This window comes from Muntiacus reevesi, chromosome 7 (assembly GCF_963930625.1).
Source record: "Muntiacus reevesi chromosome 7, mMunRee1.1, whole genome shotgun sequence".
Taxonomy (NCBI): domain Eukaryota; kingdom Metazoa; phylum Chordata; class Mammalia; order Artiodactyla; family Cervidae; genus Muntiacus; species Muntiacus reevesi.
This window is the reverse complement of record NC_089255.1, coordinates 60,199,648-60,271,736: the sequence shown is the minus strand read 5'-3', so window position 1 is coordinate 60,271,736 and position 72,089 is coordinate 60,199,648.

Genomic DNA, 72,089 nt, shown 5'->3' with positions numbered 1-72,089 from the left:
CTTATTTTTAACTCTCGAACTGCCTACTAATGAGACTTATGAGGCATAGAAAAGAAGTGATTTTCCTTTTCCAGATTACAATAGCACACTCAGAATTTGGGGGGTGGGGAAGGCTGTTTTTGGCTTATGTCTGGTGAAGTAAGTCAATAGATGGACTAGTATAACATGGACCTTGTGTGTGAAAGATGATTACAACATTAGACTTGAGATCAGAATTTGTTTTCAATGGGTGTTACTCCTAAAGTGGTCAATTTTCCCCTTAGGGTGGGTTATTTGCATCAGTAACATATTTGAGTCAGCACAAGTATTTAAAGTACTGGGTGGTAATTTTAGCTTTATACCAGTATCTGCTGTCTTAATTCTTTCAAGGATTGTTAATCTCATTAAATGAACTCTTTTTGTAAATGAGTTCTATATTTGACTCTTACCTAATTTCACTTGGGCTCAACTTAGAGTATAACTAGGCACTAAGGCTGCCCAGGTGGCTCAGTGGTAAAGAATCCCTCTGCCAAAGCAAGAGATGTGGGTTCGATCCTCAAGTCAGGAAGACCCTTTGGAGAAGTAAATTGCAACCCACTCCAGTATTCTTGCTTGGGAAATCCCATGGACAGAAGAGCCTGGCAGGCTACAGTCCATGGGGTCACAAAAGAATCGGACATGATTTAGCAGCTAAAAACAAACACGAAAAGACACTATTGTATTATTAATCATATTTACCTTTTAAATGCAAAAGGAGATGCTATCTGGTCCTCAGAACACAGTTTTTCTTTATAATAATAATCTTTTAAAAGGATTTATACATGTGAACTCTGATATCTGAACTAATCTCATCTGATCCAGTTTCATCTGAACTAACACATGAACTAATTTAGGATACAGAATCCAAAATTACCCTTGCAGATACTGTTTGATTCTGAAACAAATTGTACAAATTGTTCATTACTGGTTACTGAAACAGTAGAATGCATGTATGTGTTGGAGGGAAGTTGTATAATCGGTGCCTTTATTTTTGACTAGTAGAAAAGGGACTTTCAATTAAGGAGAAATAGCTGTATTTGAGTTTGGTAAGTATGCATACATATTCAGAGGGTTCTATGTGCCACTGGGGAAGACCCATTATTAAAATTGCAAAATACTTCCTCCTTACCAGTTGGAACCCCCCCACCCCCCGCCCGCCCCCACCACTCCCTGCCCCAGCCCTAAAGTGGCTATCCCAAGGATGCTAAAATCTCCCCCAGGATCCAGCAATCGAAGTAATTTAATCAGCAGAGCAAGGGGCCTCTAGGACCCAGTGCAGCATTAGTCACCTTAATCACTGGTCTAGACGTGAGCAAGGCCACCTGACCATGAGGTGAACCTCTGATTAAGCGGGATGTTCAATACCGAATGATGAAAACTAACTTGATCACATCTTCTCTCTTGGGAATTATGATTACTGATTTACACTGAGGGGATTCCTTCTTTGAGTTTGAGTGATATTCCAAACAGTGGGGAGCTAACATTTTTATTCTCCATGAGGACAAATGATAATACCACCAGGATTGCCATTGCCATTATTAATGTTATTCTGGGTTTATATCCTCCATGCGGCCCATAAGACCATACATGATACAACTAGATGAATGAAAGTTCTGACCAGTGAATCACATATCTTTGCAAAATTCTCATTTTTAGAATCTTTCAAAAGAATATCAGTTCTTAGAATGGTGGTTCTCGCCCTTAAGAGTAACATGTACTGCTCTCCTAGAATCTTCCAGATGACTGTAGACCAGCATAGTGTGGCATTTTTGGTCTGGGTGAAGTCTACAGTCAGTTCACATTTTTAAAAGAAGAATAAAGAATAAATTTTTAAAATGTAATCCCAAAAGATGGAAAAAAAAAAAAAGAAAAGGAAGAGATACCTTGTGTTTTTAGAGCAAATTTTTACCAGTAAAGCAGGAGTGTGAAGGATGGATTCAAAATGATGGTGCTTACTATTATTACTTGTTTAAATGGAAAGTACACCATGAGGTCGTTTGAGATTAATACAAGGAATGCTGATTGATTAGGTGTAAGGAGAATGAGAAAGAATGGGTAAAAGTATATCTGATCAGCTGGCCTAAGACCATCCTATTTCCTTCCCATCCTGCACTGCCCCTCCCCCACACCCCATTTTCCCTCTCAATGAACCCCTTGCAGGCACAAAAATGAGGTCTCGGGGCACAACCTCAATAACCACAATTGGAATGGATCAGAGCGGACTACCTTTGGGACTGAAGACAATTGAAGAAATCGCCTGCCCTGTGACTGCCTCCGTGCATTTCTTCTATTGTAACAAGCAGGTTCACAAAAGAACATGGAAACTTTGTCTTAAAGAAGTCCACGTAGTCCAAAAACTGCAGAAGGACCATTCCAGGAAAAGCCAGTGCATTTTGTGGATCTGCACCATCATGGAGAGCTGGATAGGGAAAAACTCCACAAGGGTAAAAAAGAGGACAGGCGAGTGTCATTCAGATGTTTCACCTGCACTGCGCTCCTTCTCCAGTCATATTCCTCATATGCAGTAAGATTATATCTGAAAGATGGAAAACAGCGTTCTCCATGCACTTAGAATATTAACAGCATCTTTGCACCTCTTTCTGCACAAGCACTTTTTGCTAAATCACCAGGGAGTATGGGATGCTGTCATCTATCTTGTTTACGGTTTTAAGATTTCTTAACCTACATCCCTAAGAAGAGAAAATGAGTTTACTTTTGGTGTGAACAAGAATTATATTTACTAAATAATCTAAAAGTACAAGTTCAAATGGGAGAAAAATGCAGGTGCACTGGAGGAATTCTGATCAAAAGAATCTTGCTGTAACACACAGCTTCCCTCATTTATCAGAGCTGAGCAAGAAAGCCGTTCTCTTATTTTCCTAAGTCCCCAAATATGTCAAGGGCAGGGAGTCCACCTTACCTCTGATTTGTGCAGAAAATGCTGACAGGAATGGAGCAGTATGCGAGGGGAAGGAAACACAGTTAGCAAATTTTCTCCAATCTGATATGCAGCCCAGAACACCCTGAACAGACTTGACTCTTGGCCACCAAGCTCAGAGCTCTGTAAAGCTGCAGAACTGAGGGATCCTTACCCCTGAATTTCTGGTCCACTGTGGAGTCTTTGCTTCATCCAGGGGGAACAAGGCAAAGCTGTCGAGGACATAAAGATTACCCCCAATTGCTGACAGCAGATGGTGGCTAATGGCAAGTGTTTTTAATGGAGCTTTATTGTTCCAGGTTGAGACATTAACATGTCTCTGTGGGGTTTTTCCTAGCTTTATTTATTTATTTGCTATTTTAAAAAGTCACTTTGTAAAATGACAGTGTGACACGCATTATAATTTTTGCAAACGCTGGGCTCCCATGTCGTATTTGTCTTTCCATTTTCCTATGTGTGGATGGCATTTGGGACCCCACCATAAGCAAGTCTGTATTTTGAGCCTGGACAATTAATAAGGAAAGCATCAATTCTTCCAAATCAGAGCAAGGAACTGTTCCCTTCTTTTCTGAGCAATTGCAAGAGTTTTAAAATCAAAGCAAATACAGCCTGTTTCCATATGCAAGGTGGATTTCATATCACTCAGTGCAAACAGCCCCAAACCTGTTTGTGCCAGCTGCAACTGTTCAGCAGCCTTAGACGAAAAAGCTTCTCACCACTTTAATTTCTCTAACAAAGCAACTTTAGTCACTGCAGATTTAAATCTGATTTCTAGGTGATTATCTTTTTGTTTGATTTCTAAATCCCAATTATTTCACTGGACTCCAACAAGTTGTGACTAGAGCATTAGGCAGTTGATTAATGCAGACACAAAGGAAAGCTAGAAATGGAGGAAGGGTCCAAGATCCCTTCTACACCTTCCTCCCCATCAGACTCCATCTCAATTATCAACAGAGGAAAATCATAGAAGGAGAGGAACCAGCCTCCCTCCCACCACCTTGCTCTAGTCCAGGGACCAAGCGAGTCAGTCTCAGCAGCCCAGCTGCAAGTGTGAACACCAGTGGAAAGGAAGGGAGCACTATTCTTTCTGAATCTCCATAAATAATTCCTGGGCATAATCTGAACCATATTGCTAGGTTCTAGGCTCTCCCCTCATGCAAAAATTAAGACATATCTTCACACCTCTATAAAACTAGATACAGTGGGGTGGTGATCACAGTGTATTCTGGGATTCAACTTGCCATCAGCCTTCTGTGGCTGTCATTAGACTGGTTGGATAGAGTGGGGAGCAGGAAGGAAGGATGGCTATGTGTTGCTCTGGGTATTTTCCTATTTCAGCAGGACCTTGCAGAGCAAGACCCTCCTAGAAAGGAAATTCTGGAGCAAGTCCTTCTGTCTGTCTGGTGCAGACATCTTGCCTGCTGCTGGAATCCAGACCAGCCCCAAGACCTGCCTGGAGGGTGTCCAATATAGCCTCAAAGTTGGAAGCCTGGAATGCCTTCCTTGACCACCAGTTATTTCCAATGTTAAGAGAGAACAATGAACAAGCAAACAAAAGAAAACAAAAGATCAGATTCTTTATTTGGCAGTTATCTGCTGCTTAGAATGGTTGTATTCTCTCAGGAGAAGCTGTAGAAAGTCTCCTGCCCTTTTTTAATTGCAAAACAAGCAGCTCAACCTCTGAGACGCCAATATTGCCACAGGGTGAAGGTGCCAAATAAACAGATTTTCCTCATCTCCCCTTCTTCCCTGCAGTGTCAAGCATCTTGGACAGTATTTGAACCTCAGGAGAAAAGAGAGACACAGTGAATTTTGTACTTTTGATGCCGGCAAGAGTGCCATTACTAATTAAACCACAGCAGCCTGAACTTCGAAGCATCAGCCAGTAGGTACCTCCAGCAGTGTTGGAAGTTTCTGTTGAAATGTGTTATTGGGATTTTGTGCCTCAGATAGAAACAGCTTTGATGTCATACCCCACGACCTCCTCATTTCACATCTATCTTCCCTCCCCACACTAGGCTGTCTGGGAAAGCTGGATCCTAGCAAATTCTTTTTGCTCATGGCTTCCAAATCTTACAAGGGCCAGTTAAGTGATGTTTAAGCCTAGAGACTTAAAGATTGCTATTGTGTCAAGTAGGATGACTTGGGCCGTAAATAATAAACCTTACCTGTCATAAACAAGTAAGGGCAATTGTGACTTATGTAACAATAATTCCTAGCATATGTTGGCTCTAGGTTGGCGCCATAACACAGCTCAAGGACATCAAGATATTGGTTTAATCTTCATTCTACTATGCCAACCTCAGAAAACTGGCCTTGTTCTTTTCAAGCTCCTGTCAAACTCATGAGATGATTTCGAAAACTACAAACATCATCTGCATGTGGATATGCGGTCAGATGAGAGAAAAATTGTGTATTGTCATTTGTCCATTTTAAAGAAGAATTTCTTTGCTAGAAAATACCCATCAGATCTCCTCAATTCTCATTGGCTCTCATGCCCACTTGCCTACCCAGTTACAGGCTAGGAAACTGGAGCTGCAGTGGTTGACTAAGATGAATCAGGATTTTCAAGAGTAAAGTGGGAATAAAGGCAGAAACCTCAGTGGAATCAGGAATCTGAGAGCAGAGAAGAGAAGATGGTTGTTGGGTATGAAACCAACATACCTGGACCAGTTTCAAAAGCCAAATAAAGCTCCTGAATGCCATGAATCCAGTATGCCATGAAATTTTTTAGGAGTAAAGTCTCCTTTACCAACAGTAGGGGTAAAAATAAGAAATGCTTACTTATTCACATTTCCTAGTGCTTGTGCTCAAAAGTTCAAGATATAAGCATATGTAGGATCACTAAGACTAGAACAAAAATATATGCATAGTATTTATTTCTCTGGTTAATATTTTTATGCTGAAATAGGCTTCTCTGCTGGTGTAGTGGTAAAGAATCTGCTTGCCAATGCAGGAGACACACGATATGAAGGTTTGATTACTGGGTTGGGAAGACCCCTGGAGAAGGGAATGGCAACCCACTCCAGTATTCTTGCCTGGAGAATTCCATGGACAGAGGCTACAGTCCATGGGGTTGCAAAAAATCAGACATGGCTGAGTAACTAACACTTCCACTTTCATTTGGGGTTTTTTCAGAGACAGTATTTTAGTGAGATTATCTTATTTTAATGATGGAATTCCAGTTGAGCTATTTCAAATCCTAAAAGATGATGCTGTTAAAGTGCTGCACTCAGTATACCAGCAAATCTGGAAAACTCAGCAGTCGCCACAGGAAAAGGTCAGTTTTCATTCCATTCCCAAAGAAAGGCAATGCCAAAGAATGTTCAAATTACTGCACAGTTGCACTCATCTCACACGCTAGCAAAGTAATGCTCAAAATTCTCCAAGCCAGGCTTCAACAGTATGTGAACCATGAACATCCAGATGTTGAATCTGGATTTAGAAAAGGCAGAAGAACCAGAGATCAAATGGCCAACAGCCATTGGAGCATCAAAAAAGCAAGAGAGTTTCAGAGAAACAACTGCTACTGCTTTATTGACTATGTCAAAGCCTTTGTGCAGATCACAACAAACTGTGGAAAACTCTTAAAGAGATGAGAATACCAGACCACCTGACCTGCCTCCTGAGAAATCTGTATGCAGGTCAAGAAGCAACAGTTAGAACTGAACATGGAACAACAGACTGGTACCAAATAGGGAATGGAGTACACCAAGGCTGTATATTGTCACCCTGCTTATTTAAACTTATATGCAGAGTACATCATGCAAAATGCTGGGCTGGATGTAGCACAAGCTGGAACAAGATTGCCGGGAGACATATCAATAACCTCAGATATGCAGATGACACCACCCTTATGGCAGAAAGTGAAGAAGAACTAAAGAGCCTCTGATGAAAGTGAAAGAAGAGAGTGAAAAAGTTGGCTTAAATCTCAATATTCGGAAAACTAAGATCATGGCATCCAGTCCCATCAATTCATGGCAAATAGATGGGGAAACAATGGAAACAGTGAGAGACTTTATTTTGGGGGGTTCAAAATCACTCAAGATGATGACTGCAGCCATGAAATTAAAAGATGCTTGCTGCTTGGAAGAAAAGCTATGACCCACCTAGACAACATATTAAAAAGCAGAGACATTATTTTGCAACAAACGTCTGTCTAGCCAAAGCTATGATTTTTCCAACAGTCATGTATGGTTGTGAGAGTTGGACTATTAAGAAAGCTGAGCACCAAAGAATTGATGCTTTTGAACTGTGGTGTTGGAGAAAACTCTTGAGAGTCCTTTGGACTGCAAGGAGATCCAACCAGTCCATTCTAAAGGATGGGCTGAATATTGAGTCCTGAATATTCATTAGAAGGACTGATGCTGAAGCTGAAACTTCAATACTTTGGCTACCTGATTTGAAGAACTGACTCATTGGAAAAAACCCTGCTGCTGGGGAAGACTGAAGGTGAAGCAGAAGGGGATGACAGAGGATGGGATGGTTGGATGGCATCACTGATTCAATGGGCATGAGTTTGAATAAGCTCTGGAAGTTTGTGATGGACAGGGAGGCCTGGTGTGCTGGGGTCACAAAGAGTTGGACAGGACTGAGTGACTGAACTGAAAAACTGAATCTTATTTTAAAGATTTTGTATCTAGAATTTCTAGATTTTGTTCCTAGATTTTATTTCTAGAAAAGCAATGTACTTTTTTCACTGAATAACTCTGGTTACTGTGTGGATGGGAGCCTCCAACTTACTTTCACCTAGGATGTGTGAATCCTACCCAGTAGAGCAATTTTTCTACCCCCTTAAAGTTCAGAGACTTCACATACACTTCCTCTTCTAGGTGGTCTCCTCTTCCTTAACTCACAGTTCAGGATTGGCATCTGTGCTATGCTTATTCACTCGGTCATGTCCCCTTTGTGACCCCATGGACTGCCTCCCACCAGGCTCCTCTGTCCTTGGGGATTCTCCAGACAAGAATACTGGAGGGGGTTGCCACGCCCTCCTCCAAGGGATCTTCCCAACTCAGGGATTGAACCCAGGTCACCCACATTTCAGGAGGATTCCTTACCGACTGAGCCACCAGGGATGTCATAGCCACAGCCAATTCTCACAGAGATAAAAGGTAAAATAGACCTGGGGCCAGAGAGCTGATTATTAGTGTTATTAATAGAGCTCATCTCTTTCTTGCTCATTCTTTTCATTATTTTTAATTTTTTTAAAAATTGAAGTATAGTTGGTTTACAACATTGTAAATATCAGTGAGAGATTTTTGTTTGTTTGTTTAAAATATTTATTTATCTGGCTGCATCAGGTCTTAGTTGTGGCATGTAGGATCTTTCTTTGTGGCTCAGGGGTTCTCTAGTTGTGGTTCACAGGTTCCAGAGCATGAGAGCCCAGTAGTTGCCCTGCATGGGCTTAGTTGCCCTGAGGCACATGGGATCTTAGTTCCCTGACCAGGTATTGAGCCTGGGTCCCCTGCATTAGAAGGTGGATTCTTAACAACTGGACCACCAGGGAAGTCCCATTATCAGTGTTTTTAAAAAAAACAAATACCATAGATTATCTAACTCATACAACTGTCAGGATTTTTTTTTTTTACACTATAGATACCATAAAAAAGAATTTCTTAAAAAAGAATTTCTTGTGTCTGTTTCACTAAACGATAATTATATTTTACACTGCACAGCATAGTTTTAGAAATCATTTATAGAAATGGTGAGTTCCATTGTGATGGTTGATTTTATCTGTCAACTTGACTGGGCCAAGGGATGCCCAGGTAACTGTGAAGTGAAAGTCACTCAGTCGTGTCTGACTGTTTGCGACCCTGTGGACTGTAGTCTGCCAGGCTCCTCTGTCCATGGAAATCCCGCCATTCCCTTCTCCAGGGGATCTTCCCAACCCATGGATCAAACCCAGATCTCCCATATGAGCCACCAGGGAACTGGTAAAACATTAGTTCTGAATATGTCTGTGAGGGTGTTTTCAGTAGAGATTAGAGTCTGAATTGCTAAACTTGAGTTTAAAAGATTACCCACAAATGTGGGTAGTCAGCATCCAATCTCTTGAGGGCTTAAATAGAAAAAAAAAAAAGGCTGAGGGAGAGTAAATTTGCTCTCTTTGCTTGAACTGGTCTTCAGTCTTCTGTTCAGATAGGCTCTTGGGTCTTCGGACTCTGATCAGCACTGACACCATTGGTCGCTGATACTCAGGCCTTCCGACTTGGACTGAATTACCCCACTGGCCTTCCTGGATCTCCAGCTCACAGACATCAGATCATGGGACTTCTTGGCCTCCATAACTGTATGAGTCAATTCCTATAATAAATCTCTTCTTGTATATACCTCTATACATCCTGTTTGTTCTGTTTTTCTGGTGAACCCTAACTAATATACAAAAATTCTCTAGTGTCTGTTGTTTGGCAAACTCATGCCTATCAACTTTGAATCATTTAGAAGTTGCTGTATTTTATGAATTTTATAGGCTATGTTGCTGCAAGGCCAGATAGGCTGGTAAAAACTTGTTTGGGGAGGAGTGCTGGTCTTGGCAAGATGGCAGATGAGATAAAATGACAATCCTCCAGCTTTATAAAGACAGAAAATACTGCAAAAATAAAAAGTTTAAATGCACCAGGAACTCCCAAATAAGAAGAGGAACACCCAAGTTGTCTGAAACAAGGGTGGAATTAAAGTGAGTTGAAAGCACATGAGCTAATGGATCAAGAGTGTCAGAGTGGGGTTAGCATAGGGGCATTCTAATACTCTGCGGGGACATGAGACAGGGCCTTTGAACCAAGTGAGGGGGATGTGGGAACCAAGATTCTAGAATAAACCCAGGTGCTCCCAAGTGTGGCAGCCTCATTGGAAGGTCAACTTGAAAATATTATCCTGGTTGGGGGCATGATATAGAAGCTTATCCATCTCTGCTTGAGATTTGGGTGGGAAAATAATTCTTCCCTAAAGGGAAAAAGAAATTGAAACCAGGCCTGTACTTAGGGTGATCAGTGGTCACAGTCTGCCCACAGTCTATCCTAGTTTTAAATCTGAGAGTCCAATACCACTACTGGGCATACACACTGAGGAAACCAGATCTGAAAGAGACACGTGCACCCCAATGTTCATCACAGCACTGTTTATAATAGCCAGGACATGGAAGCAGCCTAGATGCCCATCAGCAGATGAATGGATAAGGAAGCTGTGGTACATATACACCATGGAATATTACTCAGCTGTTAAAAAGAATTCATTTGAATCAGTTCTAATGAGATGGACGAAACTGGAGCCCATTATACAGAGTGAAGTAAGCCAGAAAGATAAAGAACATTACAGCATACTAACACATATATATGGAATTTAGAAAGATGGTAACGATAACCCTATATGCAAAACAGAAAAAGAGACACAGAAGTACAGAACAGACTTTTGAACTCTGTGGGAGAAGGTGAGGGTGGGATGTTTTGAAAGAACAGCATGTATATTATCTATGGTGAAACAGATCACCAGCCCCGGTGGGATGCATGAGACAAGTGCTCGGGCCTGGTGCACTGGGAGGACCCAGAGGAGTCGGGTGGAGAGGGAGGTGGGAGGGGGGATCGGGATGGGGAATACGTGTAACTCTATGGCTGATTCATATCAATGTATGACAAAACCCACTGAAATGTTGTGAAGTAATTAGCCTCCAACTAATAAAAAAAAAAATTAAAAATAAATAAATAAATAAATAAATCTGAGAGTCTTGGATCCCGGGAACCCTGTGTGTGTATATGTGTGTGTGCGCTCAGTCACTTCAGTCGTGTCCAGCTCTTTGCGACCCCATGGACTGTAGCCCTCTAGGCTCTTCTGTCCATGACCAGGCAGGAATACTGGACTGGGTTGCCATTTGCTTCTCTAGGGGATCTTCCCAATCCAGGAATTAAACCCAAGTCTCCTGTGTCTCCTGCACTGGCAGCGGGATTCTTTACTGCTGTGCCACCTGGGAAGCCCAGGATCACCCACAGGCTTAGACCAACGAAGACAACTGGTCACCCTACTTGCACCTTGTGTAGTAGAGGCATCGTAATTCCCTCTAACCTGTTTTCAGGAGCTCCCTCCAAAGAGTTAACCTAATATGGTCTCAAAGTTGGTGATCCCACTGAGGTACTTGGCAGAAGCAAATGCCAACTCTCTCGGGTCTCACAGCCCTGGGATGAGTTAAGGGCTGGGGAGAAGTCTCTGTTAACAATGGTCCTACAATGAAACTCATCAGAAATACATGAGGTGTCAATCCACCAGGTGCAAAAGTCAGCAGATGAAGCAGGATTAAAGCTCCAGAACCTGGAATAAGGAAACTGGAACAGGGAAGTAATGACACAGTGAGGACATAAAAAAACACTAAAGATATAAAATGGACGTGGAAGTGCAAACCCTAAGGAAACCACTAAGTAAAGGCACTAAGTAAAAACACTGAAAGATTTAAAAAGGAAAAAATATAACTGTCTATTTGTCATTTTCTAGTCGTAATTCTGTCAATTTTCTTTTGTATATTTTATGCCTTGTTGGTATTTCAAGTTATTATACATAACACATACATTACTCTTGATAAATGTGGTCCTGGTAAATATTTCCTTTTGGCATTAAATTATGATTTTCTTTAGTCTTAGTAAGGCTTTGTGCCTTCCAGTCTTTTGCTAATATTAATATAGATAACAAATCTGTTTTGGTTTTTTTTTCGCTCGATTTTTTAAAATGTTTGTTTTGTGGAGAGGGAGTGGTGTACAAGTCTGGTCCATCCATTGCCTCCAAGATGGCATTAAAAATGCAAGAAATTTATTTTTGTCAGAGAAAATATTGCAGGAACTGAGAGAGGCTGAGAGAACCATTAGACTACAATGCATGACTGACCCCCGAGTGAAGGAGAGTGGAAGGAAGGAAGGAAGGTTGGGTGGAAGCATCTTAGATTGCTAGCATGCATGCCAAGTTGCTTCCGTCATGTCAGACTCTGCGACCCTATGAACCGTAGCTCATCAGACTCCTCTGTCCTTAGGATTCTCCAGGCAAGAATACTGGAGTGGGTTGCATGCCTCCCTCCAGAGGATCTTCCTGATCTAGGGATGGAACCCGCATCTCCTGTGGCTCCTGCTTGCAGGCAGATTCTTTACCGCCAAGCCACCAAGGAAGCCCATCTTAGATATAGTCCAGTCTAAAAGAAGTTCACTTAGGTTGTTAGAGAGTCCTCAAGATAGTCACCTGTCAGAGGAGTTCCACGTCTCCCAGGAACCTGCATACCTGCCACATGAAGCCATTGATTGGGAATAGCCCCCGGGAAGCTTGGCTCCAGAGCACATCAGCTGGTTTTCTTGGTCATCTATGCTCCTCCTTACATCAGAGATCTGAGAGGTGTGTTCTCATGACTGCCAAAGTTAGTATTGGGCTTGTATTTTTCATATGACCCCTTTACATTTAATGTTTCATATTATTTGGTACATATCGACTGTAAGCAGTTTGTAGCTGGACTTTCAAATATCCAGGTTGAGGATTTTTTGTACCATTTTGTAACCAGTGAGTTTAGCTCATTAACAATAATTATCATTACTGATTGACTTTATTCCTCTTATAACATTTGTTCTTCTAATTTACCATACTTTTCTTTGCCTCTTTTTTTTTTTTTTTGGTTTTTCATTAACTATATTCTAATGATGATTTGTAGGGTCTGTAAAATAGTAAACACAATAATATGTAAAAAGACACTATATGATTGTAAAGATGTCAATTTACCAGACTGCTCTTTATTTCCTTTTTTCTTTGTATTAGAGTAGAAGTTACATGTCCCATTTCTATTTCTTAATGGTTATTCTTTGAATTTTAGATTGTATCCTTATCGCAACAAAGTCTAAAATTAATCAAGTTTCTCCAAATAAATTTAAATTCAACACAGTTACAAGAAAAATATCAGTAACTTTCTTTTTGGAACTTAGCAAGTATGCATTAATAATTGTGATATGATTCTAAAATATATATGGAACAGCAAAAGACCATGAATAGCCTAGATAATCTTGAAGATGAAGAAGAAAGAGGAAGAGAGAGAGGAAGGACTCACCTTCTCAGATAACAAGAGTTTCTCTAAAACTAAAGTAAGTTTAGGGGAATTAACACAGTGATACACAAACAGCAGACTAGACAGCTGACACAAACACAGCAGAATAGAGAGCCCAGGAATAACCTCTCCCTTATCTGCTTTCTTTCTTTCTCTCTCCCTCCTTCTCCCTACCTCTGCTTGCTCACTCTTTCATGTTCTCTCTCTCTCTGACACACACACACAATATAGATGCATAACAAAAGTGGCATTTCAAGCCAATGAAGAAAGGATAGTTAAATAAAAGATGCTAAAACATTAGATATCTGAAGGAGACTATTAGAGAATTTTATAGAGAGGAGAGAATTTAGGTTTTCAACTTATCCCATGAAAACACACACACACACACAATTCCAAATGAATTAGACTTAAATATGAAAAAAGCAAAACCTAGCATTTCAGAAAAAAAAATACAGAAAACTAACATAAGATTATGATGGGAGAATTTTAAAAGTAAAAAACAAAATCTATACGCTATAAAGGAAACACGGATAAATTTAATATTAAAAACTAAAACCAATGTATGATAAAAAGCATTTAAAAAATAGACCTTGAGGTCATTATCACAGATGAAATAGTTAGCCAAATGCTGTATTCTATCACTTGTATGTAAGACCTAAAAAGCTTAACTTATAGAAACAGAGAGATGAATGGTGGTTGCCAGAGGTTAGGGGTCAGGGAAATGGAGGCTTTGGTCAAAGGATATGCAGATGACACCACCCTTATGGCAGAAAGTGAAGAACTAAAGAGACTCTTGAAGAAAGTGAACGAGGAGAGTGAAAAAGCTGGCTTAAAACTCAACATTCAGAAAACTAAGATCATGGCATCTGGTCCCATCACTTCATGGCAAATAGATGGGGAAACAATGACAGACTATTTTTTGGACTCGAAAATCACTGCAGATGGTGACTGCAGCCATGAAATTAAAAGACTCTTGTTCCTTGGAAGGAAAGTTATGACCCACCTAGACAGCATATTAAAAAGCAGAGACTTTACTTTGCCAACAAAAGTCCATCTAGTCAAGGCTATGGTTTTTCCAGTAGTCATGTATGGATGTGAGAGTTGGACTATAAAGAAAGCTGAGTGCCAAAGAATTGATGCTTTTGAACTGTGGTGTTGGAGAAGACTCTTGAGAGTCCCTTGGACTGCGAGGAGATCCAACCAGTCCATCCTAAAGGACGTCAGCCCTGAATATTCATTGGAAGAACTGATGCTGAAGCTGAAACTCCAATACTTTGGCCACCTGATGCGAAGAACTGACTCATTTGAAAAGACCCTGCTGCTAGGAAAGATTGAAGGCAGGAGGAGAAGGCGATGACAGAGGATGAGATGGTTGGATGGCGTCACTGACTCAATGGACATGAGTTTGGGTAAACTCTGGGAGTTGGTGATAGACAGGGAGGCCCGGCGTGCTGCAGTCCATGGGGTCACAAAGAGTTGGACATGACTGAGTGACTGAACTGACTGACAAACTTCTAGGTATAAGTTCTTGGGATCTATCCTACTACATGGTGATGAGAGTCAAATTGTATCAATACTTAAAAGTTGTCAAAAGAACAGATCTTAAATGTTCTCACCACAAAAAGGAAAAAGAAAATTATGTGAGGTGATGGATGTATTAACTAACTCCGTTGTGGTAATTATTTTGCAATGTTCAGTTCAGTACAGTCGCTCAGTGGTGTCCGACTCTTTGAGACCCCATGGATTGCAGCTTAAATCATCCATTGTGTGCCTTAAAACTTACACAATGTTATATGTCAATTATATCTCAATAAAGCTGGAAAATTTTTTAATTTTTTTTTAATTTGGGAAAAACACTTGAGACCAGAAGATGATCTTTGCATCTTTGTGATATGTTTTTAACAGACATAAAATGAATATTTCAAACATGTCTCACAAATTAATTAGAGAAAAACTATATAACCCACTAGAAAACAGACAAAAATTAAGAAGGAAATTCACTGCAGGGGAAATGAAAATGATCAATAAAGACAAGAATTTGCTCTGCTTCACTATTAAACAGAAAAATGAATACAGAAGTGAACTAATGAAGCAGAGCCATCACACTGACAAAAAAAAGCTGTCAGATAACATTGAGTTTTGGGAAAATATAGAGAAATGACAATGTTTATATCTTGCTGCTAAATGTGAGCATGTCTGTCTACACTGTTGGTGTGAAGTTTGGCAAAAACTAGAAAGTTCCAGATTTGCTGAACTTCCACGTGTGAAGGTCATCCTTTGGAAAGTCCCTGTTTATACACACGGAGGTACATACAAGGCCATCACTGCAGCACTATAAGCAGAAGACAAAAAGAACAAACCACCAACTTGTCCATTCACAGGAGGGAAAAATAAAATGAGGCTTATTAATACAATGCAGTACCACACAGTAGTTATGATGAATTAGATCTACGTGGACCAAAAACCAATGCTGTGTCCTGGCACTCTACTCAAGACAAATGAAAACATCTGTCCACACAACAACAGGTACATGATTGCTTATCACAACAGCCAAGTGGTGCAAACAACTCATATGTCCATCGACTGATGAAGAGATAAACAAATTGTGGTATATCCATACAATGGAATATTACAACATGCACAAACCTCGAAAACATTATATTAAGTGAAAAACTTTGCAAAAAAATTATATGCTTCCATTTATATAAAATGTCTAGAATAGGCAAGTCTAGAGACTAAAATTTGTTTAATGGCTGCTTACAACTGGGGTTAGGGGGAGGATCGATGAAAGAATGGGGGATGATAAGTGAATATACAGGATTTCTTTTTGAGGTGATGGAGATGTTATAAAATTGACTGTAGTGATAGTTGCAAATATCTTTGAAGAAACTAAAATCCATTCAACTGTACAATTTATTTACTTATTCTCTGGCTGCACCAGGTCTTAGTTGTGGCAGGCAGGATCTTTAGTCACAGCATGTGGTATCTAGTTCCCTGACCAGGGATCAAACCCGGGTCCCCTGCATTAGGAGCACAGAATCTTAACCACTGGACCACCAGTGTGTGCATGCTAAGTTGCTTCAGTCATGTCAGACTCTTTGTGACCCTATGGACTATAGTCCATCAGGCTCCTCTGTCCATGGGATTCTCCAGGCAAGAATATGAGAGTGGGTTACCATGCCCTTCTTCAGGGGATCTTCCTGAGTCAGGATTGAACCTACATCTCTTTTGTCTCCTGCATTGGCAGGTGGGTTCTTTACCACTAGGGCCACCTGGGGAGCCCTGAACAACCAGGGAAGTCCTGAAATTGTACACTGTAAATGGATGAATTGTGTCATATTATATTGTATCCTATTATTAATTATATTATAATTTATTATATTACATTAATTATATTAATGCTATTAATTATATCTCAATAAATTTGTTTGAAAAAAAGATGTAGACTTGACTAGCATAACACTTATGTCAATGAGAAAGCAAAACTAGGAAAAATAGACGTTGTTTGGGGACATATATACATACATGGTAAGCATCAAAATAGGCATTGCACTGATGCACATCAAATTCAGATAAAGGTTACCACTGTAGTGGAGGACAAATGGGAGGACATTTGAGTGTACCTATAAGAGTATTTCTTTTAAAAAGGCATGCCAGAAAAATTATAGAAAATCCACATAAGTTTATACTTCATAATTTACACATAGATACTGTTGAATTATTTTCTGGGTTTGAAATCTTTTAAAACTATTTTTTCACCTTAAAAAATTCTTACAGTCTGTTAAATTCATTGAAATGAAAATTTAACCTTCAAGGGAGGAAGTAAATTTTTTCCCTTGCTCTGATCTTGTAGACAATAAATCTGTCCTCTTTTTCTCCCTTTGACTATGTTTTACAATTGTAGAGGATGGTCTCAAGTGATAGGTGTTTGAGTCCATAAAGTGTGTTTTGCATGAATCACACACCTTTCAAATGAATGTGGTATAATTCCAGCAACAGAGAACTACAAAGTAGTGCTTTTTGTCAGTGTAGGACAGGATTTATAAAACAATTTTTTCCAAGAGCAAAGATATTCACTAATTTATTTTCAGTATAATTACCAAAATCAGGAGATATAACAGTAACACAGTTCACCATTCTAGGCACAGCATTTTCAGCTCCTCTGGTCCAAAATTCAAATTAGAACAGATTTTTATTATCCCTTCAGGAATGTTATGAATTAATTCTTCTGCCATGATAATGTTAGCACATTTTAGCCTCAGTTTCTGTATGTAGCACATTGGTTTGTTTTTCCAGAATGAAGATTATTAGATGGTAATGGTGGTGGTAAGAGAAAATTCACTGCGGATAGTGATTGCAGCCATGAAATTAAAAGATGCTTGCTCCTTGGAAGGAAAGTCATGACCAACCTAGATAGCATATTAAAAAGCAGAGACATTACTTTGCCAAAAAAGGTCCATCTAGTCAAGGCTATGGTTTTTCCAGTAGTCATGTATGGATGTGAGAGTTGGACTATAAAGAAAGCTGAGCACAGAAGAATTGATGCTTTTGAACTGTGGTGTTGGAGAAGACTCTTGAGAGTCCCTTGGATTGCAAGGAAATCCAGCCAGTCCATCCTAAAGGAGATTAGTCCTGGTGTTCATTGGAAGGACTGATGCTGAAGCTGAAACTCCAATACTTTGGCCACCTGATGCGGAGAGCTGACTCATTTGAAAAGACTCTGATGCCGGGAAAGATTGAGGGCAGGAGGAGAAGGGGATGACAGAGGATGAGATGGTTGGATGGCATCACCAACACAATGGACATGGGTTTGGGTGGACTCCGGGAGTTGGTGATGGACAGGGAGGCCTGGTGTGCTGTGGTTCATGGAGTCACAAAGAGTTGGACATGAATGAGTGACTGAACTGAACTGAAGAGAAAATTCAGGAATTTGGACATTTTTGAAAACGAAAAAAGAGTTGTGGTTCTCTACAACCAGACTGTCAAAACGAGAACTTGTAGGTTGTTATGTAAATATTTTGTAGTCCAACTAAATCCAAGTTTGAAATGTGAAAGGCACATAAAAACCAGTGCTGTGTTCTCATCTCAGAAATGATCTCTTTTATTGCAAACTGTAAAATATATTCAGCTTCTCTAGTCCTTCTACAGTGATGTGTTAAATGGATACCTACAGTAGCCTAAGGATAACATGACTGCCTGCGTGCATGTGTAGTCACTCAGTCATGTTTGAGTCTTTGAGATTCTATGGACTGTAGCCTACTAAGCTCCTATTTCCATGGGATTTTCCAGGCAAGAATATTGGAGTGGGTTGCCATACCCTCCACCAGGGGATCTACAATGTTCTAAGAATATCATGAGTACAACAAAGTAAATTATATAAATCTGTGCCATACAATAAAAGAAAACTAATTGCAAAGTATATGCCATTGGGGTTATTTTTGTTGTCAGAAATAGTAGGAGTCATTGCATAGATCTTGTTTGCGGAGGTATTTATGACCAATCCCCGCTGTGTCTGAAATCACAGATATAAGATGCTGGCAAAATCCACTATGCTTACTGACTTAGCTGACCATCACGCCCAAGAGGAAAGGTTTTTATGGAGAAAAGTCTTTTAAATATGTGGCTGTCTGCTAATAGATGGAACCAATTACCCAAGAAATTAAAATGAATAGATGGTTAGTCATCACTGCTTGGATTACTGTAATAGCCTGTTTGTGACTAAGACTTCTTTCTGCATAGACAATGATATCCCCTCAAAGGACAAATACCCAAGTTCTAAAAATCACTGATAACTTACAATTTCTTTCAGTGGAAAATTACCCTTGGTGGACACTTCAACACCTCTGTAATCCACCAAAATAATGGTTTATAATGAACTTTAGCATATTCTGTATATGTACCCTGAATTAAACAGTATGAAGTCTATTCTTTTTTCCTGGACCATTTTCAAAAGAAGTTTTTGAGCAATCAGTTTGGTCATAAAATCAATCTGATGTGTTCTTAAAACATTGGATATATTTGAAGGTAATGTTAAATCACACAGACATTCCCTTGCTCAACAAATTAATAGAGCAGTCTCCAAGGCCTGAGTAATTCATTTCAGATGCAGTATATAAAGGTATTAGACTCGTTCATGATTTTATGATCAACATCAAATTCATATTATGTCAATGAAAAAGCTGAGATAAATGGAATTTTTAGGAAGTTTCTGACAATGCTGTCCAGATTGGCAACTTGATAAGTAGAATCTAACATCCTTTCAAAAGGATTTCAAAATAACTATTAAAATTAAAATTTAGATACTATTTGGACCACCATTTCTTCAAATGTATTCAATCTCATACAAGTCCCAGGAAATGTTACTAAAATGGAGGTAGGGTTGAAGAAGAAGGGCTCTCTAATCAAAGTTTTTTGGGGTTTTTTTTGCAAACTGTATATTCTAACCTCTTTTTGAAGAGTCCCAGTGTATATTAGCATTTTAAGGACACTGAGAAGTCCTACAACAAAGAAGACTAGCCCTAATGCAGCATTTGATCAACGAATCTTATTTTATTTTATTTTATTTATGGCCGTGCTGAGTCTTCATCGCTGTTCACCGGCTTTCTCTAGTTGCCCCAAGTGCTGGGCTACCCACTAGTTGCAGTCCTTGAGCTTCTTATTGTGGAGGCTTCTCTTGTGGAGTATGCTCTCTAGGCACAGGTATGCCTCTAGGCAGCCCTCGGGCTCTATAGCATGGACTCAGTAGTTGTGGTGTGAAAGCTTAGTTGCTCCACAGCATGTGGAATCTTCCCGGCCAGGGATCAAACCTTTGTCTCCTGCATTGGCAGATGAATGAATCCTATTTCTGCCTAATATTTATTCCACACTATGCACACTGGAAAACATCAATAGAGACTAACATCTCTTAAGAATAATGACAAAGTTTAAGCTACTCACCCAAGATCACACGAGCACTTAGTTGAAAAATCAGGAATCGTGGCTCCCTATCAGGGCTCCTTCAAGGAGAGGATCCAGTTAAGGGTAAGGTTGTCTACATGATACTCTCAAATTATACGAATTTTTTAAAATAATAAAAAGTAAAGTAATTTAGGAATTATCAAGAAACCTAAGAATAGTTAGGCACTGTTTTTCTCTCTGGTTTCGAATTAGATGGATAATGGGTAGGACAGAGATCTTCCACTCCATGGCAGGTAATGTCATCTCACTCCGAGGTGACACTTTCCTTCCTTTCTCACCATCTACATTAATACTGCAGTTCTACGCCCAGATCCCCACTGGAAAATATTTTTTTCTAAATAAAACAGGGGGCTCAGATCACAGAAATAGTGGTGGGACTGAGACCTTGATAAGCCAGAGAAGAAGAATGTCTGGAGGTCTCTTCCTTACATCATGCTTCCAATTATACATCAGTACTAGTGGGAGACCCTCAGGAAAATCCCCATCTGTGTCTGAGACCCTCTGACTTCACCATGTAACTATCTTTCCTTCCCGTCAGAAGCAGATGGAATTAATAGACTATGACAATTGCCTATTGTTCTAAGCAAGTTGTGCCATGATCTCTATGCCTCTTTCCCAGAAGATGGACGGCAGAGCACAATGAGGAATGAGAATGTGTAATGTCTGCGACTTTCTGGTGAAAAGTCCCTCTTTGTTTGGAAGTCATGCACTAGCTTGACTTTCTGTGTTCTACTGGTTAATGTAAGAATCTTGGTCCTCAGTGTCCCTGATGAAATTAGATTCAAGATCGGGTGTCACTAGAGTCTCTCAGTTTTCTGCCTTAAACATAAAGCAAGAGTCAGAACGTCTCCTCCTTTGGAAAGGAAAATTCTTCAGGCCTGCAGACCACCCTCACTCCTGCACCAGAGAGCCAGGCACTCATCTGTCATCTGTCCACCCAACACAGAGAAAGCCAAGTCATCCAGGGCTCAGACATTCTACTGATTGAAGGACCCACCTTCAGGCGGAGGCTAGAAACCTCTGGGTGGGGATAACTTGCTATCCTTTTTTATTTTTAATATTTGGTTGCACTGGGTCTAATGGCAGCACCAGTTCAGTTCAGTTCAGTCGCTCATTCGTGTCCGACTCTTTGCGACCCCATGAATCGCAGCACGCCAGGACTCCCTGTCCATCACAAACTCCTGGAGTTTACTCATGCCCATCGAGTCGGTGATGCCATTCAGCCATCTCATCCTCTGTCGTCCCCTTCTCCTACTGCCCCCCATTCCTCCCAGCATCAGGGTCTTTTCCAACGAGTCAACTCTTCACATGAGGTGACCAAAGTATTGGAGTTTCAGCTTCAGCATCAGTCCTTCCAATGAACACCCAGGACTAATCTCCTTCAGGATGGACTGGTTGGATCTCCTTGCAGTCCAAGGGACTCTCAAGAGTCTTCTCCAACTCCACAGTTCAAAAGCATCAGTTTTTTGGCACTCAGCTTTCTTCACAGTCCAACTCTCATATCCAATCATGACCACTGGAAAAACCATAGCCTTGACCAGACGGACCTTTGTTGGCAAAGTAATGTCTCTGCTTTGTAATATGCTGTCTAGGTTGGTCATAACTTTACTTCCAAGAAGTAAGTGTCTTTTAATTTCATGGCTGCAGTCACCATCTGCAGTGATTTTGGAGCCCAAAAAATAAAGTCTGACACTGTTTCCACTGTCTCCCCATCTATTTCCCATGAGGTGATGGGATCAGATGCCATAATCTTAGTTTTCTGAATGTTAAGCTTTAATTGCAGAATACAAACTTTCAATTGTGGCAGGTGGAATCTAGTTTCCTGACCAGGGTTTAAACCCAAGCTCCCTGCATTGGGAGCTTACAGTCTTAGCCAGTGAACCACCAGGAAAGTCCCTGGCTAGTCTTACCTTAGTCTTTGATAGTGGTCTTTGATGGGGAATAAGGGTGAGGCCCTTGCCTTTGGGTTTCTCTGAAATCTTAATCTTACTTTAGGTGACCTGTACTCAAAAGAATGTCACCCTGCAATTCATATGTTGATAGTTTCTAAGTCAGTATGATTACATTTTTTCACAGCAATTAATTGTATACAGTTCACTTCTATTTCAATGTTTGTCACTGTTGTTCAGTCACTCAGTTATGTCTGATTCTGCAACCCCATGGACTGCATGCAGCACACCAGGCTTCCCTGTCCTTCACTATCTCCCGGAGTTTGCTCAAACTCGTGTCCATTGAATTGGTGATGCCATCCAACTATCTCATCCTCCATTTCAATATACAGTGCATTTTTAAATAAGGAAATGTCTCATTTGTAGTTGTCTGTTGATACCAATTATTAATGCTTGTTTAACCCTTGGATTTACAAAAGTTGCCTGCCTAGAGCTCCATATGGAACCTAGGAAGATGGAATAAACTAAACTAATTTTTTGCATCTACTGTGTGTCAGGTACTGTGCTAGGGCTTCCATATATTACTATTAAACTTAATTTTCAGCCCGACCTTGGAAAAATAACCTTCATTGTCATCTCTACTATACACTATAAAACTAAGAATCATAAAGGATCATTCAGTCTATTCAGTCAGCATTAACTACCTATTAATTTTAAGGAGGAGGGGAAATAAAGAAGCAGGGAGGCTAAGCTAATCTAAGCCCTTGCTTCTCACATCAGCATCACCTAGATGCTTGTTAGAAATGCAGATTCCTGGGCAGCTCCTGATCTACTGTCAGACTGTGTGATCCACATGTAGTTTAAAGTCTGAGAGGCAGTATCTACCCAGTTAAAACCCAACCCAGTAGGAAGGAAAGAGAAAGGACAAGAAAGTCTCTGTGGGAAAGACAGAAAGACAAAGCTGTGAGACATGTGAAAACAAAAATCTTTAGACATTGGGCTGTGTCTGGCAGATGGAGAGGCCGGTTGGGGAAGTAGCAGTTTAGTATTGTTTGTTTGCTTATATTTCCCTGTGGTTTTTAAATTTTTCCCCCTTTTAATATTTTTTAGGTGAATACAGTACAACTTTGAATTTCATTTTCAATTATTCTTCATTTCAGGTCTGATCCTGACCTTTCTCTGCACCATGAAGATTTCAGGCTTACACGTAAGTTGCTACTTAATCAAGCCTGTTGAGCTTCACTGAATTGAAAGACCCGATGGGATTCCTGATTCTGCATGAAGAGAACCAGGCTTGCGGCGCTAGTGTCTTCAACCTCTCCCATCAGGTTATTAGGTGTGGGATACCTGGCCCTAAAGGGGCTTCCCTGGTGGCTCAGATGGCAAAGGATCTGCCTGCAATGCAGGAGACCCAGGTTTGATCCCCGAGAAGATCCCTTGGGGAAGGGAATGGCAGCCCACTTCAGTATCCTTGCCTGGAGAATTCCACGGACAGAGGAGCCTGGAGGGCTACAGTTCATGGGGTCACAAAAAGTTGGACATGACTGAGCAACTTTCATTTCATTCGGTCCTGACAAGCTTGCTTTCATCTAGAAAAGCATACGGCAGTCAAATTTGGGGCAGCAAACTGGGGTCCATGAGATGCTCAGAGTCTAGGGGGCCACTATGCATGTCCTGCAGCCACCCTGGGGGCCCGTAGAGCCTTGCTACTCAATGTGCGAGTCAACAGGCAGGCAGCGCCGGCAGCACGGAGGAACCTGTTAGAAGGCGGCCTGGAAGCGTCTTTCTCAGACCTACCGAATCAGAATCAGACATGAGTGACTCAGGTTACTATAACAAAATACCATTGACTGGGTGACTCATTAAAAAGAAAAGAGAGACATTTATTTCTCACAATTCTGGGGCCTGGAAATATGAGTCAGGAGCTGAAGGGTTGGCTGAGGACCCTGCTCTAAGTCACAGACCTCCTTGTATACCCATGTAGTGAAGGAAGGGCCAGCCAGCTTTCCAGAGCATCTTCTGTAGGAACACCAGTTCAATTCATGAGGGCTCCCTCTTCATGACCTAATCACCTCTCCAAGGCCTACCTACTAATACCGCCCCCTTGTGGTACATTTCAACACATGAATGAGGGCGGTGAGAAATACACCAAGATCACAGCACCTTTCAAATCTTTGCTTAGCATGTACAGAGAGACACGTTTAAAATTCGCCGTATTTTTCTACATATATCTCCCAGGCCAGACCTCCCAATCTGCCTCAGGAGACAGTGTGATGCTGAAGAGATGCCAAATGCAATTTTTGGCAGAGGCGGAGCAAAAATCCTGGATTATCTACTCTATGCTAGAAGCCGGAGGGATGTTAACCTTTTCTGGGTCTTGTTTACTTAATTATAGAGCCATTTACGACATAGCTGCTAAGGCACTTCAGTCGTGTCGACTCTGTCGACCCCATAGATGGCAACCTACCAGGCTCCTCCGTCGCTGGGATTCTCCAGGCAAGAACACTGGAGTGGGTTGCCATTTCCTTCTCCAATGCTTGAAGGTGAAAAGTGAAAGTGAAGTGCTCAGTCATATCCGACTCTTCGGGACCCCATGGCCTGCAGCCTACCAGGCTCCTCTGTCCATGGGATTTTCCAGGCAAGAGTACTGGAGTGGGTTGCCATTGCCTTCTCCGTTATGCCATAGGTGTTTCAGCAAATCTGACTCCCAGGTTTGAACCCAAATATATAAGATTTCGCTACTACATAATTTGGAGCCTTAGGGATTTTCATATTCAATAACTAGTTTGGTTTAGTGATGCTGAGAGCAGGGTCTTCTTTTTGTAGATATGTAGAAAAATGCCTGGCTTTATCACATAACCTGCAATTCCACTCCTAAGTATACATTCAAGAAAAATGAAAACATAGAGTCATACAAAACCTTGTGCTCGAATGTCTGTAGTGGCATTATTCACAATAACCCCCAAATGAACACAACCCAAGTGTCCATCAGCTGACGAGTGGATAAATAAATGAGGTATGTCCATACAATAGAATGTTATTTAGCCATAAAAAGAAATGAGGTCCTGATGCATGCTATGAAATGGGTGACCCTTAAAAATATTATGCTAAGTTAAATAAGCCAGACACGAAAGGACAAATATTGTAGGATTCTATTTACATGAAATATCTATTATAGGCAAGTCCATAGAAACAGAAAGTAGATCAGTGGTTGCCAGGGGCTGAATGAGGCATGCGGGAGGACTGCAAAATGACTGCTAATGGGTATGGATTTTTTTTTCAGGGTGTTGAAAAAGTGACAATGGTGATGACTGCACAACCCTGTGAAATACTAAAAAACAAAAAAGGCTGAATTGTAGACATTAAATTGTACAGTATATGAATTATATCATAATAAAGTTTTTTAGGAAATGACTGACTCTGAGACAAGAGAAGCTCTCTGTCTGAGATGAAAGTCAGCTGAAGGAGGGTGTGCAGCCCTGCCCAGGACAGCAGACACGCAGAGATGCAGATCCATGGTAATCAACCTGTGTCTTATGGGCTCCAGCTGAGCACGAGAGAAGCTTCTTCACACCCGAGATCCCAGAAATGAAGGTGATTTCAGCATAACTCCCTGACTGGGGCAGGTTATTTCTGACACTAATCACTTCTTCCCCACCCCCCCACTCCCCCCACAAAATGAGCCTCGCTTAGTTTTATACTAAGTTACTTGGCCAGGATATATCTCTACTGTGGTAATAGTAAAGGAAATAATATCTATTAGAAATATGCTGTTAATTCTCCTTGGTTCTAAGTTGAGCTTAAGCTCCTTGTGGGAGTTACTAGACCCTGAGATGTTGCTCAAGTGAATCAACTCTACCTCGTCAGGAAGTCCCACTACAGAGTAAGACAAGGGTTGTCATTTGTAGTGCAGATGTCTAGTGCATAGTGAAAACTGCACGGACACTGGTTCATAAGAGTTTCAAAACAGTGACTGCAGAGCCAGCACAGGGATCTTCCAAGTGTGACACTCTGTGCAGGGTAACCCTGGGTGGATAAACAGACGAGAGAGAGAGATGGAGAAGATCCCATTCTTACATACTTGAAAATAATTCCATGTCCCTTATTGGACATGCTATTTCTTGCTAATAAAAGCTACTTCAAGATGGTATATTTCTAAGGAGTGCATATAAAGAATAGTATAAAGTATAATTTGATTTTTTAGGAACTTTAACATAGTCTATTTCAAGGGCTTTACTTTGCAAATTATTTTACCTCCCAACATTACTGTCATGTTGAAAGACAAAATTTTAGCATCCATTTTGCTTACAGAAAAATTGTCAAGTAAAGCCTTTTAGAGAGAATATCCCAAGGCAGGGAAGCACAGTGGGAGAGATAGCATTTTACACTTCTGTTTCTTTTTAGAGAAAGCTATTCTTGCCTGGAGAATCCCAGCGACAGAGGAGCCTGGTGGGCTGCCAACTATGGGCTCGCACAGAGTTGGACATGACTGAAGCGACTCAGCAGCATGGTAAATATGATAGTAGTATGGAAAAATTGCACATCAGTTCATAATATTGACGTATGCAATAACAATAATAATAATAATTACCAAATGACATGTTATCAAATGTTTACAATGCACCAGGTACTGGGATAATCCCTTTACATATTTTATGTTTGATTTTTACTCCAAAACTCTTGCCTGAATTGATTGCTTGTTCACTCAGAGCTAAGTACTTGTCTGTGTCAGATTGTGTGCTTGTGTGTTAGCACAGTGCAAGTCTAAATTAGCTTCATAAGCAGTAACTCTGTTTTAACAGAAATATTTTATGTTAGCAGTTGTACAATTATCCCAAAGTTGACCACTGATCATATTGTGAACCTAAACTGGCCTCCTGCTTCAGACAGGCAGCGTGGTATGACGGTGAAGAATTCAGGTGCAGGGGTCAGGATGTCTGGGATTCAATCTCGGTCATAACTGCTCACCAGCTGTGCAGCCTTGAGCCAGTCAATTATCCTTTCTGTGACATGACTTCCTTTTTTATAAAATGGAGATGACAGTAGTACTCACCATGGAGTTATTGTGAGGACCAAATGAGTATATATCTGAAGCAAAGTTCCCCAACCCCTGGGCCACAAACCAGTACTGGTCCTTGGCCTCTTAGGAAATGGGCTGGACAGCAGGGGGTGAGTGGCAGGCTGGGTGAGTCGTCGAAGCTTCTGTTCCCATCACTCCCCATCCTCGAGTTACCACCTGAGTCACCCCGCTGCCCCATCAAAAAAACTTTGTCATCCATGAAACTGGTTCCTGGTTCCCAAAGGGTTGGGGACTACAAATCTAACATATTGTATTATAGTGGCATTAACTGTTGCTGTTGTTACTGTTATTACATAAAACATCTGACCTTAGCATCACAGGTTATAGAGATTGTCCACCAGTGTTGTTTCTATGTATGCAGCACATCTTTGTAACATATTAAGTTGTATTTAAGTACAATGCATGATGTTTCTCTAAGAAGCAGTGATAACAAGCCAGGGCAGAATGAATGGTGGGAAATGATGGGGCTACAGAGGCTGACTCCTGGACCAGAAAAAATAGGTAAGCACAGTGCTAAGTTCTTTTAAACAGTGCTTAAATCAACATCAATCTTAGTCATGATTCTAGCCATAGTTGGCTTCCAACTGTAGGGTACTAGGGAACGAGATAATCATCATGAAAACCTCTTTCTGGGGAGTAAAATGCCAACAACTGGGTTGGGGTCAGGGGTAAAACTTCCCATTCCACATAGGAGGAAAAAGTCATCAATAATAAGGCAGGACTGGGGTTTCTGGTGGTCCAGTGACTAAGACTCCATGCTCCAACGCAGGGGGCCAAGGTTTGATCCCTGGTCAGGGAACTGATCCCACATGCCACAGCTGAGAGATCACATGAGTCCCTGAGGATCAAGGATCCTGCATGCTGCAACTGAGACCCAGTGTAGCCAAATAAATACAAATATTAAAAAAAAAAAAAAAAAATACTGAGGCAGAGCCGTAAAGCCCCAGCTCCGAGGGCCTGGAAACAGCAGGACTTCAGGCCTAGAAGGGCCAGGAGCTGGGCAGACAGTGGGCTGTCCTTTGGGAGAATCTGGTTCCAGGTGTCCCTCCAAGGGCACCAATTAGCCTGCATCTCATTTGTGGGTGAAGGGCAGTGTTAGCAGTCCTGCCAGTGTGACTGGGTCAGGTCTGTAATGGTAGCATAAATTGGAGTGTGCAGCTCCTGGTAGAGAAAGAGGGTATGGCTGAGGACACACAGTCAGCCTCCATCAGGACTGGCAAAGAACGGAATCAAGACGGAGTCTACAGGGATAAAACCAGTGGTCCAGCTGTGAGGAAACAGGGACCCAAAGGCTGAGGAACAAGATGGCGGCAGCCTCACCAGCCCAGCCTCCCTTCCTATCTGTGCCCACCTGACCCCTAGTCACCACTCAGACCCTGGTAACCCTGTGAACCCCGTGTGTTGTGACCCCTCTGGTCAAGAATGACCTCTCTGTTTCTCTCCACTCAGGTGAACTGCACTTGCTTTCAAGGCCGACCTCAGATTCCACACGCATTATATGCTGACCTTCCTTGCTCTGCCCCTTCTTTGGGGGAGTTTGCTGAGTATCTGGCAGAGACAGAGAGGGTGCAGAGGAGGGAAGAGGCAAAAGCTCCATGCGTGTGCGTGCTCAGTTGCTCAGGCATGTTTGACTCTTTGTGACCCCGTGGACTGGAGCCCACCAGGCTCCTCTGTCCATGGAATTTTCCAGGCAAGAATACTGGTTGCCACTTCCTACTCCAGGGGAATCTTCCCAGCCAGGGATCAAACCTGTGTCTCTTACGTCTCCTGAATCATCAGGCGGTTCTTTACCACCGTGCCACCTTGAAGGCTCCACAGCTGATGCCAAACACTGGAGTTTTATTGGCCCTCTTAGAACCTCCTTTCCTTTGTTGCCTGAAAAACCTAAAGGAACATGGGTTTTCTTGTTGTTTACTTTTTTATCTGTTTACTTTTTTAAACTTTTTTTGGCTGTGTTGGGTTTTCGTTGCTGCACACGTTGCTTTCTCTAGTTGTGGCGAGCTAGGGCTACTCTTCTTTACAGGGTACAGGCTTCTCGTTGCAGAGCACGGGCTCTAGAGCTCAGGCTTCCGTAATTGTAGCACATGGGCCTCGTTGCCTTGGGGCATGTGAAATTCTCCCGGATCAGAGATCAAACCCATGTCCCCTGCTTTGGCAGGCAGATTGCCTGCACTGGACCACCAGGGAAGTCCAAGCAACATGTTTTAAGTAATGTGAGTCTGTCCTCCCCATCTTCACACTTGCTTTGAGTCTGTAGGTTGTCTTTATGCTACTCTTTTTACATTTCAAGATTGAAGTTAATTTTACCCAAATATTGTTTAAATTAAAATATTGAAAGAAACCACAATATAATTTGCCTTGGACCTGAATCTCTGAAATGGCCTTAGTTAGATATTTGCATATCAGTCACATAGTAGGAACTCCAAAATGCTTGTTAATGTGTAGACAGATAAAATAATTTTTATTAATATTCAGAGCTTGTATGGGCTATTGTCTAAAGGTTCTGTTGAATGAGAAGAATCAGTATATTAGAATAATATATTTACATAATGAGGTTTCTAAAAATGTTTAGTGTGTTTTAGAGCAGAAACCATCACCTTTATCTTGGATTCTGTGTCATCGTGCCCAGGTGTAAACCTGAGTCTAAAGGAAGAGGCAGAGGGGAGAAGATTCAAGGCCCTGATCTAGGATGGAATCAGGAGAACAGAACGGGAGCCCCTGGGGATGGTCCAGCTGTGGTACATAAACGTATAGTTTTAGTTCCCCCTATTGCTCAAACAGTTTGCCCACATGTATCATGCTAGCTTTTGTAAAGTTCACAGCCCACACCACAAAGGGCAGATGATGCTGAGCACATTCACTAATTTCACAGGGACAAAAATGAGAAGTGACAGCAGCTTCCTGAGAGCTTTGTGAGCTGACACATTAAAACCTGCCTATTGGCAACAGCTGAAGCAGAGGGTGGCGGTAAGCACTCTGGGTGTGATGTTTTGCGAGCAACAGTTTTAGCAGCCTGCTTCTCAGAAGCGGAATGTGCTAAAAATGCCCAGGCCTGAGGTTTACCTCAAAGAACCAGACCTGAGGTCATGAAGAATAACTTTCAGGAAAGTTAGGTAACTTTTGCAATATCAGCAATTTAACCTTTTAGTCTCAAATCTAGCAATGAACATGTGGGGTTCAATAAAGTGATGACATAAAGAAAAACACACATATTGTTTTTAATGAACTATGGTCAGCCTGGGGTGGCTATCTGTCAGTCACTAGGTCAGAAATGATATTCGCTCTGGCTCTCCAAAGGAAAGATTTGAGAATTTTACGAGATGTGGAGGAGACTCTATTTGATGTATAATGTATTCAGATGTAAATTAAATGGGATATGAGCTGAAATCTGTTATTAAAGTCCAGCTGGATCTCTCTTTTGCTGATGCCCATAATGATGGTCCTAATGGTTCCTGTTTTTCTTTTCACCTCCTAAAATACACTTTTATTGACGTGTTCCATTACTGTCAGAGGTGAGGGCTTTGAATTGACAATATCATCACCCTCCATGCATGCTGCTACAATTTTAGGAATTACACAGAAATGAACTATTTGTGGTTTCCCTTAAGTCTTTTTATATATGTGCTCTAATTTAGTGCGATTTTCCAGGGATAATTGTTTAGAATCATTTCTGTGTTCCAGAAGGTAATGATGTACCCTAAAGAATGACTCCAATGTCTCCCATGAAACTACTAAATCATTTACAATAGAGACATTTGTGCCTAAGAATATAGAATGTGTTAATTAATCTAGTCAATAAATATCTAGTCATTAAGAGAGGCATAATGAAATCCCCATATTTTAAATCCCTGAACACATTTGTGCAAAACCAGAATATATAAACATCATCTTAAATGCTCATCAGTAAACACCAAACACTCACATATGTGAAGGCAAGGTGAATAGAGTTATATCGGTAAACAAAAATGTCAAAAACAAAAAGTCTCTAAAAACAGTAGAAGTTGAGTAGATATGCCAAAGAATAGCCTAATTTCCCCAATCCATGTTCTAGGTGGATTCATCTTGCCTTTTGCTGGGAAAATCCCAGCTAACCCCAGCAGTCTCCTTTTCATTATGTTTTGTTTTATTTATTTATTTTTTTTTGGCTGCAGCATTGGTCATGCTTGTTGGTTAATGACATCAGGCTTGGCCAGATCTCCTGGCATAGAAATCTCTCTTTTATACAATACACAGCAAGCACTCATAAGCCTTGTAACATGATTTGAAGAAGACCACAGGACTACCATTCTCTTGTTACCCTTCAGCCTTAACAATCTTGATTCTCTCTCCAAACCGTTTGAAATGAATCAGGATGTTCCCATATGCAAGTGTACACTAAGGCTTTTGTACATGGGATTGTGTGCTCAGTTGTGTCTCCAACTTTTTGTGACCCCATGGACTGTAGCCTTCGAGGCTCCGCTGTCCATGGGATTTTTCAGGCAAGAATGTGAATTATCATTTCTTCCTCCAGGAGTCGTCCCAATCCAGGGATTGAACCCATATCTCCTACATTGGCAGGCAGTTCCTTACCACTGAGCCACCTAGGAGGCTTAGAGCTTCACAGTCCCCTGGTAGCTTTATATTATAATAAAATAATAAATAAATAATAAAAAAAAAAAACAGACCCAAGTGAATTTCTAGGCTAACAGTACTTTGACCCTTGTCTTCTGGAGGCATTCCACATCTGGATCACTTGTAGATAAACCTGGGAGGCCATCCGTGAATGGAAGAGGCTTAGAAATTCACTCTAGATCTACTTTCTTGTGGGAGTATATTCATGTCATCTAATATCTTAGCCAGGAATCCTTGCATTGCCCCAAACAGAACTCCACTCAAAATAGGCTAAGCCAACCAGGCAATTTCATTGACAGCAACTGCTCCTAGGGATGAAAAGGTAAAGATCAAGAACTGAGGCTGCTTGTCTGACCCTAAGTGAACCCCTACCCTTCTCTCTGTAGACTGAGACATTTCTCTGCTTCCCCAAGCTTTCAGCTTGCATGAGATTTTGCTTGGCTCCAAATCTACATGACTTCAGTCCTTATTTCCTCTATTACATAACTCCAGGCTTCTTGAATTGTGTCCACAGACCAGTCTTGCTTCCTCCATCTTCCACCCACAAATGGTGACCCTGAATAAATATCTGGTAACTCAAACTCTACATCAGTGCCTGCTTCCAGCAACTCAAATTCTCACAGTGTCAATAGATTAAAATGTATGTCAGACTAAGACATACAGGGGACATATTAAGTTCAAAGCAACGGAACTAACCCACATGTAAACCGGGACTGCTCAGAAAAGATTCTCTAGGAAGGAATGGCATTGAAATTGAATCTGGAGAATGAATAGAAAATTGAGGCAGCAAGCAGCATAACATAATCAGATGCAGAAATGAACTGTGCAAAAACAAGGAAGCAGGTTCTGGGTATAGTGAGCTTTTGTCATTTGGGTCTCATTTCAAACATCACCTCCTCCAGAAGACTTCTCAGACCTTCTAATTTAGAGTAGCCACTGCTATCCCTGCTCAAGACACTCTCACATCCCATGGAAATGTTTAGAAGTGCAACTGGAAAGTCTATGGGGAATAGACCAGAAAGGGCTGAGTTTCAAAGCTTAATTCTGAGAGTCACAGGAAGGCTTTGGAGATTGGAAGTGCACTTCCCGTAGCATCCGAGTTGTGCCTTAGAAGTGTACTTGGCCGCTGCATGAAGACATCAATGAAGTGGGGTAAGAGTGGTGACAGGAGGATCAGTTCAGAGGCTTTGTCCTGATACGGATTGAAAAGATAACAACCAAAGGAAGGTGTGAAAGGATGTGTTAGGCAATGGTTCTCAAATGTTAAAGTGGATCTGAATCACCTGGGCATCTTGCTAAAATGTACATTTTGGAGCAGGAGGTCTGAGATGGGGCTCACAACTGTATTTCCAACAAGCCTCTTGATGATGAGAGCACTGCTAGTCTCTGGGGACATCAAGAATCTCTTTGGCAAGCTATTGACCAGCAGGTGATGTGTGCCGCCCTAATACAAGAGGGCTACAGATGTTCATAATTCTGTAAGGCACAACCATGCTCTGATAGCCAATAGCCAGGATAGATATGCATAGGTCTTTGATGCATAGACAGTTGGAGACATGCCAGTCACAGAGATGGCTATCTCATCTCAAATGACCATAAACCTCTCCAAGAATGATATTCAGGTATGTAGTTAGTGTAACGATTGCTTCATGTCACCTGCTATTGACCAGGAATTAGATAATTTAACTACAAATGGATTGAGTCAGCTTTTGGCTTCTACTGGAGCTCTGGAGTCATCACAGTTTCAGCAACAGCAGTTAGTTCATCCAAAACGTGGTTTCCACAGGAAAAAATCTACAGCTAGCCAAATTCTTCTCTAGGTTATAATTAGGAACCTTATTAGTAAAACCAATGATCAAATATGCCTTCAAATGGCAAATTTGGATGAGCACATCTGAACACTTAATTACTCCATTGAAGTCAGCTATAAAAGACACCTCTATTAGGGTCACACATGAGAACATGCACACCAGCCTTAAGCAACTCTGCCCATTTTCAGCCTAGACAGTTGATGTCTTCTTCTCTCCCCCTCCTCTCTTCCCCCTCACCTCCCTCTGCCCCCACATCCATTAGACATTTGTCACAGCAGAATATGGAATCCCTAGTACCTGACATTGAACCTCCATTATTTTGAGATTTAGGTTTCTTTCTTCTGTCTTTAAATGTCATTAGAGAAAACTTGGAAAAGCTACAGATTGTTAGCTTTTAGATTTTAATCTGGTATTTAGTCTTCGTTGATGCCAAATAAAATGGACATTACCTTGTGTATTGATCTTCTATAAATTTGCGTGGTGCCTTAAAACTTCTTCATTCTACACACACACATGTGTTTCTACATGTATTGTTATAGTAGAACTTGGATTCACACACATCAACATATTTTAACTTTAAAAATAAGATTTTTTAAACTAGGTACTTTGGGGGAAGAATACATATATTTACATCTAATTATGCAGCAGTCATCTGGATTTTAGTTTTTAATTGTCTCTTCAGGAAAAATGAAAAGTGTGGTTTTGCTATTTTCAGTTCACATTTGGTAACATGCACTCTGTAAAGAATAAATACTTGCAAATACTGTGAAATATCTCTGGGACTGACAATCTCATGCAGGGAGGAAGGAGAGGAAATATTAATTATAAGGTTGTGATTCGATTTGGAAGACTCTAAGAGTAGCATCTAAATTTAGAGTGAATGTGCCATAGGGTGTTAGTAATCTGCCCCTCACTGCTACTCATTTCCGCTTGAATCCTGAACTTGGTTTAATTAAGATTGAACCTTGTGAATTGAACAACACATAACATTGTTAAAAGAACAAAATGAAAGGATTGCAGAGTTTTAGAGTGAAATTAGAAATTCTATATAAGGCTGATAGCCATTTCTGAGGCAAAAATAATACTACAAGTGGGTTAAAGTACATGAAACTGTATTGGAAATATAGAGCATTATAAATGTAGGGGATTATTACTATTATTATTTAAAAGAATGCTGCGAGAGGGAAAGAGGCCTCTTGGTGGGAGAATCATAAATCTTCAGGCTGGGAAAATAAAATAAGTGCATACCTCTGGCAGAGGAAATAATACAAGTGTGGAAAGCAAACAGCAGCCAAGTAACACCAGTTCAAATATCCGTCACTGAAGTGTTTTCACGTGCACCAATTGGATGTTACAGGCCACTGGAGCTCAGCCATGCTGTGGTTATCACCGGGGGATTTTTTTCATTCCCACAAAATATTTCCAGAAGACCCAGAACAAGGGCTCAGAGTGCTATCATAACATTGTTATTGCACAGGCATCTGGGATTTGCATACTGTAATTAGTGGTAGATTTAGTACAGGGTTAGTAGAGCTGAAGATTCAAGGCCCCAGGAATGCAGGGAGCTGCAGGGTATTCCAGGTGGCGAGTAGAAAGCAGGTGGCAAGAGGAACCATTTATGTTAAAGTGTTTCTGGCAAATTGCCTGAAGAGATCACAGAAGAATGGGTCCTGAACTGCCAGGGCTCCAGGCATTTGTTGTGATTTCTCTTCTCACTCGAAATAAATAGGTACATCCATACCTGTTTCCATGTTTAAAACAAGGATAAGGCATCTGACTTCTTTCTTTTTGATTCATCTATTTCCATATAACATGAAGTTTACTAAAAGCTGATCTGTCTCAGCTATTCAGTAGAAATTCTAAAATGCCCACAAGTTGAGTTTACCATTCAGTCTTCAAGTCCTATTAGAGAAAATACAGTAAGTCCCCTACATACGAATCTTCAACTTGTGAACTTTCAAAGATGCGGATGTGCCTGCAAGCCCCTGTATACCAGCTGTTGTACTGTACTAAAGAATCCACCTCAAGGCAGGAGGCCTGGGGTCGATCCCTGGGTCAGGGAGATCCCCAGGAGAAGGGAACAGCCACCTACTCGAGTATTCTTGTCTGGAGAATCCCATGGACGGGGAGACTGGTGGGCTACAGTTGATCGAGTCACAAAGAGCTGGACACAACTGAGTGACTAAGCAAACACACAGAGCACCCACTGTACTTTTCAAGGTACTGTACTATAAGATTTAAAATGTTTTTATTTTTGTGTTTTCTTTTATGTATTATGTGTATAAAAGGTATTATAAACCTATTATAGTACAGTTCTATATAGCCAATTGTGTTACTTTGTTGGGCTTCCCTTATAGCTCAGTTGGGAACGAATCTGCCTGCAATGCAGGAGACCTGGGTTCAATTCCTGGGTTGGGAAGATCCCCTGGAGAAGGAAATGGAAACCCACTCCAGTATTCTTGCCTGGAGAATCTCATGGACAGAGGAGCCTGGTAGGCTACAGTCCACGGGGTCGCAAGAGTCGGACACGACTTAGCGACTAAACCACCACCACCACCACTTTGTCGGACTTAGAAACAAATTGGACTTATGAATGAGCTCTCAGGGTAGAATTCTTTAATATGTCATGGACTTGCTGTTCATTAGTCAATAGACTTCTTAGAAAAGTCCAGACATTTTGGTCTCAGAGACTGGTGCAATACCCTGGGGGTGGTGGTGCATCAACTCTAACATTACTGCAGGGCTTGGCTCCTTGGCCACATGCTCAATCCAGACTTATTAATTCTCCCTCCATTTCTTTTCACACATCAAACATCTACCTTTTTGCCAGCCCTGCTATCAGTCTTTTCTATATATATTTTCACGACAACCCTAAAAGATAGGTACTAATATCATTCTCATGTTGGAGAACGCAGGGGCAGCCACAAAGCAAGTAAGTGGTTTAGTCTTGATTTAAAACAGGCAGTCTGCCTTGGAGTCTGACATCTTACACCATTGGTTGCACCGCCTCAGTGAGCTGAAGCTCTCATAACCTCCTGCTGGCCTCCCTTTTCCAGTGTATCTTGGTTCCAATCCATGCATTAAACCAGTGGTTCTCAACTGGGAACTATTTTTTATCCCAGCAGATATCTGGCAAGGATGGAGACAGTTCTGATAGTTAGGATTGGAGAGGTGTAATTGCATCTAGTGGACAGAGGCCAGAGATGTAGCTAAACATCCCACAGTGCACCAGCAGCCCCACAACAGAATTATCCAGTTCCAGATGTCAACGGCACCACTGTTTAGAAATGCTATGTTAAACGCTGTTACTTAGTATTAATAATCCATCTCAAACACATCATCCCTCTATCGCAACTCCTCCTTATTCCTTTCCAGATCAAATGTATAAGCTTCGTACTTGAATTCTCTGCCTCTCGTAAGATACCCTTTTCTATTTTTCCGCTTATAGTTTTTCAGTTCTGCCACCACCATCTCCACCCCTAGATAGCCTGTTGCCTGTACACTGACCCTAGAGACTGAAAATCTGGGCTTTGTTCTTGGCTCTGTTGCCACTGGCACATTAGGTAGCCTCTCAGGAACTCAGTCTCCTCATCTATTAAATGATGGAATTGGGCTAAAAGATCCCTTCTAGCAGGGACACTTGCTCTGGTTCCCCTCAGCAGGAGGAGACAGTCTCAGAGAAAGGCTGGTCTCTTTGCCTGGCACCTGACTGATAACCAGGTTTGTTCCTAGAACAACCAGGAACAGATGAACAGCGAGGACAGAGACCAAGGCAGCAGACAGGAGGAATGACAAGAGGTCCAGAGTCAAGGAAAGAGGTTGAATGTGAACTAGAACAAGACAAAAATTTTGCAGTGAAGGTCATGAGCAAAGACAGGAGGAGTCAACTAAGAATGAGGAGGCTCCTTCTCAGCCTGTGTTAGATTGGTATTGCTTGCTATGAGTCAAGATTGAAAGTGGACTCTGTGGGGTGTGCATTTCACGTGGCACTGCCCAAAGTGACCAAAATGGTGGTGGGGGGAAGCTGTTCTCAGAAGAAATGGGATGTGAAGGGTGATGATGACAGAACCTTGGTTTAGTAATTAAAACACTCACCAGATTTAGACTCAATGAGTATAATCAGCAGTAAGCCCTGGCTCCACCCACTATCCAGTTCCATACTATCTTCTCCTTTCAGAGACCCCTAATGAAATCTCCTGAAAAGAGGCCTCCATGTTGGTTTCTGGTCACTTCCTTGGGATGAAGAAATTATTCTCTTTATCTCTCTGTCCCTGAGCCACCTTAGTACCTTTCCTTCTTTGAGAGACTAGATAATAATACTCTAAACAACTGGAGAGTGTGTGTGTAAAACAATCTCAAATGTTCAGAAAAATTGCGAGAACAGTACAAGAATGTTTTTTTCTGAACCGTTGAAGAGTAACTTGTTAACATGATGCTCCATCACTCTTGAATGCTTTAGTATACAATTCTTACAAACAAGGACCTTCTCCTATTGGATCCAATGTGTATGTGCTCCTGCATGCTCAGTTGTGTCCCCACAGGCTCAGAGAACCCTGCAGGCTCCCCTGTCCATGAGATTCTCCAGGCAAGAACACTGGAGTGGGTTGCCATTTCCTCCTCCAGGGGCTCTTCCCCACCCAGGGATCAAACCCACGTCTCTGGCGTCTCTTTCATGGGCAGGTGGATTCTTTACCGTTGAGCCACCTGGAAAGCCCCACATGACTCAATCCAACCATCAAAACCAGGGTTGTACCATTGACACACCAGTACCACCTTATTTTCAGATCCATTGCAGTTTCTGACCTGCTGTCACAATAATGTCATTTATAGCAAAATAAACCAGTCTGAAGGCACAAGTTGCATTTAGTTACCATGTCTCTTTAGTGTTCTTCAATTTGAAGACTCTATTCAGTCTTTCAGATCCTGAACATTTAAAAATCACAGAAAAGTTATTTTGAAGATTGGCCCTCAATTTGGGTCTGTTGATGACTTTGCACAATTAGATTCTGATTATACATCTTTGGGTTTTGGCGGGAATGACACCAAAGCAATGCTGTGTTCTTTTCTCTGCATCCTATTAGTTGGCATGTGATTTCAAATAGGTGGCAACATGATTCAACATCACATTACTGATTGTCAAGTGATAATCAGCTGATCAGTTGTCTGTTGCTCACTGCAAATTTACCTTATTTCCTTTGTATTAAAATAAGTATTTTGTAGGAAGGTATTGTGAGCTTTTATATTCTACTCTTCATCAAACTTTTCAACACATTCCTTTGCTTATTGATATCCATATGGATTCACAGACACCTCACATTCAGCGGCTTATATTCAATTACAATCATGATTTATTGTGATGCTCAAATTGTCCCCGTTTTGTTCAATAGGAGCCCCTCAGGCTACATTCTATGTTCTTTGACATGTCCCATCATTCATTGGGTATATCATTACTTTCTGGCACAATGTAGTGTTCTGTGATAACTTATAATTTCTCTGCCCCATTTCTGGGGCTTCTTCAGAGGTCCTTTTGAATGGAGAATGACATTTAGTTTCCAAGATCTAGATATTTGATGTGTTTATTGCTACTGGGTTGTCACTGCTCCCAGACTCTGTTTGTGAGAGAGCTAGAGAATATATGCATGTAACACATTTACACCCAATTATATACCTACTCCAGTGTTCTTGCCTAGAGAATCCCAGGGACAGGGGAGCCTGGTGGGCTTCACGACTGAAGTGACTTAGCAGCAGCATATATCAACAACTCTGATTTCACACCAATATCTCCAATTTCAATCTCACACCATAAGGTTCACTCTAATTTTTTTTCTCTTTTCTTATTTATAACTACCTTCCCTGCCAATGAGAAACCTTGTTCCTATTATCTTTAAAATACTTAACTATTTGCCCAACCCTCCTGTCTGTATTCAACACCCTGTTGCTACTAGATTAATTGCCCTCCGCTGCATAGACACCCTCTTTATCCCATTCAGGCTCTGACACCACATGCTGGGCTGTGTCTCCTTCACATGACCCTCCCTCACACAGATGTCCTCCTCGGCTGTCTCAGGCTCCAACAACCCCACATCAGGGCACCGCTGATGCTGCCGCCCTGCCTGAAGCTCTTCTCACTCTGTCCCACCACCACGGGCTCTTCCTATGTGCACACAGGGATGGCATCCTCATTCTTCTCAGGTTCTGACATCCTGCACCAACACACCCACACACATAACTTCCTCACCAAACTGAGCCTCTGATACCTCTGTACAGTGCAGTCGCTCAGTTGTGTCCGACTCTGCGACCCCATGAACTGAAGCAGGCCCGACCTCCCTATCCATCACCAGCTCCTGGAGTCTACTCAAATTCATGTTCATCTAGTCAGTGATACCATCCAATCATCTCATTTTCTGTCATCTTTCCCAGCAGCAGGGTCTTTTCAAATGAGTCAGTTCTTCTGCATCAGGTGACCAAAGTATCGAGGTTTCAGCTTGAACATCAGTCCTTCCAATGAATATTCAGGGTTGATTTCCTTTAGGATTGACTGATTGGATCTCCTTGCAGTCCAAGGGACTCTCAAGAGTCTTCTCCAACACCACCAGTTCAAAAGCATCAATTCTTCAGTGCTCAGCTTTCTTTATAGTTCAACTCTCACATCCATACATGACTACTGGAAAAACCATAGCCTTGACCAGACGGACCTTTGTTGGCAAACTAATGTCTCTGCTTTTTAACACACTGTCTAGGCTGGTCATAACTTTTCTCCCAAGGAGTAAGTGTCTTTTAATTTCATGGCTGCAGTCACTCTCTGCAGTGGTTTCAGAGCCCCCCCTCCCCCCAAAAAATAAAATCTGCCACTGTTTCCACTGTTTCCTCATCTATTTGCCATGAATTGATGGGACCTGATGCCATGATCTTAGTTTTCTGAATGTTGAGTTTTAAGCCAACCTTTTCACTCTCCTCTTTCACTTTCAAGAGGCTCTTTAGTTCATCTTCACTTTCTGCCATAAGGGTGGTGTTATCTGCATATCTGCAGTTATTGATATTTCTCCCAGCAATCTTGATTCCAGCTTGTGCTTCATCCAGCACAGCGTTTCTCAGGATGTACTCTGCATATAAGTTAAATAAGCAGGGTGACAATATACAGCCTTGATGTACTCCTTTTCCTATTTGTAACCAATCTGTTGTTCCATGTCCGTTTCTAACTATTGCTTCCTGACCTGCATACAGATTTCTCTAAAGGGAGGTCAGGTTGTCTGGTATTCCCATCTCTTTCAAAATTTTCCAGTTTATTGTGATCCACACAATCAAAGACTTAAGCATAGTCAATGAAGCAGAAATAGATGTTTTTCTGAAACTCTCTTGCTTTTTTGATGATCCAGCAGATGTTGGCAATTTGATCTCTGGTTCCTCTGCCTTTTCTAAATCTAGCTTGAACATCTGGGAGTTCACAGTTCACATATTGTTGAAGCCTGACTTGGAGAATTTTGAGCATTATTTTACTAGTATGTGAGATGAGTGCAATTATGTGGTAGTTGAACATTCTATGGCATTGCCTTATTTTGGGATTAGAATGAAAGCTGACCTTTTCCAGTCCTGTGGCCACTGCTGAGTTTTCCAAATTTGCTGACATATTGAGTGCAGCACTGTCACAGCATCATCTTTTAGGATTTGAAATAGCTCAACTAGAATTCCATCACCTCCCCTAGCTTTGTAGTGATGCTCCCTAAAGCCCATTTGACTTCACATTCCAGGATGTCTGGCTCTAGATGAGTGATCATATCATTGTGATTATCTCGGTCATGAAGACCTTTTTTGTAGAGTTCTTCTGTGTATTCTTGCCACCTCTTCTTAATATCTTCTGCATCTGTTAGGTCTATACCATTTCTGTCCTTTATTGAGCCCATCTTTGCATGAAGTGTTCCCTTGATATCTCTAATTTTCTTGAAGAGATCTCTAGTCTTTCCCATTCTATTGTTTTCCTCTCTTTCTTTGTGCTGATTCCTGAGGAAGGCTTTCTTATCTCTCCTTGCTATTCTTTGGAACTCTGCATTCAAATGGGTATATCTTTCCTTTTCTCCTTTGCTTTTGGCTTCTCTCCTTCTCACAGCTATTTGTAAGGCCTCCTCAGACAGCCATTTTGCATTTCTTTTTCTTGTGGATGGTCTTGCTCCCTGTCTCCTGTACAATGTCATGAACCTCTGTCCATAGTTCATCAGGCACTCTGTCTATCAGATCTAGTCCCTTAAATCTATTTCTCACTTCCTCTGTATAATCGTTAGGGATTTGATTTAGGTCATACTTGAATGGTCTAGTGGTTTTCCCTACTTTCTTCAATTTAAGTCTGAATTTGGCAATAAGGAGTTCATGTTCTGAGCCACAGTCAGCTCCCAGCCTTATTTTTGCTGACTGTATCGGGCTTCTCCATCTTTGGCTGCAAAGAATATAATGAATCTGATTTCAGTATTGACCATATGGTGATGTCCATGTGTAGAGTCTTCTCTGGTGTTGTTGGAAGAGGGTGTTTGCTATGACCAGTGCGTTCTCTTGGCAAAACTCTATTAGCCTTGCCCTGCTTCATTCTGTACTCCAAAGCCAAATTTGCTTGTTATCCAGGTGTTTCTTGACTTCCTACTTTTGCTTCCAGTCCTCTATGATGAAAAGGACATCTTTTTGGGGTGTTAGTTCTAGAAGGTCTTGTCTGTCTTCATAGAGCCATTCAACTTCAGCTTCTTCAGCATTACTGGTCAGAACATAGACTTCAATACCGTAATATTGAATGGTTTGCCTTCGAAACGAACAGAGATCATTTCTGTCGTTTTTGAGACTGCATCCAAGTACTGCATTTTGGACTCTTTTGTTGACTACGATGGCTACTCCATTTCTCCTAAGGGATTCTTGACCACAGAAGAATACCTCTATATAGCATCTTCCTATCCTTCTGTGATTTTGAGGGTCTACACCAGACCACCACCCACCTGTTGGATAACCTCCTAACCCTACATGGGCTACAATGCTATGCCAGGACCCCTCTTACCATGTGGGTGCTTATACTCCACCCACCTAATGACTTTTGAACTGAAGTGTTTAGAGAGAGAAAGGATGTGAAGGGATGTGGCAGAGAGGAAGGAAAGACAGGGAAAGAGGAAGAGAATCACTGCTCCTGGGCTGCGTGCACTCCTAGGTCAGTCAGGGCTCAGGGTAAAAAGCAAACCTTCCAGGTATTTTAAACAGTAGATATTTAATTTCGGGAACTGGATACTTACAGGCTTCTTGAGGGATGCAGCAGCAGATTCTAGGCTGAGCCTTTGGGAATGATTTCTGAAAATATGCAGGACTGAGGCTGCTGTTGGATCATGCTAGTTGCAGTCCCTTCCACAGGAGTGTCTGGTGGTGGTTTAGTCTGTAAGTCATGTCTGATTCTTTGCAACCCCATGGACTGTAGCCCACCAGGCTCCTCTGTCCATTGGATTTCCCAGGCAAGAATACTGGAGTGGGATGCCATTTCCTTCTCCAGGGAATCTTCCTGACTCAGGGATCAGACCCAGGTCTCCTGCATTGTGGGTGGATTCTTTACCAACTGAGCCACCAGGAAAGGCAGTCCCTTCCATAGCAGTGTCTAAGCACCTTAAATCCTTGAAAAGTGAAAGTGAAGTTGCTCAGTCACGTCCGACTCTTTGCCACCCCATAGACTGTTGCAAAGGACAGTCTATGGACTGTCTGTCCATAGGCTCCTCTGTCCATAGAGTTTTCCAGGCAAGAATGCTGGAGTGGGTTGCCATTTCCTTTCTCCAGGGGATCTTCCCAACCCAGGGATCAAACCCAGGTCTCCCGCGTTGCAGAGTAAAGCCTTTGCCATCTGAGCCACCAAACCATGAAAGGACACCTAAAAATGTTATCCACATATCAGGGAGTCAAAGAAAAAGAGTTACTGCTACCACCACTGTTACTCAACACCCAGGAACTGAAGAATAAATTGCAGAAATTGCCACAGATAAGCTACAATCTTGCTAACCTATGGCAGCAACCTGAAACCGATCTTGTGCTTCTTATTTCTGTTTTCTAAGTCACACAAGTGCATCTTGTTGGAGGATACTAATTTATCTGGGGCTCCAGCTTGAAAAGTTTCAGTAGGTGTTTTTGATTCACATAAATTTGTTTTCTTTTGTTCCTTAGGGTTCATTTGCTTTTTAGATTTCCAACCTATTCAAACAGAAGGAAGATGAAACGGAGATCGAGTGGCCAATCCCAGAAACTTCCCTCTCCATTATTATATCCAGTTATTTATAATGTTAGGAGAATCTATGCTTTGTATAAACCTAATGAAATATTGGCATCTTAGTACACAAAATATTCAGATCTTTTTGTGAGTGTTCCAAATATATACAATATTTAATTTCTAAGTCAACGTATAATTTCTAAGTTCCAAATATATACATTATTTAATTTCTAAAGTCAAACAGAAAATATTACCAAGAAACTCCAAGCCCTAACGTGGACACATAGTCTTGTGTCCATCCCAGGTTGCTTCTGGCCGTGTAGCCTCCTGATTCATCTCCTAATCAGCGGCCTTCAAATCCCATTTCTTTGGGTTTTTTAAAATATTTATTTATTTGTAATTGATTGATGATTGGTTTACAATATTGGTTTGTCCCATTTCTTCGTTTAACCACCACTTTTCTTTTTCTTTCCAATTTTCCCTCCATCCTCTTAGACTCTTCTTCCATTGGTTTCCTTTTACATTTTCAAGCTACTGCCCACTCATTCTCAGCACACACGAACATGAACAAGATTTTATTTTATGGCTTCTTCTCCACCTTTTATGACTCACCATTGGCAGGAGAACATAAGTCCATTCAGATTTAACAAACCATAATTGACTTTACCTAAGGCAGTCATCCGGAGAAGGCAATAGCACCCCACTCCAGTACTCTTGCCTGGAAAATCCCATGGACGGAGGAGCCTGGTAGGCTGCAGTCCCTGGGGTCGCTAAGAGTCAGACACGACTGAGCAACTTCCCTTTCACTTTTCACTTTCATGCATCGGAGAAGGAAATGGCAACCCACTCCAGTGTTTTTGCCTGGAGAATCCCAGGGATGGGGGAGCCTGGTGGGCTGTGGTCTATGGGATCACTCAGAGTCGGACACGACTGAAGTGACTTAGCAGCAGCAGCAGCAGCAAGGCAGTCAAGTGAGTTATTACCCATAGCAGTGTTTAGTCCCGGGATGCCTGCGGATGCTCCTCCCTGATGCCCTCATATCCTCTACCGTGTCCTGCAGCACTGACTTCCAGAGTGTTTTCACTTCCGGTAGCTGGCATTTCTTTGCCGCTTCTTTGCTAGAGGGCTGCCCTCAGGCTGCTGGAATCCACATTGCCTTTTGTGGAAGGTGTAAAGTCAGCAGTGCCTGGAAAAGTCCATGTTCTTTTCCCGAGCATCATAAACTACGACTAAGGAGGAGAGGAATAAATAAATACTTTAGCTCCTCAGGCACCTGGTTGGGTTTCTGTGAGGCATGACTCCAGAGCAAGCCCAGATGCACCACAGTTACCTTCCATTTGACTTCGCTTGATGTCCCACATCTGGTTGACCCACTTTGCTGCTGCCTTTCTGTCTTTTATTGGAAATATTTCCTAATAAATCACTTTCACAGGAACCCTCAGGGACCAACTCTGAAGACTCTAACCTAAGACATTTGGAGAGATTGAATCCACTCTTTCAGTTCCCTTCTAAACAGTGCACTGTATAAGGGTACATACTCCTAATGCCTCTACTTCTATCAACATGGGCTTGTGTAACAGTTTCCTATTTGGAGGAACTTTGTATTACCCATTGAAACTATTATTAACACAAAACAATCAGAGAGGCTAATAAGAATCTAAATTTGCACATGATTTTCTTTTTTAAAAATCTTATTCTTTAATGAGCTGATAAAAATGAAAAAGCTTCCACTTTTCTAGAAATAAAGTAATATAAAGTACAGCCAAGAAGGAATGCTGTTTCTTACTTATCCAATTAACAAAGATTTTATTCCATCTGGCAAAGGTAAGGTGAGATACAGTCATACACTCCTAGTGGGAGTGTAAATTGATACCACCCCCCTGAAAAGCAATTTGTCAAAATATGTCAAGAGTCTCAGAGATGTTCTAGCACTTGGGCTCAATTTGTACACATTCATAAACCTATCCTAAGAAAAATACTTTGAAAATTTGGGTAAAGATTTATGTACAAAGACACCCTCTTTCTTTCTTTCACCTCAACAATTTTGGCAATAAGCATGTATTAGTTTTCTCATGAAAAAACATATGCTTTAAATCATCACACAAGTTGTCTACCCCTTTAATGTTTCCAGGACACACACTTTCGAACCATGCTTGTTTTTTTTCTTTATCCTCATAATACCAGTTTTAGGGTTTACTTCAAGAGGAAACTTTCTTGTAAACAATTCATTGAAAGGCAGGTGATATTCTATATTAAGCTCTAAGAAAATGTCTTAAATGTACTCTGGGTACACAGTTCTCTTTGAATATGAGTCTCTCTACTGCTTTTCCTTCATTATACATTTATACAGAAAGAAAACTTGTGGAATTTTTAAAGTATTCCTCCATCCTGAGTGTCTATCCCGTCAACCCGGGTCTCCCACATTGGAGGCAGATGCTTTAACCTCTGAGCCACCAGGAAAGCTAAAAAACCATAGGAGATGTTATATAAGTCATATAATCCACTCATAATGTTCTTTCAGCCTTCACATTTGCCAAGAAGAAAACAAGGGATGTAAAGACAATGAATCAGTGAACCTGTAAACACAAAACTTGAGTGAAAAAAAAGGTAATGAAACAATATGGTTAAAAAAAAAAAACATGCAAAATATAATCAGAACCCCATTCCCTTATGGGATTTATCCAATTTTCTTAAGGACTATGAACATTATAAGGAAATCTATGTTTTATTCCTATATAACACTTAATAATCATCAATTAAATGATATCTGTATATAATGGAAAACAGATTTTTTCTGTATTATAATTCCCAGGCTTCTAGTCTAAATAAGCCTCCTAGTTCCCATGGTATCCTAAGCCATCTCAGAAAAGGATCAAATAGTACAATATAAATCTTTTAAAAGATAAAAGATTATAATGAAAATTGCCATCCTTTCCAATTCTATATTCATTGCAGATACACTCTGATTCTCTGGGTAGATAGAAACAGTTGACTATAAAGGTTTTAGATGTGATAATAGATATGATGTGTCATCAGTGACTGAGACAAGAGGACAATAAATGAGGAAATAGCAAGCGAATACACTTGGGTAGTGAGTCCCTGAAGTGGGAGAGAGGTTTAAAAGAAAGGATCAGGGAAAAGGATGAGATAAATACAGGAAAATGAGCTGCAGTGGGTGGCCAGGAAGTCAGCAGCTGGTGTTTAAGTGTAGCCAAGAGAGAGGAGAAGAGAGAAAGTAGGGACTTGAGAGATTGAGGGAGCCTAGGGAGAGCAGTGTGTTCAAAGGTCCTGGGAAGTAATCCAAGGAACCGTACACTACTTTAACAAGGCCCCAGTGGTTGCTAAGAGCTCGAATTTGGCCGGAGTGGAAGGTTGAGCTTGGAACCCTATAGAAAAGAACAAATAATCTCAATGAAGGCAGTGCTAATACTCAATTGTCTGACCCAGAAGAGAGACAGGGGGGGAAAGAGAGAGACAGAGAGGACAGAGGCTGCTCATGAGTTTAACCTGAATCAGTCTAAAGGCTGGGTCCATGTGGTTTTCCTTTTCTCTAGGAGACTTCAGTGGCCAATATCAATATTTCTTTGGGCTCTTTAGATTGGGGCATCTTTGAACAATAGGTGATGCACAATGAAAAGTAGAAGTGATGGTGATGTTCTCTGGAACTCTGAAACCTAACATCACAGAGAGAGCGATGAGCTTTCCTGTGCAACATTCTGGGATGGTGCCCAGAAGTTGTATTAATGGCCGCTTTCAGCCAGTGGTATGTTAGCAAGGCCGGAAGGGGCCTTGAACAAAGCGGGTGTGGGAGGATGCTCAGAGTTGCATGGGTTGCCTTTCCCAGGCCACTCAAGGGGCCTTGTCTACAAGCTGGAAGCAATTTTTTCCTGATGGGAGCACTGAAGCCAAGACTTTTTATTCTGTTGTGTATAATTAGAAAAGAAGAAAATGCTCTACGCCCTTTTAAGTGATTCCTGTTTGAGAGGGCCTCACCAACTCTCCTTGCACAGAATCTAGTGCCTCCCAAAGAGGGAAGCAGATCTTAAAAGCTATGAGCAGAAATGTACACACCTTCAACTCTCACCTGGCTTTGCTGTCAGCATATTTAGATGAGAATTTATAGCTGGTCCTCTATCTCCTTGATAAGGCCCCTCCATAATCTCTCTGCTTTCTCCATCAATCAAAGGGAATTAGGACATTTGCCCTAGAGACAGGGAGTGCCAAGAAACTCATTCAAACCTCTGCAACTAAGGTATGACTCCGGTGGGGCTTGACACCGGTGCCTAGCAATGGTTTGCCAAATGGAGGTGTCAAGCTGTGCAAAGATGAAAAGAAATAGGCCCTGGGAAATCTGTGAAGAGAGTGAGAAAACACAGATGCTGAGAGTCTTCTATTTTTACCTGCAGTCAGGTGGTTCATCCTAGGGCAAGCTCCCAGGCAGGGAGGGGTCCCAGTCTCCCCAGGAATCCGTTTGTAGCTTCCTGGGATCATTATCTGTTAGAGAGGCAAACACTGAGGGTGCCTTGCTGAGAAGACCTGCTGTGGGATTAACTTTGCATGGTGAGTCACGAAAGGGAGAGGGTTGTTTTAACATTTTTCTCTCCGAATCTGTGCTTGACTTCTTGCACAAATTTCAAGGCATGTTTGCTATCAGTATTTTCTTAATTTCTCCTTTCCATCTCTCCACCCAGTGCTGTATCCATGTCACCCGGAACTCCCATGCTGGCTTGGCTGCCCAGGAACTCTTTATGTATTGTCTCCTTATTTGTCTTTCACACATGGGTTGAATACTTAATAGAATCCAAGTATTCTGGCCAATCACTAGATACGTGGAGCTGAATAAGAAGCAACCCATGCCATTTAGAAGTAGAATCTTGTATAGAGATAGAGAGGGGAAAATATGTGTGCTAGGCTGTAAATCCAAGAATAAAGGTACAGGTATGCTATGGGGACTAAAAGGAAGGGGAACCAAAGTTGAAGAGATAAAGCTTAAGGTTGGGGGGTAGAGAGTCCAGCTGGGTCTTTTCAAAAGAGATGGCATTTCCATCAGGGAAGGGACAGATCCAGGGAACAGCATGAGCACGGTCTAGGGTTGGACAGTGTACAGGCATTCCAGGAAGACAGAAGGCACCAAGAAGGTAAAGCGTGGGATAAAGGAGAGGAGGGCAGAGTGGCCAGGAGGAAGCTGAACTAGGAGGTTTGAGTGTTTGAAGGCCATATTAAGAAGTTTGGACTTTCTAGATAGTGGCAAGTCTCTGAATACTTTAAAGCAGATGAATGTTGTTTCTTTAAGAAAGAGCAGTGCAATTGCAGGATGGAAGATGAATAGTAAGAGGAGAAATCTGGGTAGGTGGCTAATTCAATAGACTGGGCATGGGATGATGAGAATCTGAAGTAGGGAAGTGGTAGTGCAAAGAAGAAAGTAAAGGGGCTGTTTAGAGAGACAGCTCAGAAAGAATTAACAGGGTTGGTCAATCATGAAATATGAGTGTTGAGAGACTGGGATACCCAATAACTGAGTTTTCTGATTTGTGCAGAGGCTAGACTGAGTGATATGTCCATGGACTGACATGAGTTTGGGAGAAAGGCTCACAGGAACTCATGAGCTCCTCAGGACTATAGAGGAGCCTATAAGATGGCCAGAGGAGTTGAAGTTCAAAGCTGAGGAGAGGGCCAGCCTTGCAGGCATCCGTCAGAGAATTATGAGTACACGCATGAAGGAAACAGAGAAAATCAACCAGAGAGGGTCTTAAGTCTTACTTTGGGTAATACCTTATATTTCAAAATTATTTCTATCTCACCTATGAATTAAAATTTCAATCACTTTCAATTCTTCCATGCCACAATCTCAACATACTTTTAAGGAGAAAACAGGTGTCTATGTTATTTTTTCATACTGTTCCTGGAGCTCTCAAGGCAAGAATGTTGCAATGGTTTGTGATTCACTTCTCCAGTGACCCACATTTTGTCAGAACTCTCCACCATGACCCATCCGTCTTGAGCAGCCCTATATGGCATGGCTTATAGTTTCATTGAGTTAGACAAGGCTATGATCCACACAAAATGCTGGGCTGGATAAAGCATAAGCAGGAGTCAAGATTGCCAGGAGAAATATCAATAACCTCAGATATGCAGATGACACCATTCTTATGGAAGAAAGGGAAGAAGAACTAAAGAGCCTCTTGATGAAGGTGAAAGAGGAGAATGAAAAGGCTGGGTTAAAACTTTACATTCAAAAAACAAAGATTATGGCATCCAGTCCCATCACTTCATGGCAAATGGATGGGGAAACAATGGAAACAGTGAGAGACTTTTTATTTTCTTGGGCTCCAAAATCACTGTAGCTGGTGACTGCAGCCATGAATTAAAAAGGCACTTGATCCTTTGAAGAAAAGCTATGTCAAACCTAGACAGCATATTAAAAAGCAGAGACATTACTTTGCTGACAAAGGTCCATCTAGCCAAAGCTATGGTTTTTCCAGTAGTCATGTATGGAAGTGAGAGGTGGACCATAAAGGAGGCTGAGCATGGAAGAAACGATGCTTTTGAACTGTGGTGTTGGAAAAGACTCTTGGGAGTCTCTTGGACAGCATGGAGATCAAACCAGTCAATCCTAGAGGAAATCAATCCTGAATATACATTGAAAGGACTGATGCTGAAGCTGAAGCTCCAATACTTTGGTCACCTGATGCGCAGAGCTGACTCATTAGAAAAGACCCTGATTCTGGGAAAGACTGAAGGAGGAGAAGAAGGGGGTGACAGAGGATGAGATGGCTGGATGGCCTCAATGGATATGAGTTTGAGCAAGCTCTGGGAGATGGTAAAGGACAGGGATGTCTGGCATGCTGCAGTCCATGGGGTTGCAAAGACTCAGACGTGACTGAGTGACTGAACAACAACAAAGTTATTTTTAACCAAAGGGTAAATGATGGATTGTTAATTTGATGAGAAGAACTTGCCTTTGAGGTCAAATCTAAAACCCCATGGATAAGGGTGAAGAAAAGTGTAGAAAGAAGAGCAATGTACATACTACCAGAACTGACATCACCACTTTGGGAGTCAGATGGAACTGATGCTATTAGTTTTGTTACATAGATGAGTAATCTGAGGCCTAATAATTCAATAATAATCTAAGGTTTAGAATAGTTTAATGGCTGGTATGAATTAATATATGATAGATTTGGGGTTTGAACACTATTTTCCTAAATCCCAGGTGGTGCTAATGGTAAAGAACCCACATGCCAATGCAGGAGACATAAGAGACACGAGTTCCATCCCTGGGTTGGGAAATTCCCCTGGAGGAGGGCATGGCGACCCACTCCAGTATTTTTTCCTGGAGAATCCCATGGATAGAGGAGGCTGGTGGGCTACAGTCCATGGGGTCACAAAGAGTCAGACATGACTAAGTAATTGAATGACAAGTCTGCTTTACAAAGACAATATGTAGAAAGGCCAGTATTAGAAAGGTCAATTATTTTTTAAATTGGAGTATAATTGCTTTACAATGTTGTATTCATTTCTGCTGTACAACAGTATGAATCAGTCGTAAGTACACATATATCCCCTCCCTCTTGAGCCTCTCTCCCACCGCCCCATCCCACCCCTCTAGGTCATCACAGAGCACCGAGCTGAGTTCCCTGTGCTATACGCTAGCTTCCCACTAGCCCTCTATTTTATACATGGTGGTGTATACATGTCAATGCTACTCTCTCAGTTTGTCCCACCCTCCCTCCCTCCCATGTCCACAAGTCCATTCTCTGTATGTATGTCTCTGTTGCTGCCCTGCAAATAGATTCATCAATGCCATCTTTCTAGAGTCCATATATATGTGTGTGTTAATACACCATATTTGTTTTTCTCTTTCTAACTTACTTCACTCCATATGACAGACTCTAGGTTCGTCCACATCACTACAAATGACCCAGTTTCATTCCCTTTTATGGCTGAGCAATATTCTATTAAGGCCAGTATTCTTGAATGCTATTGGCAATTAAGAAGCACCTTTCTTCCTTAATGTGAAGCAGGAAGAGGGAGGGCAGTGGAAAGTTTATGACAGCAGAAATTGTCCAAGAAGCCACATTTTGGGAGTCTTTCTCCAGATTTGCTTTCTTACAGGATTTCAAAGTTGGACGCTTATTTCCCCAGTCATGTGTTTCTATTGTTGGCTTGGGTGGGGCCCCTCAGGTCATAATACCAGAGGTCCATTTTGCAGCTTTCTCTCTAAAATCTGCATTGTCTTTCAATTCTCAAATGAACTGCAATATATTTATATATATTTTCTACCAAAATCACTCAAATATCAATGCTGAAATGAAAGACTAGCACTTTTAGAGTTATGTGTGTTGTCAATATTTCATAGCTTTCAATCCCAGAGTAAAGAGCATAATCTTAATAGTTTTTCATTCTAATGCCCTGTTATTTACCCAATATGATTGGAAAAAGAAAAAGAGAAAGACCTTGACCTTTTGCAGTTTTCTTTTTTAAGTGCATTTTATAGTCTGCATAACAAGCCAGTGGTTGTTTAGGCTATATTTTGCCCTGCAATTCATGTTAGAGGTAGCTTCACCAGAGACCTGAAATGGAATTTTTATTTGATTTACATTTATAGTGCAATTTTCTCTGGCATGCTACTTTTCTTGTAAGTTGCACCAAAACATGAGGTAAATAAGTAGATTACATTGCTAAACAAAGAACAGAAAAAACATATTTAAAAAAACTAGATTCAGAATAATTAATTTTTTTAAAGACTGCATCAATCTACATACCTGATTTCCACTTCAGAAACTGGAAAACTTAAAAAGATATAAAATACTAATAATTCTTAAATGGCTTTGTAAACCAGCAAGACACAATTGTAGAAAAGGTACACCTTTTTCACCACAATTTCACTGGCATTTATACAGCCAACAGATAGTAAATTCTTACTCAGTTAAAATCATTGAGCTGGGTGCTTGGGATAATGCAGTCAATTACACAAAATAGTTTTATTCCTCATGGAACTTTTATAACCTAGCAGAGCAGCGAGAGAGAAAGAGGTCACACATGTATATATACATGCCTCTATTTATACAGGTATATATGTATATATTTATACAGGTATATATATATATACACACACACACATGTATATACGGAATTACGCCTATATTCTACTAATGTGTTTTAATGGAGACATTACATCATTTCAATTTTAACTGACATTTGATATCTATAAAGCTTAAATAATCTTTTATGATATTTTCCAGTTATACTTCTCCTTGAAAAAATTGGCTATGACATGTGTTACTTAGTTGTGGCTCAGAGATTTTCTTCTCAGTTTGAATGAAGTATTTATATAATCATGTCATATTTACTGAAAATGTTTCCCAGCTTCATATACATTTATATGAAAATTCTATCTATATGAACATAAAGAAATTATTATATAATCAATCTGATCATTCTTGTTCTTTCTGATCTGTGTTTTTATTTCTGAACTTAGAAAATCTCACCCAGAACTCCTATTTCTTCTCCTTCCACCAACCTGAGCCCAATAGGAAAGAAGGAAGAAAACAATACCATGTTTTGAGATCCCTACTTCTCTATGTGTTAATCATTCAGTCGTGTCCGACACTTTGCGACCCCACGGACTGCAGTCCACCAGGCTCCTCCGTCCATGGGATTCTTCAGGCAAGAATACTGGAGCGGGTTGCCATTTCATTCTCCAGGGGATGTTCCTGGCCTAAGGGCTGAACCTGGGTCTTCAGCATTGCAGGCAGATTCTTTACCATCTGAGTCACCCAGGAAGCCCAATGGATTGATTTATATGTCTGTGCTATTTAATATGCATTATTCTATAGACAATAAAAATGTGATGAAAATATATCTACTATTTTATAAGCTTGATTTTTTTCACCTTTCTTGTAATAATACATTTTTCCATGTCAGTAACTACTTACCTAATCATGTTTTTGAATATATATAGTTTTTATATACACTCCAACTAATAAATATTTAGAATTGTTTCAAATTAAAATTAAGATTGCTATGGTTTCCAAGAACAAAGTCTGGTACTCATGAAGCCAAGAGTCAGGGAAAAAGCATTTTAAGAAAGAATAATCAGCTGTGGCAAATGAGGTAGAATAATCAATTCACTGCTGAGAACTGACCATTGGATTTGGCAAAATGTAAGTTGCTAGTGGTCTTGACATAACAGTTTCCATGGCATGCTGGAGAGGAAAATCTGAAGAGGTAAGGAGTGGTAAGGACAAGTTGACAGTGAGTGAGAGCAGATATCTTGGGCTGTTTGGCTTTGATGGAGGGCATTTCTAACAAGGAGGTAAGAGATGGGTAAAGACAAACTTACCCATATTTTTTAAGATGGAAGATGCTGGGGTTTGAGAGAACCAATAGAAAACATCCCTTTCATATCTGCCCAAATCCTGAATCTATGACACATAGGAAACAGGCAGTTGAAGATCAGAATATTACTTACTGACAAAACTGTTAAGGTAGACGGATCAAGTCCATCAGCCATATACAACTGGTAATATTTTACAGAGAATTAGGTAGACTTACCTGCCCAGTACCTGGCAGCCCTGAACAATTGTAGAGCTTCCCCACTGGGATCTGCCCTTGTAATACATCATTTTAAGGAAATGAATAATAGATGGATTTTCTTTAGGCAGGTGGAAGCCCAAGGAGAAAGAGAGAAGCTGAGCTGAGCTCTATTCACCAATCAGATCATTTCCCCATTCCCTGGAGGATGAATGAATTCTTTCCAACAAAAGATATCTCCCCATGTCTGCTTACTGATAGAAACAGGAAAAACTGAAGATTCAGGGGAGAAGACCAGAGTTCTTGAGTAGGTTACAGTAGGTGAGATCTAGTACACAAGCATTTGATAGGAACTAGGGAAGTTTATCCCATTTAGTAGGAGAGGAGACAGAAGGTAAGGGTACAGATAAAGTACAATTGACAAATTTGGTGTTGGAAAATGCATTCTCTCTTCTGATTGTTCTTGTTTCTCTGTGAAATAGGAAGCAAGATCATCAGTTATGAGTGAAAAGAGGAGAACAGTTTCAAAGAGACAGATGGTGTGAAATAATCTTCTCCAAGAGTGGGAAAGGAAATTTACTAGAGAGATGAAGACTGGCTGAGCAGTGCTGAGGGTCCACTTGAGTTTTGTGGTTATAAATTTAGAGTGAGTTCATGCAGTGTGGTAATAGATTTTTTTCTCCCCTGGCCACACTGCTCAAATGCAGGAAAAGATGAGGCGAGAGCTTTATTTAAACAAGGCTGTGCTTTTGCCAGGTGACCCTCAGAGAAAGAGAGAAAAATAAAGGGTATTTTGGTTGTATGCAAGGGGGTGATGAAGCATGGAACTTGGCTTAGTTAAAGAGAATAGAAAGGATGAGAGGTACAATAAAAAGGAAACAGGGCAAGGGCATAACTTCAGTTCATAACTGAAGTTCCTGACGGGGTCAAAGAAATGTTGATTTATGAGTACTGGGATAAATATGTTGGAAAGTTAGGTGTGACTGTTACAGAATAAAGTGCTTGAAATTGAGATACGTAAAAGGCAATGACAGGGTCCAGAATTTAGCTCTGAGAGTCAATAACCAAGGGGGACGGGTTGAAGACATCATTCCAAGTAAAGAGGTCAAGGTTCTGAGAGGACAGGTTGTGGGATGAACCATCTACATAACTGCTGAAGATGATGCCAGAAACACTGGGCCAAGTGCTAAAAGCTTCAATGAGTTGTATAACTGAAAGATTAGAGAATGATTTCAGGGAGGAAGAGTGGAAAGTAGCTTTGTCTACTTTTGGGTTCTGGAAGAAGACAGAAGAGAAAAAATATCTGAAAAAACAATGGCAAATAAAGAGGGCACCAATTATCTTGATTCCACAGTGTGGAGACTGGGTGAGAAAAAGCAGGTACCACTTGAGAAGGTCTCAACTACTTTCTTTGACTTTTTTAGATAGATCATAAGATAAAGAGATTAATGTTCATGGGAGAGACCACAGTTGTGTAAGATGATGCCAAAGAAAGAACAAAAGTGATAGAAAGCTGAGTGAAAGGATTTAGATGATTAGGGGACATGGATCTGTATATGCGGAAATGTTCCGGTATGTTCTTTGCTCACCTGGGTTCCTGGACATCTGGAGGAGATAAAGGTAAATGAGGTGTACTGGCATTAGTCCTGATGGTCTCTTTGGAGAAGGCAGGTCCTTGAGTCCATTTAACAGCCTTTTTCTTGGTTACAATAGGGGCGAAGTGGAGTATCTGATGATGAGAATGGTGTTCTTACCACGGACTTACAGAAATCTGGAAAGTTCCTTAAATCCAGCTGAGGGAAACATTATAGTATTCTGAGCTATTCACTTTGCTCTTTTCTGTCCAGAATTTTCTGTGTCTGGTCTGTTTATTCTATGTAATGTAATGTAATGTGCATGTAATGTAATGTGCGTGCATGTTCAGTCGCTCAGTCATTCCCAACTCTTTATGACCCCATGGACTATAGCCCACCAGGCTCCTCTGTCCATGGGATTCTCCAGGCAAGAATACTGGAATGGGATGCCATTTCCTCCTCCAGGGGATCTTCCTGACCCAGGACTGAACCTGCAGCTCCTGCATTGGCAGGTGGATTCTTTACCACTGAGCCACCTAGGAATCCCATGTAATATTACATTGCAAACTTTGAAAAAAATTCCTCTGGATTTTTGGTGTTGATTAATTCTTAAGATTGATTTGAAGCTTAGTAGAAAAATATCGGAATCCTCCTCTTCCTTCCACTCAGAAATAAATTCTTTCCCTCTGAATTTCTCATAACCCTTAGTTAGATCTCTCTTATAACATTTTATCACAATTATTTTTTGTGAATGTCTTATATATATGACATATACAACTTTCTATTACACTGCACTGCCCCCAAACTATACCTTAAATATAGTGGTTCTGAAATAAGTATATGTGGACTGTATGAATAAAAAAGCAATGAACAAGCTGGGAATCCGAAAGTCTGCATTTGAGAATCATTCTGCCTCTTACTAGGTATGTAACCTTGAGCAAGTTATTTAACTTCTCATACTTGTATCTGTAGGATGGGAATAATAATGGTCTTCTCTACTTACAGCCGCTGAAGTAAAAAGTGTGAAAATTAGATACAGTACTATAAAATGCTTTGAAAACTCATTCCAAGGAAGTGATTTAAAAATGACATTTGAAAAATTATTATCATTCATTACAAGACAATTTGATAATTTACAAGAAGCACTCTATTATATGTCCAACAATTATCTTTTGGCTCAAATATGTCTCAAAGTAAAAAAAACCTGACTAGGACATAGACGGTAATTAGGCCCTTTAATTCCACCATGAATGAAATACTTTACTTTAAAATACTTTCCATATTTTAGCATGGAAGTACTACTGAAGGTAGTGGCCATGAACTGACATTCAACTCTAAACTCAACAAAAACATGCTATTCCTTCATACTACACCAAAATCCCAACATTACTTATTCCCTAGAGTTAAATATTGTCTTTATTCTTGCATTCTATTTCAAAGCATGTAAAGGGAAAGTATAGTACAGTGGCTTGAATTTGAATCCCAGTTTTGTGACTTAGTGGATTTAAAACTTTAGCAAGGTTTCCTAATTTATAAAATAGAAATGATAGTATCTTCCTCCTAAAGTTATTCTGAGGACAAAATATGATAAAATTTAAAATATGGAAGTGAGCAGTTTGATGTGATACCTGGCCAATGACAATATCTCAAAAAATGTTAGGCATTTTAAAAATCATCATAAAATATCTAGTAACATACTAAGGATGATAAATGAAATGGAAAACAAAGAGCTAATACGGAGAATCAACAAACCTGAAAGACTGTTCTTGGAAAAAGATTAATAACCTATGGGGAAATTGTTCCAGAAAAGTAGAGCAAGAACACACAGGAAATCCTAGAAATGAAAGAGGAATATAACTGCAGATACAGCATAGGTTAAAATTTAATAAGACAATATTGTTAATGCCAATAAGTTAAAAAAGTTAGACAAAACAGATACATTTCCAGAAGAGAATTATAAATTACCAAGCTTGGGAAGAAACAGAAAGTTAAAATATTCCTACGAAGGAAGAAAATGAAAGTGCTAGTTGTTCTGTCATATCCAACTCTTTGTGACCCCCTGGACTGTAGCCCACCAGGCTCCCCTCTCCATGGAATTCTCCAGGCAAGAATACTGGGTGGGTAGCCATTCCCTTCTCCAGAGGATCTTCCCAACCCATGGATCAAATCAGGTCTCCTGCTTTGCAGGTAGATTCTTTATTATCTAAACCACCATATTCCTCTAACCCTTAAAGAAATTGAATTAGTAGTATCAAACTTTGTCACAACAGGTCAAGATAATTTTATAAGTGAGTTATACCAAAGCTTCAGGGAGCAAATAACACTCATCTTATTCAATCTAGAGAACAGAGAAAGAGGTAGAGCTCCTCAAACTCACTTTGCAAGATGAGTAAAGCTTTGATGCCAGAACCACAAGGATATGAGAAACTAAAAATGCAGTTTAATATGACTCATAAACATAGATTCAGTGTCCAACCTAAACCAAAATTTATAAAACAAAGTCCATCAAAACAAACAAAAAATAATACATAGAAATATGTATGAAATACATATTTATCTAAGAAATAAAAGGTTGCAACATTATAAATCTACTGATACATTTTTCAAAATTAATATTTAAAGAAGAAAAATCATATAGTCATCTTAATAGATGCAAATAAGGCAATTGATAAAATTCAGCAACCTTAGCAAAAAAAAATTGAAGAAAAATTTTCTTTAACTTGATAAGTGTTCTGACACAAATATATAACAAGCATTGTGTAATGGTGAAAAATTAGAATCATTCCATTTAATCTTAGGAATATAGTGAGGATACTACTATTATTACTTTGATTCAACAATGTACTAGAGATCTAGCTGGAGCAGTAAGGCAAGATAAAAGAAGATGTAAATATATGGAAAGGAAGTGTGTCTACCTGCTTGGGTTGCTATAACAACATATGATAAACTGGGTGGTTTAAACAACAGACCAAAGTTCTAGCCAGTTTGGTTCCTATTATGATCCTACTTCCTGGCTTGCAAACAGCTAGCTTCTTGCCGTGTCCTCATATGGCAGAAGGAGAGGGAGAGGGAGAGAGAGCGAGCAAGCATAAGAGTAAGTTCCTGATGTTTTCTTATGAGGTTACTAAACCCATCATGAGGACCCCATCCTCACAACCTAATGTAAATTACTTACCTCCCAAAGGCCCCATCTTCAAATGCCATCACATTGGGAGTTAGGATTTCAACATAAGAATTTGGAGGTGAGGGAGGCAATAACCTGAGGCAACAGTTCAGTCTGTAGCAAGAAGATATCAAAACTTCTAAATGATTGATTTTCTGCATAAGAAATCAAATGGATCTATAGAAAAATATTGTTGATAACTATGATTAGCAAAATGGCCAAAATGGGATTAATATATAAAAATCAGTCACATTTTTTTTCTACCAGAAACAAATAGACAATAAATATTTTGAAATATAAAATTTATAGTAGCAATTAAAAAACCATAAAATACCTAAGAATAAATCTTAGAAAGTATGTGTAAGTATTCACAGAGAAAATTAGAAAACTTCATTAAACAACATTAAGGAAGATCTAAATAAGTGGAAAGAAAAGTGGACCAACTACACAGAATAGGGAGCTCAGTATATAAGAGAACTTTACATATATGACAAAGTGAAACCATAAATAAATGGGGAGAGAATATATAACTTAATATATGGTGTTGGGAAAATTGACTTACTTTAGGAAAAAAAAAAAGTGGATATCTCTATAACACTGTTTACAAAAGTGAACTATATGGATGAATTAAAAATCTAACTGTAAGAATTACATTTTAAAATTCTTAAAAAGAAACACACAAGAATAACTTTGTAACTTAGAATATTGGTTTTCTATTGATGTTAAAAAATTACCACAAACTTAGTGGCTTAAACAACAGAAATTTATTGTCATAAGTTTTAAAGATAAGGTGCCTGTAAGTTGTGTTTCTTCTGGATCCTCTAGAAAAGAACCCCTTTTCTTACCTTTCCCTGCTTCTTGAAGCCATCTGCATTCCTTGGCTTGTGGTTCCTTCTTCAGTCATCAAAGCCAGCATCATAGCATCTTCAAATCAGGAAGGACAAGAAAACTCCTTGACATAAATCACAGCAATATCTTTTTTGATTCATCTCCTAGAGTAATGGAAATAAAAACAAAAATAAATGGGACCTAATTAAACTCAAAAGCTTTTGCACAGCAAAGGAAACCATAAACAAAATGAGAAGACAACCCACAGAATGGGAAAAAATGGTTGCAAACCATGCAACTGACAAGGAATTAATCTCCAAATTTTACAAACAGCTCATGCACTTCAATATCAAAAAAATAAATAACCCAGTCAAAAAAAAACATGGGCAGAAGACCTAAACAGTTGTTTCTCCAAAGAAGACATACAGATGGCCAAAAGGCACATGAAAAGATGCTCAACAGTGCTAATTATTAGAGAAATGCAAATCAAAGCTACAATAAGATGGCAGTCATAATGGCCATCATCAAAAAGTCTACAAATTCTGGAGATGGTGTGGAGAAAAGGGAACCCCCTTACACTGTTGGAGGTAATGAAAATTGGCACAATCACTATGGAGAATAGTATGGAAGTTTCTTATAAAACTAAAAACTGAGTTACCATATGATTCAGCAATCCCACTCCTGGGCATATATCCAGAAAAAAACATGGTTTGAAAGGATACATGTACACCAGTGTTCACTGCAGCATTATTTACAATAGCCAAGATATGGGAACAACCTAAATGTCCATCAGTAGATGAATAGGTAGAGAAGGCGTGGCACATATATAAAATGGAATATATATTCAGCCATTAAAAGGAATGAAATAATGCCATTTGCAGCAACATGGATGAACCTAGAGATCATCATATTAAGTGAAGTAGGTTAGAAAAAGACAAGTATCATATATCATTTATGTGAGGAATCTTTAAAAAAAAAAATGATACAAATGAGCTTATTTACAAAAGAGAATTCCAAACTCACAAACTTAGAGAACAAACTTACGGTTACTATGGGGGAAAGGTTAGACGGGATAGTTAGGGAATTTGGGATTGACATGTACACACTGCCATATTTTAAATGGATAACCAACAAGGACTACTGTATAGCATGGGGAACTCACAACTTTTTGCATTTTGTTGCCCAATAAATCTGATAATATTTTGGTAAAAAATTATGTAATAACCTAAATGGGAAAAGAATTGGAAAAGTAATAGATACATGTTTGTTTATAACTTCGCTGTATACCTGAAACTAACACATTTTTAATCAACCATACACCAATATAAAAGAAAAAAATTTTTAAAAACGTCTATCTCTTCTGCCCTCTGCTTCTGCCATTATACCTATTTCTTTAATTCTCACTCTCTTGTTTCCCTGTTTCCTTATAAGGACCCTCGTGATTACACTGGGCCCACCCAGATAATCAAGGAAATCTTCCCATCTCAAGATCTTTAACTTGGTCATATCTGTAGAGTCTCTTTTTCCACATAAGGTTATGTAGTCATACGTTCCAAGGATTAGGATACAGATGTCTTTGGGGGGCCATATTCTGTCTACCACACTTAGAAGTAGGAAAAGGACTCTTGGAGAATATTTCAGAAAGTTAAATCATAAGGGGGGAAAATTGCATCAAAACGAAGAACTTCTGAAAGTAACTGCAGAAGACACAAATAAATGGAAAGATATTTCATGCTCATGGGTTGGAAGAACTAATATTTTTTAAAAGTCCATACCCTCCAACGTGATCTACAGGTTCAAAAAAATCCCTACCAAATTTTCGATGTCATTTTTCACAACAATAGAACAAATAATCCTAAAATGTGTCTGGAACACACCACAAATGACCTCAAATAGATACGGAAATCCTGAGAACAAAGAACCAGAGGTCATACTTCCTGATTTCAAGCTATATTACAAAATTAAAATAATTCAAATAGTATGGTAGTCTTATAAAATAGACTCTTAGACCAATGGAATAGAATAAACCCACATATCTATATGGTAAGTTAGTTTCTGAACAAAGGAGCCAAGAATATACAATGGAGAAAGGATAGTCTATTTATTAAATGTTGTTGGGAAAATCGTACAGCTACATGTATAAGAATGAAACTTAACCATTATCTTACACCATACACAAAAATCAACTCAAAATGAATTAAAGACTTGAACTTAAGACCTGAAACCATAAAACTCCTAAAAGAAAACATAGGAAGTTAAGCTCCTGTGAGGATTTTTTGGACTTCATATCAAATACAAAGGCAACAAAAGCAAAGATAAACAAGTGTGACTATCTCGAACTAAAAACTTCTTTACAACAAAGGAAACCATCAATAAAATTAAAAGACAATCTATGTAATAGGAACAAATATTTTCAAGTTCTGTATCTGGTGGGATGTCAGAAGTTCAGAAGTGACAAAAGTCAAACCAGTGAATCACTGAAGTAGTAACTAGTAAAAGTTTATTGTGCACACACCAAAACAGTCTGCAAACCAGGATCACTGAGGTTCAGAGGGATATTGTTATAGAGCAGTTATATAGTGAGAAGCAGTGATCTTTATTCTTTACAGTGATTGGTCATTTCATTAGAATTTTCTTCAGTGATAGGAAATTGGTTAGTGATTACCTCATATCAGCCTTGGTAAACAGTGTAAGTATTGCTTCTGATCTCCAGAAGCATAAGCAAGAAATGACCCAGATCAAGTTAGTCTTGCAAAGTGAGCTAAATTAAGCTTTGCTAAGATGATTAAACTGGTTTTGTCTACTCAGGAAATTTTCAAGATTGGTCTCCAATTTTTTCTTTTTAATTTTTAACAGGATTAATATCTAAAATATACAAAGAATTCACACAACTCAGTATAAAAAAAGATCAACTAAAACTAGGCAGAGGAACTAAATAGACATTTTTTCAAAGAGGAATACAAATGGCCAGCAGGTACATAAAAAGGTGCTAAACTCACTAATCATCAGGTAAATGGAGGTTAAAACAGCAAAAGATATCATTTCACACCTTAGGACAGTTATCATCAAAAACATAACAAGTAAGTGTTGGTGAGAATGTAGAGAAAAAGGAAACTAGTACACTGTTGGCAGAAATGTAAATTGGTGCAGCCACTATGGAAAACAATACAGAGGATCCTCAAAATTAAAAAATAGAACTGCCATATGATCCAGCAATTCCACTTCTAAATACATATATTTGAAACAAGCAAAAGCATTATCTCAAAGAGGTATCTCTACCCCTGTGTTCACTGTAGCATTATTCTCAACAGCCAAAACATGTAAACAAATTAACTATTCACTGATACATAAATGGGTAAAGAAAATATACTATTCTTTAAGGTAATACTATTCAGTTATTTTTTAAAAATCTTGCCATTTGCAACAACATAGATGGATCTTGAGGACATTATGTTAAGTGAAATAAGTCAAAAAGAAAGACAAATACTGTGTGATCTCACTTATATTGTGGAATCAAGAAACCTGAACTCATAGAAACAGAGAATAGATAGGTATTTGCCAGAGATGAGGGGAGGGAGCTGGGAGAAAAGGGAAGTTGGTCAAAGGGTACAAATTTACAGTTATAAAATTAATAGACTCTGGGGTAAAATGTATAGCATGGTGATTACAGTTGACAATACTATATTGTATATTTGGAAGTTGCAAGGAAAGCAGATTTTATTTTCCTGGGCTCCAAAATCACTGTGGCTGGTGACTACAGCCATGAAATTAAAAGATGCTTGTTCCTTCAATGGAAAGCTATGCCAAACCTAGACAGTGTATTAAAAAGCAGAGACATCATTTTGCCACCAAAAGTCCATAAGGTCAAAACTATGGTTTTTCCAGTAGTCATGCATACAGATATGAGAGTTGGACTTTAAAGAAGGCTGAGCATCAAAGAATTGATGTTTTTGAATTGTGGTGCTAGAGAAGACTCTTGAGAGTCCCTTGGGTTGCAAGGAGATCAAACCAGTCAATCCTAAAGGAAATCAGCCTGAATATTCATTGGAAGGACTGATGCTGAAGCTGAATCTCCAATACTTTGGCCACCTTATGTGACATGCTGACTTGCTGGAAAAGACTATGATGCTGGGAAAGATCAAAAGGCAAAAGGAGAGGAAGGGGGGTCAGAGAATGAGATGGTTAGACAGCATCCATGACTCAATGGACATGAATTTGAGCAATTCCAGAGATAATGGAAGATAGAAGAGCCTGACGTGCCGAAGTTCATGGGTTCACAAAGAGTCAGACAGGACTTAGCAACTGAACAACAACAGGAAAATAGATCTTAAAGGTTCTCATCATAAGAAAAAAAATTGTAATTATATGAGGTGATGAATGTTAACTAAACTTGTAATTACTCTACAATATACACATGTGCTAAATCACTTTGTTGTATATCTTGAACTAATAGCGTGTTTTATGTCAAATATATTTCTCCTGCTTTTGTTCACTCACTCAGTCATGTCCAACTCTTTGCAACCCCATGGGCTGCAGCACGCCAGGCCTCGCTGTCCCTTACCATCTCCTGGAGTTTGCCCAGGTTCATATTTATTGTATCCAAACATCTCATCCTCTGACATCCTCCTCTCCTTCTGCCCTCAATTTTTCCCAGCATCAGGGTCTTTTCCAGTGAGTCGGCTCTTCACATTTGGTGGCCAAAGTACTGGAGCTTCAGCTTCAGTATCAGGCCTTCCAGTGAATATTCAGGGTTGATCTCCCTTAAGATTGACTGGTTTGATATCCTTGCCATCCAAGGGACTAAATTTAAAAAATAAAGAACTTCTATTCAGCAAAAGTAGAAAAAGTTAATAAGTATAAAATACAAAAGAAGGTATTATCTAAAATAGATAAGGGATTAATATCTAGAATATATAAGAATGCCTCATCCAGCAGTCCTAATGGGAAAATATTCATCTCATCACATCATAGGAAAATGACAGCAAAAGAAATCCAAAAGGGGAAAAATTATGTCAAGAGACTCTAAAGTCATTAGTAATCAAGAAAATAAATGTTAAATAAAGTTATATTCTCTTATACCTACAAGATTAAAAAGTTGGATAATGCAACAGGAAGGCAGGGAGTGGGAACTACACACTGAAGTCATTCTGGAGAGAAATCTGTCAAAATGTAGTGCTCTATCCATATTCATCATCTGTGACACAGCCCGTCACTAAGTGAATAACCCCTAAAGAAATTTACCTCCACACAACTGAACCAGGTTGTTCATGGAACTATTATTTGTGTATATGTGAGCAGGGCAGGGTGAGTTGAAGTTAACTGGGGAGGTGAATAAATGAAATAAAGCAGCTTCACATGTTGACATTCTGAGCAGCCATTAGCAAGAACCATCTAGATAGACATAAAAGCACTTAAATGTATCTGAAAAACAGGACTGAGAAGAAAAGAGTAATAAATGATATTATAGAAAAGCATTTACAGAAATTAAAATACACACAAAAGCATATGTTACAAAAACACAGACTACAAAAGCATATATTACAAAAACACAGACCAAAAGATTCACATCAAACTAATTAGAATTTTGACAATGATGGGCAAGGGGGAGGAAGGCTGGGAAAGAGGGATGGAGAGAGAAGGGAGGGTGGAAGGGAAGGGGGAGGGAAGGAAGGACCGAGGAAGTGTTTAGATCTCAAGGATCTAAACACTGAATATTGTAAATATATCAATTCTCTCCAAATTGATTTATAAACTCAATAAAATCGTAACATAAATTCCTATAGGATTCTAAGTGAAACTTGACAAGTTGATTCTAAAATTTATGTAGAAGAACAAAAGGTTAGAATGGTTACTGTACTCTTCAGGAAGAATAACAAGACAAGGAGACTGCAAAAATCAAGACTTACTGCAAAGCTTTCACAGTTAAGAATATGATCTTGTAATGTGTAGCAGACAGACCCATGGAATATAATATAGAACCCACATTCATGGAAACCTGATATATGATAGGGGACTGGTATACAGACTATGCAATAAATAGTAACATGGGGAGGCACTTGGTTATGCATTTGAAGAAAGAAAATGGATTCATTCCCATTCCATGTATATAAACCAGTTACAAATATAGTGTGAAAACAAAACTTGAAGATAGTCTATTTTGGAGACAAAATAGAATATCTTTATGATCTTGATGGCAGACATGATTCCTTAAACAAGATTAAAGAGGTAGCTATAATAAAATATTGGTAAATTTTGACAGTTAAAATTTAGAACTCCTCTTCATCAAAGGGCTTCATAAAGAAAGTAAAAGGGCATTTATCACATGTAAAATTGAAATATCTGAAGTCTAGCTTTTTTACAAAGTATTATATTACAATAAAACTAAAAAGAAAAAAAAAACAGAAGAAAAATAGCCAAAAGACATGAATTCAAATAGGAGATATGAATGGCAGATAAACAGGTACTGTTTATGGAAAGGTACTCAGGCTTGTTAGTATTCAGAGAGACATAAATTAAAATCCTAAGGATGTACTATTTCATACACATCAGAGTGGTACATTTTCTAAAGTATGATAACACTGAATGTTGCTGAAGAGCTGACAGCCTAGCTTTCATATTTGGCTGGTGGGAATGTGCATTTGTATAACACCAAAGCAATTTGGCATTAGGTAGCAAAACCAATGGTGAACCTACCCCACGGTCCTGCTCTTTCACGCATATTTCGTGCCCTAGAGAAACTTTTGCATGTGTACACCAGGAGTTGGGCAAGAGAATGTTCCCAGAAGCACTGCTCTCATTAGCAAATGAACCAGAAAGAGCACAATGCCCATAGTGAAGCAAAAATGGGTAATACATTGGGAGGTAGGCATAACATAAAATCCCCTGCAGTGTCTTGAACCACATTCATTCGTTCATTCATACTGCATTCAACTACATTCATAATATATACTACATAGATTAACATGGATGAATCTTAAAAATCAGATTGAGTGGAATAAGCAAGTTGTAGGCAACCACATTACATATCCTATTCATGCAAACTCTGAAACCATAAATGTAACAATGCTTGTTTAGGGATAGTTACATATGTAACAAAGTCCAAAATGAAAGAGAATTATAAACATTGGATAGAAGCAGGAAGAATTCAACTAGGGACATATTAACATAGAATTTTTAAAAAAACTTTTATTTCTTAAGCTATGTGCTATGTACATGGGGTTTTATTTTTCTTTTTGCTCTGTAGCATATACATACATATATAGACACACAGAATGTATATATAAATATCTGCTATGTTCATTATCATATTTGTATTCACATTCTTTTGTGTGTATTATTTCATGGTAAAACTGCAAACAATGAAAGAAAAAAGTGAAACTTCCAGTTGGCATATAAAAGGTTTCCAGGATAAGCTGTCACAGGTGATGCTCAGGCTCCATAACTTTCCCAAGCCTAAAATTCCCACATCTTGTGGCTTTATGCAAAAGTAATTCCACAAAGTCTGTGGCTGGGAACATATACGCTTACACAGGTCTGAAAGACACACACAGACACACACACACACAGGAGGCAACCACAGTTGTCACCCCTCTTTCCCCTTTTCGAGCTCCATTGCTGAGACTGGCAAATTAGCAGCCTTTTATGTTGGATGGAAGGGGGCACCACGGAGAGCAAAGCCAGTGAAAATGCCAACCACCTAGATTTCCTTCTATACCTGAAGGAGAAGGGGCCCAGGCACTGGTGGGGGTCTTGGCAGAGCCTCGGGGGTTTTCATGCAGGAGGGAGCTGTATGAGAGTGCTGGGAAATACTGGCCTGTGGGAGGGACACGCATGGAGCTGACATTCTGAGAGCATTAGGCATATCAAATGTACTCACGGTCCTGAGAACTCCTTCTTCCCTTTGACACTGCTAAAAATGGAATCGGTTGCAAACAGTATGTGGCTGTGTGTGGTAATTTGGGTAAAGCTTGTCAAGGGTAATATGTAGCCAGAAACATGGTATGGTCTGGGATCAAAATATTATTTTTTAGATGACATTATTTCTCAAGCTTCCTCAGGAGCTTACAAATCCATTCAGAAGATTTACCTGAGTTCAGTCACGTCCACAGTCCAGATAGTCTCATCACCACATTATTAACCCAAGGTTGTGTCCTTGGGAAGCTTCTGGGAGCAAGGAGCTGGGAAGGTAAACAAGCACCCACTCCAAAAACAGGGGGAAGGGTGAGGAACCTTCAAATGCCCAGGTCCAGCTTTCAGGGCAAGACAGTGGGCAGTCACCTGTTCTTGAAGACTTTCCCCTGACAGATGAAATGGTGTGGCTTTCAGAGTAGCCAATGCTATCTCAGAAGACTATTCAACCCTTAAAGAAAAAAGAAAAAAACCTTTTCTTTCTCCCAAAATAGTCTCCACACCCTGACAGTAGCTAAGCAGCCCTTTCTAGTAAACTGCCATGGTGGGGGAAATATCATCACTCACTCAGCTGTAGGCAGTCCCAGGGGACTACCTCGGACTAACAGAGCCATGTCAGGCCTGAAGCAGAGACCAATGATATCCAGGAGAACTGGGGAGATTTTCAGAGTGATTGCAGCTGGTGAAAACACCATGTTCTTTTCATAAGTTTTGTTTTCTTGTGAAGTGAGATCACATGACAATGGAACAAGTTACATCTAGGCCTTCAGTCAAACATAATTTTTGACATGACTTTTCTGCCTCTGGCTCGCTGTTAAGTCTACCTCTGCTAACAAATACACTTAACTTTAGATGTTTTGAATTATAGCAATTGTAAAACCAAGGGGTCCCACCCACCAGCTGTAAGAAATTTGTATTAATTCTAGGAAATGGGAAGCTTTTAAAGAAAGATGTTTGGTTTTCTCCCAGTCATTCAAGTGTGTCACCAGATGTAATAAAATCATACCAAATTGTGTTTTTATTTTGTCATGAAGGATGCTGACCATGAGGGACATGGCATGATGTGCCTAAGTAATGGAATTAACTTGAATAGAGTCTGCTTTTTTTTAATGCAAACCCAGTAAATTGTTAGAATGCCTGGATCTCAAATTGGCTTGATGCCCTAGTCTATTCAGGCTACTTTTAAAAAATGTTACAAACTGGATAGCTTATAAACAACATAAGTTTATTTCTCATAGTTTTGAAGGCCGGAAGTTCAAGGTCAGGGTGCCAGCATAGTTGGGTAAGGGCCTGTTCAGGGTTGCAGACGTCTTATTCTTTATATCTTCACATTGGGGAAGAGGCATTGGTTAACTTTCTGGAGTCTCTTTTGTAAGAACCCTAATCCCATTCACGAGGGGTCTACTTTCGTGATCTTATCACCTCCCCAAAGGTGCCACCTCCTAACACCATCACCTTGGGCATTAGGTTTTCAACATGTGAATTTTGGCATGGCGGCACATAAGCAGTTGGTCATAGCACTTAGGTTACTTCCCCAACTTCTTAACTGCTTCCCTTGGATGCATAGTACAAATAAGAGAATCTTTCAAAAGTCAGGAAGAAGAGAAAGAAAAAGGAAATGTAAACAGGAAGGATGGATAAAGATGAGAAGGAAGAAAGAGAAGCAAAGATGAAATGAAGAAAGAGAAGTATGAAAGAGAGCAAAAAACTAGATGAGAGTAGCGGGAGATGAAAAAAGGGAGGTGAAATGCCCATTTAACACTGAACTGAGCAGGTTCCCACAAGGCTCAAGGAGGTTCCCAGTGATATTGCAACGTCCCTTTGGTGGAAGCATCGGATTAAGGGTTTCATTGCAAATTATTTTTACTTATTTTTTTTCCCCTAAGAGAAAGTACTCTATTAGATTAGCAATTTGAGTGTGGAGCCTGCCTGTACTGGTCTAATTAAGATCTAGTTCCCAACAAGGGAACGGTGCTCTGTATCCTGAGCCCATCTGCTCCTGTGTGACCCTTGACCCATTCAGCAACTCTCAGACAGCACCAAGTGGACAGCTCACAACTGAGGTTTACAGAAACAGAATTTAATCTGGAAGGTGTAGAGTATTTTTCCCACTGAGTTTTGTCTATTTGATGTAAACACACGCACATGTGTATAGGCACATACATATACATCAACAAAACACTTGGATTTAAGGCTTTTCAGATAATTAAGCAGGGACATGTTACCCACCATTGTGTCTTTCTGTAGCACAATAAGATACCAGTGTTTTCAGGCCAGGGGTGACATCTGCTCAAGGATTTCTGTAACAAGACCAGCCTACCACACAATCACTAGCTGGTTGGCTTTGGAGCCCCATTCTTTCTCCGTGTCAGCAGCCCTGAATGACAGTGTCACTCTTTCTTATGGTCTGAGGACACTCAGGGAGTCTGTCATTTATTTGTTTAACAAAAAGAAGAGCTCATTTCAAAAGCACACAGTGAAGAGGCGCTGGGCCGTACCAGCTAAATCCTACTTTTGTATTTGATGAGCTTTATTGAGGATTTGCATACTCGGTAAGGAAAATTGACAGTCACTCACTCAGCTCCATGTTATTATTTCACATCTTATCAGTACCTCTCTTTTGTCCAGTCTGAACCCCTGGAATATTCCTCTTAATTTTTAAAATTTTGTCATTCCTGCAAAGATACAATCTTAGCATTACGTTGCCAGGATGAAATGGGGAGAAACATGATGTCCTTGGCAAGTGATATTTGAAAGGAAGGATAAATTCATAAACTGTTACATAGCTAGTAACCTAAATATTTGCTTGAAAAAAGTGAAGTGAAAATTTTAGTCACTCAGTCATTGACTCTTTGTGACCCCATGGACTGTAACCCACTAGGCAACTCTGTCCGTGGAATTCTCCAGGCAAGAATATGAGAGTGGGTAGTCATTCCCTTCTCCAGGGGATCTTCCCGACCCAGAGATAGAACCTGAGTCTCCTACATTGCAGGCGAATTCTTTACTGTCTGAGCCACCAAGGAAGCACTATTCAATTTTTTATTATTAGATTACTGGAACATTATTAGAGTGTTATGTAAAGGAGCTAACAAAAGTTTACAGGTAGAGCATATGTAGCTTGAGTGGCTCTCACACTATTTGTGCCAGTCACATTACTATACATCGTTTATATTGTCTCTGAGTCTTCACCACTAACCCAACAGGCAAATATCACTGTCCCCATTTTACAGATGAATAGACTGAAGCTTAACAAAGTAGAGACTTGCCAAGGTTATGGGCTAGTAAGTGGAAGAATAGAGATTCAAACCCTGTCTGATAGACTTCTCTGCCTAACCCATGTCCTGGATTAGACTGTCTGGTTCAAATCCTGACTCAGCGATGCTATGTGTATATGTGGAGATACGACTAGGAGTCAATCACTAAACCTTTTTTCACTCAGTTTCTTACCATAAATCACAAATAATAATAGGAGCTATCCTCACAGAGTTGTGAGAATTAAATGAAATGACACAAGTACTTACAACAGTGTACTTAACCACATGCATGATATGCTTCCATAAATGTAGATATTATTTAAAATGTTTGTAACGAATAGATATAATCACCCTTCACTGTATGGCACTTGTTCCTTTATCTTGGTTCTAACAGATCTATTGTACTTGTGTCTTTTAATGAAAGCTTACTCAAATCTGTTTTGGAACCAAAATGGGCATAAGTAACAAATGCTTGAATTAATTTCAGATTTTGCTCCACTGAAAGACCTGTTGCAGAAATGCTTCCCATGTCCCCTTCCAGTGGCCCTGAGCGGGAGCTGTCCATCTACATGATGACCCCATCTGGTGACAATGAAATGGTGCCCTCACTGCATTTCATCTCCAGCAAGACAGACAACAGATGATTAGTGAAAATAAAATTTTAGTTGGAAATTATTTGGGAATGGTTCAACTCTCACATATGGATGCAGCCTGACTGGAACTGGAAAGATCTATCCTATTTGGTTTCTTTTCAAGGTCTTGAGGAGAGCTCTAAAAAACATCTCAGGCCATCTGGACTATTTTTTTCATACGTGTGGCTCCTACAAGGAAATGTGGTCAGAGAAGATATATAGAAGTTTCCAGGTGTCTTTCTTAAAAGACAGCAGAGGCTTGCTCTGTGCACCTTTCAGGTCCAGCCCTCCTTCATTGTCTGGTTATGTTCTGAACAAGGGGCGCATGGCTGTACTTTAAGGCCAGCTAGAAGAAACCCCAAAATATCCAGGCCAGGATTCAGGCAGATACTGGTTTGACTCTAAGTCCATGCTCTTTCCACTGAGCCATTTTTTCAAGGCCTTATTCACCAAAGTTTACTCAGTAAAAGACATGACAAGTGTGTAAAGAACAGAATGAAGTCTGAGCAAGATCAGTATTGATTCCACAAACTTGGAAATCTCCCCTATGTAGTAAGTGTAATAATGGGCAAGTAAATAAACCTTTCCAAGCTGCAGTTTTGCATCTATAAACTGAA